Below are 72,089 nucleotides of genomic sequence, written 5' to 3' on the forward strand. Positions count from 1 at the left end.
TAAGAGCGGGGCGCCAGCGCCACCTCCTCTTGCACTATAATTGTACCTGTGTCGCAAGGACACAGGTACAATTAGAAGCAATGAATGACCGGGCACGTTCCGTGCCCGGGCCATTCAGCGCCTTTCCACGAATGAAGCGACTGGTACCTTTTGTACCAGTGACGCTTGCGTCGATGAAAGGCGCTGACTGACTGACAGGGAAAGTCATCCTGCCCAGCCAATCAGCGCCTTTCATAGATGCTGTGTTCAACCCCCTGGAGACCTGCGCAGAAGAGAGCAGGTCTCCATGGCTGCTGGACGGCGTGGGAGCGGGAATAAGGTGAGTTTAAATATATATTTTTTAAATTGTAATAGAAGTGTGTGGCTGTATCTGCGGGGGGACTTTGTCTACACGGGGGACTTTATCTACAGGGGGACTATATCTACAGGGCTGGGCTATATACAGGGGGACTATATCTACAGAGCTGGGCTATATACAGGGGGACTTTATCTATGGGGGTGTCTATCTACAGGGGGACTATATCTACAGGGCTGGGCTATATACAGGGGGACTATATCTACAGGACTGGGCTATATACAGGGGGACTATATCTACAGGGCTGGGCTATATACAGGGGGACTATATCTACAGGGCTGGGCTATATACAGGGGGACTTTATCTACGGGGGTGTCTATCTACAGGGGGACTATATCTACAGGGCTGGGCTATATACAGGAGGACTATATCTACAGGGCTGGGCTATATACAGGGGGACTATATCTACAGGGCTGGGCTATATACAGGGGGACTATATCTACAGGGCTGGGCTATATACAGGGGGACTATATCTACAGGGCTGGGCTATATACAGGGGGACTATATCTACAGGGCTGGGCTATATACAGGGGGACTATATCTACAGGGCTGGGCTATATACAGGGGGACTATATCTACAGGGCTGGGCTAAATACTGGAGTGGGCTGTCTATAGAGCACCATATATAGGGGTGGGCTATATAGTCTATAGCCCCCTGTAGATATAGCCCACCCCTGTATATTTGGCTCCATAGATAGCTCACCCCAGTATATCGCCCCCCCTGTGTATAGCCCACCCCTCTAGATATAGCCCCCCTGTGTATAGCCCACCCCTGTATATAGCCCCCCTCTGTAGATATAACCCCCCTGTGTATAGTCCACCCCTGTAGATATAGCCCCCCTGTGTATATCCCAGCCCTGTGTATATCCCAGCCCTGTGTATAGCCCAGCCCTGTGTATAGCCCAGCCCTGTAGATATGGTCCCCCTGTAGATATGGTCCCCCTGTAGCTAGCCCACCCCTGTATATAGTCCCCCTGTAGATATAGTCCCCCTGTAGATATAGCCCACCCCTGTATATAGTATCCCACAAATAGCTCCCCCTATAGTGCTCCACAGAAAGCCCACCCCTGTATATAGCCCCCTTGTACATATAGTCCACCCCTGTATATAGCCCCCTTGTACATATAGTCCACCCCTGTATATAGTGCTCCACAGAAAGCCCACCCCTGTATATAGCCCCCTTGTACATATAGTCCACCCCTGTATATAGTGCTCCACAGATAGCCCACCCTTGTATATAGTATATACAGGGGTGGGCTATCTGTGGAGCACTATATACAGGCGTGGACTATCTAGTGGAGCACTATATACAGGGGTGGACTATATGTACAAGGGGGGGCTATATACAGGGGTGGGCTATCTGTGAAACACTATATACAGGGGTGGACTATATGTGGAGCACTATATACAGGGGTGGGCTATATCTACAGGGGGGCTACATACATGGTTGGGCTATCTGTAGAGCTCTATATACAGGGGTGGGCTATATCTACAGGGGGCTATATACAGGGTGGGCTATCTGTAGAGCACCATAGGGGGAGTTATTTGTGGGCCACTATATACAGGGGTGGGCTATATGGGGGCACTATCTACAGGGGCTCTATGGCAGGCACTATCTACAGGGGGCACAGTGTGTGTGTGGGACACGGTGTATGGTGCTATTATAATTAGAGGTGCAGTGTTTGGCGCTATTATATTTAGGGGCGTAGTGTGTGGTATAATTATAACTTTATATTTATTTATAGGTGCAGAAATGTTGGAAAAGTGAGAAGCTGAAGACATCTGAGCGGCAAACTGCAGAAATGGGCTGTGACCGGGTGAAGTCGTCATAGAGGTCTGGACCGGATGGAGAGAAAGAACTAGAATCTGAGACATCACCGGTGAGTCACTTAATGTAAATGTTTATTCTGCCTCTAATCAGTATTGTAGTCACTGTATGATCTGCAGCGAGATAATTATGATAGGATTTAATTTTTGTGAAACGGCATCTCCCAGCATATCCTTACCATTGTTCGGGCCATGCTGGGAGCTGTAGTTTTACGCCGTACACACCTATACGGCAGGGGTTGCACTAAATTGAGCTGTATTTGTGCTGGTGTTGTATATATGTAGTGAGCTTGGTTCTGGTGTTGTGTATAGAACCATATTGCTTGTGAAATGTACAAATAATTTTATGCTCGCGTTACATAAAAAGAAATGACACGTCGATTGGTAGAGAAAACAAACACGGCGAGAGGGAAGGAGATGTCGGGAAAGAGGTTGGGGGGGGCGCCAAATTTTTGCCCCGGGTGCTGGAGAACCTAGCTACGCCTCTGCCTCTAACGATGCCAGACCTGGAACAGCTGGACTGAGCGTCAGTTTTGTTTGCAGACTTCTTCCTGGCGCTTGAGGGAGATGTTGCATGGCAGCAGGACTCTATTTGTTGAGGAACATAATATCTTTAATTTATTGCTGCCTCTGGATTTCCTGTTTGTTTCTGCATTTAGTTTTGCAATTTGTTTCAGTTAGCTAGTTTAATTTTGAATGTAAGTAAAAGTCTTGCGATGGGGACTGATGACGCGGGTTGCGATTTTGCGTATTTTGTCGAAAATATAAACTGGTCAGGCACCCTATAGTATAGGCATGACCGCATGTAACCGTGTAAGTGGCACCCTATAGAAGCATTCACTTAAAATTTGGACCCTTGATGTGGGTTGTGAGCTTGCATAAGTTTTTTTTCAGAATAAAAAAAAATAACCTATTCAGCATTGTCTGTCTCAGGTACAACCACACAGACCTGCCTCCCACTTAATGAATATTTCAGCCAAAGCACCTGGGAATCCACTTCTTGTCAAGGAGTTCTTTTGAACTTGACATTTTGTCACAAAGGAGCATATAGACCATGAATAGCTTAAATTAAGATTAAAACATAATATATTTTATTAGGCAACAATATAAAAAAGACAAAGTGAAACATACAATGAGTTAAAAAAAATGCTATCAACAACATGCATACAACGCTTCTATATATCCAATGAAAGCTGCCAGTTGTTTTCAATGACTTGTGTTATACACCGCATTCCAAATTATTATGCAAATGTTATTTTTCACTGACGCAAGTTCTTAGACGACAACCACACCAGATCGCCGACCATAAACAGGGGGTTAGCAGAACGTTTTCTATCAGCCTGAGTTTTTTGTACGCTCTGGGACGCCTCTAGGTTCTTCTGAACCTGGGCCCAGACTGTGCACAGTTCCCGATGAACGACCTCTACCACGGGATTGTTGGAACTACCAGGTGAAACGGAGGAGAACCATGGATTAAACCCAAAATTACAGAAAAAGGGGGAGACCCCTGACGAGTTACTGACCCGGTTATTAAGGGAAAATTCGGCGAGGGGAATGAATGAGACCCAATCATATTGACAGTCAGAGACAAAACACCTTAAGTATTGTTCTAGAGATTGATTAGTCCTCTCCGTTTGACCATTGGTTTCAGGATGGAAGGCAGAGGAGAAGGACAGATCAATCCCCAACTTCATACAGAAGGCTCTCCAAAACAATGAAACAAATTGTACCCCTCTGTCCGAAACAATATTGACAGGGACCCCATGGAGACGCAGGATGTGTTTGACAAACAAGGTAGCCAACGTCTTGGCGTTGGGTAGTTTCTTGAGGGGCACAAAGTGGCACATCTTACTGAAGCGGTCTACCACCACCCACACCACCGACTTGCCTTGGGATGGAGGCAAATCGGTGATAAAATCCATGGAGATATGTGTCCAAGGTCTCTGGGGAATGGGCAACGAACGCAGTAAGCCCGCTGGTCGGGACCTGGGAGTCTTGGACCTAGCACAAACCTCACAAGCGGCGACGTAGGCCTTAACGTCTTTAGGCAACCCAGGCCACCAATAATTTCTGGTAATGAGGTGTTTGGTACCCAGGATGCCTGGATGACCAGATAGTGCGGAGTCATGATTTTCCCTAAGTACCCTTAGCCGGAATTGCAGGGGAACAAACAGCTTGTTCTCAGGAAGGTTCCCGGGAGCTGAACCTTGATCAGCAGCAATTTCAGAGACTAAATCAGAATCGATCGAGGAAATGATTATACCTGGAGGCAAAATACAAGCAGGATCTTCCTCCGAAGGAGGGCTGGCCATGAAGCTACGTGACAGTGCATCAGCCTTAATATTTTTAGACCCAGCCCTATAGGTAACCAAAAAATTGAATCTAGTAAAAAATAACGCCCATCGGGCTTGTCTCGGGTTTAGCCTCCGGGCAGATTCTAGGAAAACCAGATTCTTGTGGTCGGTAAGGACCGTTACCTGGTGTCTAGCCCCCTCCAGGAAGTGGCGCCACTCTTCAAATGCCCATTTAATGGCTAAGAGTTCGCGGTTGCCAATATCATAGTTACTCTCAGTTGGCGAAAACTTCATGGAGAAGTAGGCACAGGGGCGGAGATGGGTGAGGGACCTGGTACCCTGGGACAAGACAGCCCCCACTCCCACCTCAGATGCGTCAACTTCCACGATAAATGGCTCCATTTGGTTGGGCTGAACCACCACCGGGGCCGAGATAAAGCACTTCTTAAGGACCTCAAAAGCCTGGACAGCCTCAGGAGGCCAGTGGAGGAGATCAGCACCTTTGCGAGTGAGGTCCGTAAGAGGCTTAGGGATGACCGAGAAGTTAGCAATAAATCTCCTGTAATAATTAGCGAACCCCAAAAAACACTGTAACGCCTTCAGGGAGGCAGGTTGGACCCATTCCGCCACAGCCTGAACCTTGGCGGGGTCCATGCGGAATTCATGAGGAGTGAGGATTTGACCCAAAAATTGTATCTCCTGTACCCCAAACACACATTTTTCGGTTTTGGCAAACAGTTTGTTTTCCCGAAGGACCTGGAGCACCTTCCTGACATGCTCAATGTGGGAGGACCAGTCCTTGGAAAACACCAGTATGTCATCAAGGTACACTACAAGAAATATCCCCAGGTAATTTCTCAAAATCTCATTTATGAAATTCTGGAAGACCGCAGGGGCATTACACAACCCAAAGGGCATGACGAGGTATTCGAAATGACCTTCGGGCGTGTTAAACGCAGTCTTCCACTCATCCCCCTCTTTGATGCGAATAAGGTTATACGCCCCCCGTAGATCCAATTTAGAGAACCATTGGGCCCCCTGAACCTGATTAAAGAGATCAGGTATCAAAGGAAGGGGATACTGGTTCCTTACCGTGACCTTATTCAGGCTACGGTAGTCAATGCATGGCCTAAGACCACCATCCTTCTTCCCCACGAAGAAGAAGCCAGCACCTACCGGAGAAGAAGAGGGACGAATGTAACCCTTGGCCAGGGATTCCTGTATATAGTCTCTCATGGCTTCACGTTCGGGACAAGAAAGATTAAATATCCTACCCTTAGGAAGCTTAGCTCCTGGTACCAATTCGATAGCGCAATCGTATTCTCTATGAGGAGGTAACACTTCGGAGGCCTCCCTAGAGAAAACATCAGCGAAGTCCTGAACAAACTCGGGTAGCGTATTCGCCTCCTCAGGGGGAGAAATAGAATTAACAGAAAAACATGACGTACAACATTCATTACCCCATTTGGTTAGCTCCCCAGTATTCCAGTCAAACGTGGGATTATGCAACTGCAACCAGGGAAGGCCTAGAACCAAATCGTACGATAATCCCTGCATCAACAGTACAGAGCATTGCTCCAAATGCATGGAGCCAACAAGGAGTTCAAAAACAGGGGTATGCTGTGTAAAATAACCATTAGCAAGAGGAGTGGAGTCGATACCCACTACCGGGACAAGTTTAGGCAAATCAATCAGAGGCATAGCAAGAGACATAGCAAATTCCACAGACATAATATTAGTAGAGGACCCTGAATCCACGAAGGCACTGCCGGTAGCAGACCTACCACCAAAAGAGACCTGAAAGGGAAGCAAGATCTTAGTACGTTTCCTATTTACTGGAAATACCTGTGCGCCCAAGTGACCTCCCCGATGATCACTTAGGCGCGGAAGTTCTCTGGCTGCATTCTTACGCTTAGGACAGTTGTTCACTTGATGCTTGTCATCCCCACAGTAGAAGCAGAGACCATTCTTCCTGCGGAATTCTCTACGTTGTTGGGGGGACATGGAGGCCCCGAGTTGCATAGGTATCTCTGAGTCTTTCCTGGAGGAACGAAGCAACGGAACTTCGGGAGGCATCATGGGGGAGTCGGAGGAGAAAACACATAAACGTTCATGTTGTCGTTCCCTGAGACGTCGGTCAAGTCGTACCGCTAAAGCCATAGCCTGGTCTAGGGAGTCAGAAGAGGGATAGCTAACTAGCAGGTCTTTCAGGGCATTCGACAGACCCAACCTAAACTGGCACCTTAAGGCAGGGTCATTCCACCGAGAAGCTACGCACCACTTCCTAAAGTCAGAGCAATACTCCTCAACAGGTCTCTTACCCTGACGTAAGGTCACCAGCTGACTCTCGGCAAAGGCAGTCCTGTCAGTCTCGTCATAAATAAGTCAGAGAGCAGAAAAGAAACAATCAACGGAGGAAAGTTCAGGGGCGTCAGGAGCCAAGGAGAAGGCCCACTCTTGGGGCCCTTCCTGGAGCCGGGACATGATTATACCCACCCGCTGGCTCTCAGAACCTGAGGAATGAGGCTTTAAACGAAAGTAAAGCCTACAACTCTCCCGAAAGGAGAGAAAAGCCCTCCGGTCCCCTGAGAACCGGTCGGGCAACTTGAGGTGGGGTTCAAGAGGTGCGGTGAGGGGAACTACCAAGGTAGCATCAGGCTGGTTGACCCTCTGAGCCAGGGCCTGGACCTGTAGGGAGAGACCCTGCATTTGCTGAGCCAGGGTCTCACGGGGGTCCATAGTGGTGTCAGGGACCAGGGTAGACTAGGTATGGGCTTGTTATTATGTAATGACCGGGGGGTAGGGAAACGGACAAGTGAGCCCTAATCTACCCGCCACTCTGTCCCTGCCTACTTGCAACGACCCGCCCTAGGCGACGGGGTACAACTGGGCGGCGGTCCCTGCACTCAGTAAGTGCACGACAAACACGACAAACATACAAGGGAATACAAGCAAGGGAAAAGGGGCAGTTGCCCATGGCAACACCGTGAGCAACCAGAGTGGTGAACGAGCCGAGTCAAGCCAGGAGTGTGCGAGGTACCAAACGAAGAGCAGAAGAGTAGTCAGTAAGCCAGGGTCTGTATGGAGCAGGAACAAAATAGAAGGAGCTGTAGCTGGGCCAGGAAACCACACGAAAAAGAATAACAAGCAAGGAGGAACAGGAAATGCAGGTATAAATAGACAGAGGGCGGGAGCTAGCTGAGTCTGGCCAGGCTGCGATAGGCTCTCCCACTCCTAAGCCTGCCAGCCTGAGTGGTGGAAGCTGGAGTCAGTCTCAGGGATGTAGATTCAGGTGCTGACTGATTAATTAAGGGAGTTAACCCCGAAGCTGTGCCTGGCAGATCCTTTACACCAAGTTACATGTTAACATAGGACCCCTTCTTTGATATCACCTTCACAATTCTTGCATCCATTGCATTTGTGAGTGTTTGGACAGTTTCTGCTTGAATATCTTAGCAGGATGTCAGAATAACCTCCCAGAGCTTCTTTTTTGATGTGAACTGCCTCCCACCCTCATAGATATTTTGCTTGAGGATGCTCCAAAGGTTCTAAATATGGTTGAGGTTAGGGGAACATGGGGGCCACACCATGAGTTTCTCTCCTTTTATGCCCATAGCAGCCAATGACACAGAGGTATTCTTTGCAGCATGAGATGGTGCATTGTCATGCATGAATATAATTTTGCTACAGAAGGCACTGTTCTTCTTTTTGTACCACGGAAGAAAGTGGTCAGTCATAAACTCTACGTACTTTGCATAGGTCATTTTCACACCGTCAGGGACCCTAAAGGGGCCTACCAGCTCTCTCCCCATGATTCCAGCCCAAAACATGACTCCGCCACCTCCTTGCTGACGTCGCAGCCTTGTTGGGACATTGTGGCCATTCACCAACCATCCACTACTCCATCCACCTGGACCATCCAGGGTTGCACGGCACTCATCAGTAAACAACACGGTTTGAAAATTAGTCTTCATGTATTTCTGAGCCCACTGCAACCGTTTCTGCTTGTGAGCATTGTTTGGGGGTGGTCGAATAATAGCTTTATGCACACTTGCAAACCTCTGGAGGATCCTACACCTTGAGGTTCCTGGGACTCCAGAGGCACCAGCGGCTTCAAATACCTGTTTGCTGCTTTGCAATGGCATTTTAGCAGCTGCTCTCCTAATCCTATTAATTTGTCTGGCAGAAACCTTCCTCATTATACCTTTATCTGAACGAACCCGTCTGTGCTCTGAATCAGCCACAAATCTTTTCACAGTACGATGATCACGCTTAAGTTTTCTTGAAATATCCAATGTTTTCATACCTTGTCCAAGGTATTGCACTATTTCACGCTTTTCGGCAGCAGAGAGATCCTTTTTCTTTCCCATATTGCTTGAAACCTGTGGCCTGATTAATAACGTGGAACGTCCTTCTTAAGTAGTTTTCCTTTGATTGGGCACACCTGGAAAACTAATTATCACAGGTGTCTGAGATTGATTACAATGATCCAAAGAGCCCTAAGACACAATACCATCCATGAGTTTAATTGAAAAACTAATAATTCAATGTTTATGACACTTAAATCCAATGTGCATAATAATTTGGAACACGGTGTATATCAAATAGACATGCTCACATTGGTGTGCCACTAAGGGTATGTTCACACGCACTAATTACGGACGTAATTCGGGCGTTTTTGCCCCGAATTACGTCCGAAAATAGCGCCTCAATAGCGCTGACAAACATCTGCCCATTGAAAGCAATGGGCAGACGTTTGTCTGTTCACACGAGGCGTAATTTACGCACCACTGTCAAATGACGGCGCGTAAATAGACGCCCGCGTCAAAGAAGTGACCTGTCACTTCTTTGGGTGTAATTGGAGCCGTTATTCATTGACTCCAATGAATAGCAGCACGAATTACGTCCGTAATGGACGCGGCGTTCAAGCGCCTGCACATGCCGTTACGGCTGAAATTACGGGGATGTTTTCAGGCCGAAACATCCCCGTAATTTCAGCCGTTACGGACGCCCTCGTGTGAACATACCCTTAGGAATGAACCCATACGCAAATTGTTATAATAATGATAATGAATTAAGAACATTCACATAAATATGGAATGATATTATAAAGGTTAGCATAAGTGTTATGCGTAATTGGCAATAGCTAACCTAGATTATATCACAGTACATAGCAATAGCAATGTCAAGATAGTGATTTACACACAAACAAACAAAGCAGTTTTACTTACATGAGAGAATGAACACAAGAATTGTGGAGTGACTGGCGTGTATGACCACCTCGACGTGCGTTTCAGCGTAGTTCTCCCCAGGAGGCGTAGTTTTACGAAATGTTAAGGACGCCTTTAAGTAGGTTGATTTGGTCAATGGGATAATATTTTATAACCAAAATGGATATACAGTGAAGGAATAAGTATTTGATCCCTTGCTGATTTTGTAAGTTTGCCCACTGTCAAAGTCATGAACAGTCTAGAATTTTTAGGCTAGGTTAATTTTACCAGTGAAAGATAGATTATATAAAAAAACAAACAGAAAATCACATAGTCAAAATTATATATATTTATTTGCATTGTGCAAGGAGAGATAAGTATTTGATCCACTACCAACCATTAAGAGTTCAGCCTCCTCCAGACCAGTTACACGCTCCAAATCAACTTGGTGCCTGCATTAAAGACAGCTGTCTTAAATGGTCACCTGTATAAAAGACTCCTGTCTACAGACTCAATTAATCAGTCTGACTCTGACCTCTACAACATGGGCAAGACCAAAGAGCTTTCTAAGGATGTCAGGGACAAGATCATAGACCTGCACAAGGCTGGAATGGGCTACAAAACCATAAGTAAGACGCTGGGTGAGAAGGAGACAACTGTTGGTGCAATAGTAAGAAAATGGAAGACATACAAAATGACTGTCAATCGACATCGATCTGGGGCTCCATGCAAAATCTCACCTCGTGGGGTATCCTTGATCCTGAGGAAGGTGAGAGCTCAGCCGAAAACTACACGGGGCCAACTTGTTAATGATCTCAAGGCAGCTGGGACCACAGTCACCAAGAAAACCATTGGTAACACATTACGCCGTAATGGATTAAAATCCTGCAGTGCCCGCAAGGTCCCCTTGCTCAAGAAGGCCCATGTACAGGCCCGTCTGAAGTTTGCAAATGAACATCTGGATGATTCTGAGAGTGATTGGGAGAAGGTGCTGTGGTCAGATGAGACTAAAATTGAGCTCTTTGGCATTAACTCAACTCGCCATGTTTGGAGGAAGAGAAATGCTGCCTATGACCCAAAGAACACCGTCCCCACTGTCAAGCATGGAGGGGGAAACATTATGTTTTGTGGGTGTTTCTCTGCTAAGGGCACAGGACTACTTCACCACATCAATGGGAGAATGGATGGAGCCATGTACCATCAAATCCTGAGTGACAACCTCCTTCCCTCCACCAGGAAATTAAAAATGGCTCGTGGCTTGGTCTTCCAGCACGACAATGACCCGAAACATACAGCCAAGGCAACAAAGGAGTGGCTCAAAAAGAAGCACATTAAGGTCATGGAGTGGCCTAGCCAGTCTCCAGACCTTAATCCCATCGAAAATTTATGGAGGGAGCTGAAGATCCGAGTTGCCAAGCGACAGCCTCGAAATCTTAATGATTTACAGATGATCTGCAAAGAGGAGTGGGCCAAAATTCCATCTAACATGTGTGCAAACCTCATCATCAACTACAAAAAATGCCACCAAGTATTAAGTCTTGCTTGCCAAAGGGATCAAATACTTATTTCTCTGTGCACAATGCAAATAAATATATATAATTTTGACTATGTGATTTTCTTTTTTTTTTTTTTAGATAATCTATCTCTCACTGGTAAAATTAACATATCCTAAAAATTCTAGACTGTTCATGACTTTGACAGTGGGCAAACTTACAAAATCAGCAAGGGATCAAATACTTATTTCCTTCACTGTATGGACCAGACTGATAGGGCTATCGAATATCGGAACTGGAAGACTAAGACCTACGTAAGAGGTCACATGGTCATTACCATGTTTTAGTTTTCCGCCCGCCACGCCAAACATCCGGCAGAAATACCGGCGGAGATTACATTAAGGCATAAAAACCTATATGTTCAGGTTTGCCCAACTGTGCATGCCCTGTGTACCCTCGGCCATATTAAAGGTGGCAAGAAATATTGGGACATCAATATGTTCGCACTTGCAAAAAAAAGTAGAATGTCTTCCATATAATGAACCATATTGAAGGTGGCTTAAATTTGGAAAGGAGAAGAGATGGAAAGTGTAATATATTACAACTATACAGGAAAGAAAACACACACATATATATATATATATATATATATATATATATATATATATATATATATATATATATATATATATATATATATATATATATATATATATATCCAAAAAGAAAGTTCAGCAGCACTCCAATGATCAAGGTGAAAAAAAAGGTGAAATTTATTGAGCCAACATGGCAATGCAACGTTTCCGTCCCACCTTGGGACCTTTCTCAAGCATAGTGATACATACAAGTTCAGTGATTTATATAATGTGTATACAATCAGTGTCATCAATCTCATTAGAATAATGAGGTTGATATATACATCTCAAAATAACGTGATACAACAAAGAAAGAGTATCGAAACGACATCAATCGATACAAATAGTGAAAACAATACGTTGATGTTAAAAACAACATAAAACATACATTTCTCATGCAAGAAAATATAACGTTCTTTAAATCGCAATATTCACCAGCTGGGTGAGATTCAGAGACTGCACGACCACTTGACCAATCAGAACGCAGGTGTTGTTGTAAGACGTATAACACTTGTCATTCACAGCCAGTATCTGTCCAGCTCCACTGCGCATGCGTCGGATCAGTCCGGACCGGATGTGACGTCTCGCTATAGTAACTAGGATACCGATCGTTGGTAAACAAAGTCCTCATAATATTCAATTATATGTGGTCGGTCCGTATAACCCAGAAATGACACATTGCTTCAAGAATTAGACATATCGATCCTCTGAAAAGGCCATTACATACAATACAGATAGAAAATATGAATTAACTAAAAAGATCTTTTGCTCATCTTGTCTTTACACAGCACCAACAGGGTAAATATACCCAAATATTATACATGCATGGGAATAGGCAATTTACCGCACATCATGATTAAGGTGACAGGAACTCATTCATAGTAATATATAAATCAACAAGTAGAGTCCACACGAGGAAGACGGGATCCCGACCACATTCCGTGGGCGGCGGTCTCCGTCAATCAGGTTCGTGGAAAGAAACGCACACAACATCGTGTACGCGGTCCCAACCATATCTCCTATAACCCGTGTAGCGGACTCACTATATTTAAAATAATAAACATAAAATAAAAAAGAGGGAAAAGATGTGCCGTAAATATCACCCAGCCATGGGAAAGAAAGAAACTAATGAAAAATCAAATATGCTGAGAAACAGACACATTGAGCAACAGAACATTTCAACCACCTTTCCATCGCAGATATCGCTAATATTGGTTATCGTAATATCAATAAAGTTGATCTGAAGTGGTCCTGCAGTCCCATGTTTATCTATAATAGAAAAATTATTAAAAACATGTCAAAAATTTATGTATCACACATTTTTAAAGAGGAGAACATCACCAGAAGTCAAGACACAACAGGAGGTAACGGTCTCAGGAAGCAACTCTGGCTACATTAAATTCAACGTTAAGACCATTAGGTCGCAAGGTATTCAATTGGAAAATCCATTGAAGTTCACATTTATGTAGTGCCCTATGTCGATCACCACCCTTATAGGATACAGGGATATGGTCAAGGATCATAAATTTAAGATCCTTTTCAGTATGGCCATACTGAAAAGGATCTTAAATTTATGATCCTTGACCATATCCCTGTATCCTATAAGGGTGGTGATCGACATAGGGCACTACATAAATGTGAACTTCAATGGATTTTCCAATTGAATACCTTGCGACCTAATGGTCTTAACGTTGAATTTAATGTAGCCAGAGTTGCTTCCTGAGACCGTTACCTCCTGTTGTGTCTTGACTTCTGGTGATGTTCTCCTCTTTAAAAATGTGTGATACATAAATTTTTGACATGTTTTTAATAATTTTTCTATTATAGATAAACATGGGACTGCAGGACCACTTCAGATCAACTTTATTGATATTACGATAACCAATATTAGCGATATCTGCGATGGAAAGGTGGTTGAAATGTTCTGTTGCTCAATGTGTCTGTTTCTCAGCATATTTGATTTTTCATTAGTTTCTTTCTTTCCCATGGCTGGGTGATATTTACGGCACATCTTTTCCCTCTTTTTTATTTTATGTTTATTATTTTAAATATAGTGAGTCCGCTACACGGGTTATAGGAGATATGGTTGGGACCGCGTACACGATGTTGTGTGCGTTTCTTTCCACGAACCTGATTGACGGAGACCGCCGCCCACGGAATGTGGTCGGGATCCCGTCTTCCTCGTGTGGACTCTACTTGTTGATTTATATATTACTATGAATGAGTTCCTGTCACCTTAATCATGATGTGCGGTAAATTGCCTATTCCCATGCATGTATAATATTTGGGTATATTTACCCTGTTGGTGCTGTGTAAAGACAAGATGAGCAAAAGATCTTTTTAGTTAATTCATATTTTCTATCTGTATTGTATGTAATGGCCTTTTCAGAGGATCGATATGTCTAATTCTTGAAGCAATGTGTCATTTCTGGGTTATACGGACCGACCACATATAATTGAATATTATGAGGACTTTGTTTACCAACGATCGGTATCCTAGTTACTATAGCGAGACGTCACATCCGGTCCGGACTGATCCGACGCATGCGCAGTGGAGCTGGACAGATACTGGCTGTGAATGACAAGTGTTATACGTCTTACAACAACACCTGCGTTCTGATTGGTCAAGTGGTCGTGCAGTCTCTGAATCTCACCCAGCTGGTGAATATTGCGATTTAAAGAACGTTATATTTTCTTGCATGAGAAATGTATGTTTTATGTTGTTTTTAACATCAACGTATTGTTTTCACTATTTGTATCGATTGATGTCGTTTCGATACTCTTTCTTTGTTGTATCACGTTATTTTGAGATGTATATATCAACCTCATTATTCTAATGAGATTGATGACACTGATTGTATACACATTATATAAATCACTGAACTTGTATGTATCACTATGCTTGAGAAAGGTCCCAAGGTGGGACGGAAACGTTGCATTGCCATGTTGGCTCAATAAATTTCACCTTTTTTTTCACCTTGATTATTGGAGTGCTGCTGAACTTTCTTTTTGGATATACGTATGGTCTTTGGATCGGGACTATCAGCTGGCACCCTTCATTACTGGAACCTATCTACTGAATTAGAGTGCTGCCGTTTTTTCTACTTATGTATATATATATATATATATATATATTAGGAAAGGGAATAAGAACAATTATAATAAGGTTAAATAAAGTGGATAGAGAGAAAAAAATACCACCAAGACGATGCTAATCGTCTGTCAAAATTATCTCCTTCAGAATAAAAAGAGGAGAAAATCAAACCCCGAAGTGAAGCGTGCGCGAGATGCCATCCACAACGGACTGTCCAGATCAGCCCGAGGTGGTGTGGACATCCCGTGAACAGCCAAACTACATGGGCCCTATATAAAAAAGGGGTATGTTTGTGAGACATATATAAAGGTTAGAATGTCATATGGGGATGGTGATGTGACTAAAGAAAATTGAGTAAAAAGACACAAAGGGAAAGACGAAGATAAAATATTATACCTATATGTATCAAATAAACAAATATTTTGAATATATAAGCTAGATATAACTTAATTTCATGAAAGTGCAAACCTGTGCAAGTAATTAAAAACAAATTTCATACTTAGAAACATACAACAAGCAAATGGTGTTTTTTTTTTGCATGTATAGGATAATAAAGTGCTAAAGGGCACAAGTGTAAGTAATAATGAAAAAAAAATTATATGTATAAATAGACTTGAAATTATGTACTGTGCAAAAAGAACAAAGGTGACTGACTACATTTCATAAAAATGTACTTCATACATAAATAAATTGAATACATAAATTTATGTTATAGATTAATTTACTACTAAAGAGGTGCCTAAGTGCCAACAATACTGTGAAATAAATCCCCCCTTACAATTGACGATCATATTGAGACGTAAAAAATAAATTAACAATATATTCAGAATCATAAATTATCATTCTATTTCTAATAAAAAGCCTTATTGCCTCTTTCCCTTCTTTTCCTTTCCCAGTCCTAATGTGCTCTCATAATTAGACAGATATTGTACATTAGTCATGTCTATATTCATCACTTATGGTCCTTTTTTGATTAGTCTTTCTTTTATCAGTCCATCAGAATCTTCATATATTTCTTGAACATCCACATATCCCAATGTTATTTCTTTTGGTAGGCCAGTCATACGAAACTTGTATCTCTAAAAAGAAAAGGCTTCGAAAAAAGGTGAATTAAAAACAGACGTTAAAAAAAACTTGCATCACTCACCCCAATTTTAAAATAAGGAGATCAAAATTACAGAAAGGCATTGAAGCCAAAACTCTTGTTATGACCATGTGGGGCCAGCTTATAGATCCACCGGATTTCTAAGTGTGACAAGTTTTTTCATCGCATTACCTCCTCTGGATCCCAGATGTAGTCTATCAATCCCTTTAAACTTGAGAAGTTTGGAATTACGGTGGTGGAAAAGCTTGAAGTGTTTTGGTAAAGTTTTTCGTTTCGAGACATCCATTTCTTTCTTGGCTTTATCTATATCTCGTATATGCTCCCGCACTCTCAGTCAGAATTCTCTGGTTGTGAGACCAACTTAAATTTATTTGCATGGACAGATCGCATGGTAGATGACACACGTCGAACTGCAAGAGATATGCTGCGTTAGACCTTTTGATTATCTGTATCAGCAAAATCAAATGCTCGTTCAATATTGGCACGTGCTTTGCAAGAGCCACATGGGAAACACCTCCACTTTGGCCCTGGCCCTTTTGAACCACAGAAATTGTTTTACTCGGGTATATAATGACTGTGTACCAGTTGATCGTTCACATTTTTTTCTCTCCTGGCTGTTATCTGTGGAGCATTGGATAGATGAATTTTAAGAAAAGGGTCTGCTTGGAGAACCTGCCAGTGAAGTTTTTGGATATGAGTCATGTCAGCCCACTGAGAATGATAAGTTGTAATCATCCTAATGGGCTCACATTCCTTTTTGTTAATAGTATTAGGGAAGAGAAGACTCTCCCTAGACTTTGTATCCTCTTTTTATGGATCTATTAGAAAAGCCTCTTTCCTGGAATCTTACCTTCAAATCCTCTGTTTGTTTCTCAAAATTGGGATGTGTCGAACAGATTAGTTTCATTCTCAAAAATTGTCCTACTGGTATTCCTCTAAGGGTAGATGGAAGATGGGCAGATTTAGCATGAAGTAGGGCATTTACGGACGTACTTGACTGTGTGCTAAATGCACGCAGGAAGCATGCGATCACCTGTCTCATGACAAATCAACTTTTGCCTCTTGGACCCAAACACTTCAAACTTTAAATAGTCTGTGAAAAGAACATTCTTCGACTGACCAGTTGTCTAGTTCTATTGAATCTTTCCCATTTGGAACACGTCCTGATAAATTTGTCCAGGTCGTGGCTGATCACGTACGCTCTTGTTTTTAGCATATTTCTGGAGGGTACACTGCACACGTCCAAGAGAAACCTTCTCCAGGCGAGCAATTTCCCACCGGCTATGCCCAGCATTTGTCAAAGCGACTATAGAATATCACTTTTCAATTGGTAACTCCTTCCTAAAACAGTTGATAGACTTATTTTTGTGCAAAACACATGTATCACGTTCATCCTTCACAGAGAAATTGATGAATCTGGGGGTGTATTGAAATTAATGCGCAGTAGTGTATTAGCATGTACAGGGGCACATCGTGTGGTACTATATACAGGAAGGACAGTGTGTTGCCCTATGTATAGGGGGCACAGATGTGGCACAGTATAAAGGGGGTACAGTGTGTGGCACTATGTACAGGGCCACAGCATGTTGCATCATCTACAGGGGGCACTGTATCTGTCTAGGATTTTATTTTCAATGGGCAATGCGTGTGGCATTATTTTTGGAGGGCATTGTGTGCATGTGTGACGCTTTATCATCATGGTGCACAGTCTATGGAACTATTTTCACATGGCACAGTGTATGACACTATTTTTAGTGGCCATTGTGTGTGATGATCAATTTTCGTGGGACATAGTCAGAGGCACTATTTTCAGGGGCACAGTCTATGGCACTATTTTAATAGGTCACAGCATGTGGCGAAATTTTTATGGAACATGGTGTGTGTGGCACTTTATTTTCAGGGTGTACAGTGTATGATTTGCATGTATTCAGGGGGTACAATGTGTGCTATTATATTTAAGGGCATAGCGTGTGGCACCATGAGGATTTTGTGTTCGTATAGGGGTTGCGGATGTGTTGGAAATGCATGAAGCCAAAGACATTTGAGCTGCAAACTCTGCAGAGAGTTTTAGCCGGGAAAAGTTGTCATAGGGGTCTGGACCGGATGGAGAAGAGAAAGAAAGATAATTACTCCATTCAGAGAAGACATCACCTGTGAGTCACTGAATGTAAATCTTTGTTCTCCCTCTGGATGATCAGTACTGTAATCATTGTATGATCTGAAGTGAAATGATGAGTGGTACCATATTGTTTGTGAAACAGCAACTCCCACCATATACTTACCATTGTTCAGGCTATACTGGAAGCTGTAGTTTCCCGCCGTACAAATTTATATGGCACAGGCTAACTGACTTTGCAAATGATCTCTGTACTGAGCTGTATTTGTGCTGGTGCTGTGTATATATGTACTGAGCTTGGTTCTGGTACTGTATGTATGTACTGAGCTTTGTTCTTGTGCTGTATTTATGTACTGAGCTTAGTTCTGGTGCAGTATATATATACTGAGCTTTGTTCTGGTGCTGTATTTGTATATGAATTTGATTCTGGTGCTGTGTTTATGTACTGATTTTTGTTCTGATGCTGTATACATGTACTGAGCTTTGTTCTTGTGCTGTATATATGTACCGAGCTTGGTTCTGGTACTGTATTTATGTGCTGAGCTTGGTTCTAGTGCTGTATGTATGTACTTAGCTTGGTTCTGGTTCTATATTATGGTATGAGCTTGGTTCTGGCAGAGCATCTATGCATTATTCTTGAATCTGGTACTGCATCTGTAAATTAAACTTCACAAAAAGCGAGGAGAACTGTTGTGGTGTGCTGCACACGCCGTACAGCTCTTTACCTTTCTCTGCGTAAACAGCCAAACTAAATGGGCTGTGAATACCTATAGAACAGAATGTGCACACCTATGGTACGGAATGTGCACATATACAATGAATTTGGAAAGTCTTCAGAGCCTTTAAATTAAAAAAAAAATAAAATTATGTTGAGGCCTTGTGCTAAATTGTCCATGCGAAATTTCAGTTTTTAATTTTTAATAAATTGACTGCAGAATGATAGGGAAAAACTTGAATATTTTTTTTATTTTAGTACAGGGCCTCATCATAACAAAATGTGGAAAAAAGTGAACGGGTCTGAAGACTTTCCGAATGCTCTATATGTACTGTATGTGAGTGTGGGTATGTTTGCTTATGTAATTATATAGAGTACATAGTAATCCAGTTAAACATTTTAGGCAGTGAGGCACCTGTGGAAAATTGATAGGATATTACTGATATGTACAAAAATATTAATTTAGCGTCCACATTAATGTACAGTGTATTTAGAATATAGAAATTGTTTTATTTGCTTATTAGAGTAGGAATAATTTTCTGCGACACGCTTCACCGCTGGCTGTGTAATTAGGTTTTTCCGTTTTCTATTGTATTTTATTTAAAAAAAAAAAACTTTTTTGATGATGTGGTTTACATATTTAACCCATTAGTGACCACCAATGTCCCATGTGGGTTGGTGTTCAACTGTCTTATGACAGCCGGGTTCCTGCTCTAAAGGTTGCAATCGACGATTACTTTGATTGTGACCATTTATCCACTTAGATGCCGCGGTCATAAGTGCAGGTATTAGTTATTTACCTGCTAACTTGTATATGGATAATGATGCGCTAATGATCCAAACTGTATCAGGCATTTATGTATTACTGGGCTAAGCTGAGTTTTAAGGGGGTAATGTACTAATTGACCCCTTAATGACCATCAATATGTGTCTTCACGGTGGCTATTAAGGGTACTTATGCCACAACACAGTGAAAAGGTGGTGGTGAGACATAAGTCCGGAACGGGTGTCCTGTGCCAGCTAGAGAGGGTGTTGGGCTGTCTAAAGACAGCCAAGCAACTGCTCTAGCAGGCAGGATCAAAATCAGCATCGTTCTTGCCCGTTTAGCCCTTTAGATGCAGCGGTCAATAGCGATCACAGCATCTAAGTGGTTTTAGAGGGAGAAAGCTCCCTCTCACTCTATCGGCACGCCTGCAATGCGGTCCTAGGGTGCCGATGGTTTTTATGGCCCCCAGCTCTGCCTTTAATGAATGCCTATTTGGCAAAAAAAAATAGCTGACAGCTCCCTACTCTGCCACTGTATTAAACTGTATCTGCGTCTTGAGAACGCAGATACAGTTGCACAGCGGGACATGCGGCGGGCATCTTGGGAGAGTGCCCAAAATCCAGAACTGTCCTGATAGATCCAGATTGGTTGGGAGGCATGCCTGATGACCTACTCCTGTGGCAATATTGTTTACACACAGCTGCAGGCCGGGGGCAACATTTCCTAATGAATATGCTGTAATGGGAGTTGCCTACTTTTTAACTATAAACTCAATATAGCAGTAAAGAACATACTTAACACAAAAATGTTTGCTTTTTTTTTTACCAGTTTTAGTGTGTGATGTTAAGCTTCAATATGTGTGCAAAAGTATGCCTATAGAGTTGTATAGGCCTATCATTGACCATTTAAAAATAAACAACTATGCTGCATGCTATCTTTTTTTTTTCCATTTTTGCCGCATTTAGTTGCATTGAAATGTTGACTACATTATCTAATATAGTTGTAAAATATATATGCTTATGTACACTTGATAAATGTATGCTAAAAACCCATATGTCTGGCTAATAGAGGTCTATAGGCAAGTTAGATATGTTCAGGAACATTTCCAGATGTATACGCTGAATGTAGTGCCCAAATGCAGTTTGATTTTAGCTTCATTCTGATTACTAAATTAGGGAATTACTATTTATATAATTAATGTTCACTGGAGATCAACCTAAACTACAAATACTTGAGACTTTCAGACATTTCACTGTCATTTTTTTCGTGCTCCACTAGAGGGCAATGATGTGACTTCTTTTTTTTTATATTACTGATTGCCTTGTGGTTTCCCCACCAGGAATCCCCCTCCTCCCCTCACCTTATAAGAAGGTTGACAGGGATGTCTGTTACACAGATCATACAAAGCTAGCACAAAGAAAACGCAGAATACGAGAGCTTATGTATGATAACCACTGCAACAGTGGATTTTATTAATTCCATAGAAAACCTGGAATGCACAGATTTTTCATAAGCCTATTGGAGTAAGCTATTCAAAACTACATTTTTAAGACCATTAAGTGCTTTTACAGAGGCTCGAACCCTACTTTTCTGTGGAAGCGTCATATACAAGGGGACCTCCAACATGGCCAAGACCAGTACTCTCACCATAATATCACTGATGCTCTGCTTTCATATCATCTTTATGCACAGTAAGATTTATATTTTCTCAATTTATTTTTCTATCTATCTATCTATCTATCTATCTATCTATCTATCTATCTATCTATCTATCTATCTATCTATCTATCTATCTATCTATCTATCTATCTATCTATCTATCTATCTATCTATCTCTCAGTCCTAATTAATAGATCTATTTATTAATAGGTATAGAGCTTTTCTTTATATGATCAGGCCGTTGTTCGTACAATTGTTTCTGGTTGATGTGATATTTTTATTCATTAAAATTATGGTAGAAAATGTTTACCACTATTGTTCTACCGTTATTTTACTAATTTCAATACGGTTGTTTGTAGGAATACAAATATATTACTCAGTAGAGTCTACTCTTCATCAAAATTGCATTGTGTATGTCCAGATTTAGTATTTTCATTGCAAATATTTTTGTGAGCACAATATCATTACCTAAATATGCTATCCTATAATACAAAGGGGATTATTATATTGAAATGAAGAACTGTGCACAGTGGTTGGAGTATCTAGCTTATATTGTGTTCTTTCCTATAGACATCACTCTTTCATTACCTCGTATTACAATCAAGGCTCAGATTGGGGAAGAACTTAATATCATTTGTAAAGCCTCAAGATGTAGTACGAAGAATCCTGACTTCACCTGGTCTAACCTCGTGGACATGACATTAGGCGGTATCGTCAATACCGTGGAGCAAACATCAACCCTAAACATGATAGTCAATGCTCATTCTGATGGATCATACCGATGTACTGTGAAATGTGATAATGCACCAGGAGAGAAGAGCTTCAGAATCATAGTATACTGTAAGTGTCTTATTTAGTTGGCTTGGCTTACACACTCCAGATGTTTACTAGATATATTGCAGCGGTTATGGAACATCTTTTTATCCATCCATCCCTATTCTCCTTATTCTGCTATCCTTCACAGACAAACAACTGACAGACAGCGGAAAGTGAAGGGAATAAGGATTTCCTTAAACCCTTCTTAGTGTTATTTCTTGCTAATTATGCGATTCTTTGATATATTTTTACTTGTATAAAAGAAAAATACATCCCGTTCTTGGGTATTCTGGGGAGAAGGTGCAGTGCAGGGAGGACAATGAGAAACAAAGAGAAGTGGAAAGTCTTGGACAGAGGATTTTGATGCCATGTAGAGGTTAAGGAGGAAATAAAACCATCAAAAACAGTTAAACACATTGGCCTTTAATGTTCAAGATCAGTCTTCATTGTCCACATTGTCGCTTTCACTGCAGCTGATACTAACATATTTTAAATAAACCGCCTGTAATGACATAGAGCGGTGCTGTTACACCCAGCTCGTTCTGAAACTTCCCCTTTTGTATGACTTCCACGTTTATCTTCATAATACAAGATCTAGTACAGAACACACCTTCATTTTTTTAATTTTCATTAAGGCCCCATGCAGATGGTACATTGAGACACAGACTGCAAATCGGGTCCACAATAAGAACCCATACTGTAGTCCATGTAGCTCTGTGTGTTGCCTCTGTGTGCTCCACTATGGAAAATAAGTGCTTCAAGGTGGTTCAGTAGGGGTCCATAAAATACAATGGGCAGTGAAGTAATTAGCCACTGGGCGAGGGCTCCATAGCAAAATGAAGATGGATCTACCACCTACTACCCCACCCCCATCCACATCCTTCATACATTGCAGCCATTTGGAGTTGGGAAGATGCTGACTGTACGCTTCAGTAGAATTGTGGTCCCCAGTAAGAGTATCTGTCTCCATTGCATATATTTCCAGTTCTGATCATCTCTAGAGACATTAACATACATACATTGCATGTCCAGAATATGTGAATCCCTCTTCTAATTAATGGATTTCACAATTTTAGCTTTGCCCATTTCTAACAGGTGCAGAAAATCAGATATTAAGCTATGCAATTTCCATCGACAACATTAACAGTGGAATAGCTCAGTGACTTTGTGTGGCAATAGGATGCCACCTTTTCTATATGTCAGCTCATGTTTCTTTTCTGTTAGATCTGCCCCCGTTAATTTTAAAGTGAATGTCCTTGTGAACATAAAAATTTAGTTTTTGTTTTTTTTAATCAAGATAGTGTAGGTTAAAAATTATGTGCTGACTAATTTCTTAATTTATCTTTATAGTGTTAGAGCTATGTTTTTCCAAAACTCCTGAATAAACATAAATTTAAAACATAACATAATGACTGTCTGCAGCCACCACTAGAGGGAGCATTAGCGTTTACTGCATACTGTTGTACTGCTCCTAAACGCCCTCTAGTGGCAGCTGCAGGTAGCCCGAATTTATGTTTTAAATTGATGGGCGAGATTTACTTAGACTGACACTTCATACGCCAGTCTAAGAATGAACGCTGCTGGAGTAATATGCGATAAATGTAATAAGAGCGCATGCCTCTTAATAAATGTGTTGCATCTTCAGCCATCCGTGCACCAGAATGGGGAACTCTACTCCAGTTTCTAATGTAAATTATAGTAAATGTGTCAGGATGCAGATGGCCCCGCCACTTTTGTTAAGCCCCGCCCACTGTTTTAAAAAGGGGCAGAAGTGGCGGAAAAAGCAAAGGGTCACAACATTATTATGCCAAAACTGTTTTTTTGTACAAATTGGGTCTTTGCTATGCTTTTCTTTGCATAGATTGCTTAATAAATTCCTGCTTTAATCGATGCAGTCGATATGGAGCTCTGAATCAGAAAAACTAAATTCAGGCCACTCTAATGATGTATTAAGAAATTAATCAGCACATAATGTTGGGTATATAAGCATGGTGTTAAAAAAGTGCAAATTCACTTTAATGGTGTTGCCTGACGAAAGAAGAAAATATTTATTATTTTCCTTTTGTAAAATAAAGAAGCCGGTGTCAATGCGGCACAGCTACTACGGCACGTCCGAATTTACGGGTCCATGGGATGGGGACTGAAAACCTGCAATCTGCAGGTTTGAAAACTAAAGCATATTGGAAATGTTCTATATTTTAAAAAAGCAAAAAAAAAAGTAATTTTGCTTTAGTCAGACAACCCATTTGAAGGCTGGAATCGTACAAGGCATATTTCACAATGTTTCAAAACTGGCATAAAAAGCACAGCGTTAAAAAAAAAAATTAGATTTTCTAAACTACTACTGGAATTAGCTTTTTGTCTGGAGCCTAAACTGCCACTTCATTCTCCCTTCCGATCCTACATAAGATATAGCAGACCTTAGTGCACACTTGGCGGTACATTTGCAGAGGCTCCTGTACGACGCCTAAGGAGACTTGTTGTGCACAAGACTACCTGAGGCGCCATATGGCTGCTTCAACGCCCATCACACACTAGAATCTCTATGCTGAGAAGATCTGTCAGGGGGAGTAAAGTTACAGCAAGTTGGAGAAGAATGAAAGGCCTACATGGAGACTTAACCTGAACCCCATTTGGGATGTTTAGAACTATAGATAGACGGACAGATTAGATAGAGATAGATAGATGATAGATAGATAGATGATAGATAGATAGATGATAGATAGATAGATAGATAGATAGATAGATAGATAGATAGATAGATAGATAGATAGATAGATAGATAGATAGATAGATAGATAGATAGATAGATAGATAGATAGATAGATAGATAGATAGATAGATAGATAGATAGATAGATTTGATCTATCTATCTATCTATCTATAGGTTTGAGCATAATTTGGCCATGTGTGACTGCTGTTGGCAGCTCTTCTTTTAAGTTGTACTTTTATTAGTTGTCTACTTTAGATGATGTAAATAAGATAATAAAGTGATATATAGTTTTTTTTTTACAGCGTTCCCCAGTGATCCTATTCTACATATCTCCTCTCTTGTGGTTGGACAGCCGTCACGTATCACCTGCATCTTCCCCAGCATCTATCCCTCTGAGATGCTGCAGGCTGAGATCATGTTGAATGAAAACGTACTGGCTGAGCTTCAAACTGAAGAGAGCAGTTTAGTTACCAATACAATACAAAACATCAACCTGACCTATGATTTAACCCTGGTGAAGGAGATGGACAAGACAGAGATTAAATGTGTGGCCTCAATGAATTTTCCAGATGATGATATTGAACCCATACAAAGACAAGAAGCACAGAGCCTCACTCTAATGTGTGAGTAATGGAAGCATGCCATATAAAAACTTGATTGTGCCCACGTAACCCAACTTTACTCACAAACCCATTGTTTTTTTATTCCTAAAAGTGCTGAATATGAATTTTCCTCTATTTTCAGATCCTCCAGAAAAGCCTCAAATCATTGTTATTCCATCCACCACTGTGAAGGCTGGTGAGGAAATACATCTATTGTGTTCAACTGACAGTACATCCCAAGTCATCCAATGGGTGAAGAAGGTGGAGGATGCAGAGCTTGAAATGCCATACAATGAGCAAGGAGCTTTGATATTTTTAAATCCAAATCCAGAATATAGTGGGGTCTACATCTGTTATGCAAGAAACAGCGCTGGGAAAAGATCTTCGCAGGTGGAGATCAATGTGCAAGGTAAGATATTCCTTCTCTTAAAGTTCTCATTACTATAAGTATTGTCCAGTGACATTTCTTATTTCTTTACCATTATCTCCATGGAATAGTTCCCTATAAGGCCTCATGCACACTTCCATTGCCCGTCGTATGGCCGCTAATGTCGGATCCGCGAAACGTGGACCGCACACGGATGGCTTCCGTGTGCAGTCCGTTGCTTCAACGGACCAAATGAATGGAATGGCCAAAACTGTTCCGTTAAAAACGCACAGGAGCAGGACCTGTCCTATTTTTGTCGGAACGGCCACACGGTTCCGTTAAAACAACATAAGTGTGCATGGCCCCATAGAAATGAATGTGTCAGTGTGCTATCCGTTAAAAAAAATGGATAGCACACTGAAAAAATAACTGAAGTGGGCATGAGGCCTTAAAGGGATCCTGTCATCAACATCTTACCTGTTAAACTCGCCGGACCCTTCAATGGCCGCAGCTGTCCAGAGTTCGTCCCTGTTCTCTTCTTTCCTGAAGTCCTCCTCTGTCAGTAAATATAGTCGTTTAAAACTTTTCCCGACTTTTATGGTAATTATTTTTCCCTCTGGGATGCAGCTTCTTAACCACGCCCACTGCCACCACCTGTCCGGCACTGACTGGCTAAGGAGCTGTCAATCAAAAAGAAGGAGGTGGAGTCCACTCTGAGATGCTGGAGGAATGAAAACCTGACTCTTTTCAGATGAAGATTTGACCCTTTCCACTCATTTGCATACGTGTGGGACCACTGAAAAACGGAATACTAAAGCTACAGAGCTTACTTAGAACATATTTATAGCTTAGATGACAATGATTTTTCACCCACTTTCACCAGGTATTGCTGGCTTTATAGCTAAAATGCTGGTGACAGGTTCCCTTTAATGTCTATATTACATTATCTAAACATAGACTATTTAGTTTGTGCATACTTGATTTGTACCTTACATTTTGTGTCTTATTTTTAAAGTTAATATCCTTTTTTTAGCACCGTGTTATTTTTAGGTCCAACGTTCTAAGCTGATCAGTTTTATGATACATCTTTATAGGAGTCAGAGCTCAGCTTAAAAAAGAGCTAAATGATAAAATTCTGGAGACCTTAATGTATATTGTTTTATTATTGTGTATATGTCATGTACATTAAGCTCCTAAGCTCTCCCTTGTGGTGGCTGCAGGTATCAAGAATTTGTGAAAACACAACTTTCCATGTCTGCATTCCCCAGCTGACTGTATACCACACTCTACACTTCTTTTATGTATACTATACTTACTTTTTGAACTGATGCTTTGTCTGTGCTTTACAAAAGCTTCCATCTTGATTCTTAGATTTCCCCAGCTTTCTCTTCCTATCTGCTTTGCTATTAATCCCATGATGCTTGAGAATAGCATCACATGAATAGCTAAAGACCATATCATTTCTGCATGCATTTGATTCAATTATTTATTGATAGAGACTAGAGAGTATCATTACTTACATGATGATGAAATACAAGCTTATGTGCAGCATGACTTGAGTATCTCAGTCACCTTGATGCAACTGCACACAGTGGAATAACTTAACACTCCTGGGTCCCAATGCAAAATCTGTATCAGTGCCCCCTAACTATAACATGTCACTAGTCTTCTCATATGGGACCCCTCAGGCTACAGGGCCTGTGGGCGACTGGAACCTCTGCAACCCCCTATGGTAATGCTCCTGAATGCACATCTCTTAGCATATCTTTAAACATCTAAATAAAGTTTAACATCTATATTTTTGGTTTTAACACCTAATTTCTCTTTTTCCAGTTCCCCCCAAAAATATATCTATGGCTATTAACCCATCAGGTATGGTGAGAGAAGGAGACAGTGTACAAATCTGGTGCACAGCTGACTCTTACCCTGCCCCCAAATTAGTGCTAAGGTGGAAAACAGAACTGGGCATTATTGAATTGGATTCTGAGCATGGACAGTACAACATTTCACATGCTACAGTAGAACATACAGGGACCTACATATGTGTAGCATCAAATGAAATAGGACAGCAAATTGAAGAGGCCACGCTGACTGTACAAGGTGAGACCCAGATACAAAGTGTGACTATGACTAGTGGTATAACTTTTCTGTATTATTGTTACTTACAACTTTAATTTCATGATGCATTTAACTGATAACTAGTATGTAACAGCACTGTGTATAGCACACCTTTCAATCCCTTTTTTATGGTAGTCAAGTGATTGGAAGGTCAAAAGTGTAGATGAGTGAATTTTTCACCTGATTCGCATTTCGCCGATTCACCAATTCTCACTTTTCTGGCCATATTTTAATTTAATTTGTCAATTCCTCTCTAAAAATTTTCGAAAGCGGAAAGCAAACATGAAAAATCAATTCACCCAAAGAATCCTTATGGGCAGCAAATCATGAACCATGTGGTGAATCAACAGAACATAAATCTGGCAAAATGTTTGTTTCCAACAATATTATAAAATAGCAAAATTATCAGGTCTTTAGGAAATTTTAATAAGTTGTCGAATTCCAAATGATTTGAATATACTGTACCTACAAGAAATCTCAGAATAAGCTTCTAAAAGCCATTTGTTCTGCCATTTTACACATTGTGTCCCAATAATTAGGGATGATTATTTTCTAATTTAGCATTGGTAAATCTTGAAAAAAGACTCGAATGTTAGCATATAATGTTTTAAATCAATATACCGTATTTTTCGGACTATAAGAATTATATAGACTATATAGACAACAGAAAATATGAAAAAAATTATTTGTTAAAAAATAATTTATTCTGTTTCACCACATTCTGAGAGCCAAAACTTTTTTTCTATACTTTTTTTATCGATTGAGCGGTGTGAGGGCTTATTTTGTTGCGGGACAAAATTATTTAATTTTTTACATTGTGCTTGGGGAAAAATGGGAAAATGTATTTTTTTTATACACATTTTATTAGTTCCCCTAGGGGACTTGAACCAGCGGCCATTTGGTTACATGTGGAGTTACTGAAACAGCGTAACTACGCTGTTTCTCTAACTCCCATAGTAGTGAATGGCAGTTATGGAAGCAGCGTAGCATGCGCAGAAGAATCCCATTGATCTCTATGAAGCTGCCGGACACAGAACGCGGAAGTCACAGCTTCTCATGCAGCTCTCTTGGTAACTTTCGGTCCTCGTTCTCCTTATCGATCACACATGTATGCCCTATAATGTGGATAAGAGATACATGTGTTTTATGGCACAAGCCAGGAACAGCGAAATTGCTGTTCCTGGCCGTTATAGCAGCGTGTCAGAAATTGACAGCTGCAGTGTATGGAGCGGGCTCAGCACGTGAGCCTGCTCTATACATCATCCCCCTCCAGCTCCATGATGTGCCGGCATGTCATGGGTCGGGAAGGGGTTAAGTAATGCCGCGGTCATGGCGCCTGGCGATGCCGTGTCCCTTGACTGCGGACTATAAGACACAGGGACTTTTTAGCAAGATTTATTTTTGCTAAAAACTGCGTCTTATAGTCTGAAAAATACGGTATAAGGCAAGAATTAGAAACCACATTTTCCTGTTATATAATACAAGGACTAAAAAAAGTGCAGTAAATTGAATGTCAGGAAAGAGTATTCTTCTTTCTGAAGATCCAATGATTAGATTATCTAAAGTGACTAGTGGAATTTACCAGTGCGAAGCTAATAACAGACTAGGGAGTCACACACGTTGAGACTAATGGTGCGAGGTGAGTAGTAGACGTCAACTATACATTTTCATTAAGCCAATACCAAGAAAAGGTTGGATAAGATAATTTTTTGGCAATACATTTTTAATGAGTTCCTTTTACTAGTAGTTCTTGAAAATTGGTTTAGTATCTTTATGATTACTTACGTGATGATGAAATACAAGCTTATGTGCAGCATGACTTGAGTATCTCAGTCACCTTGATGCAACTGCACACAGAGGCGTAACTTAACACTCCTGAGTCCCAATGCAAAATCTGTATCATTGCCCTCTAACTATAACATGTCACTAGTTTTCTCATATGGGACCCCTCAGGCTACAGGGACTGTGGGCGACCGGAACCTCTGCAACCCCCTACGGTAATGCTCCTGAATGCACATCTCGTAGCATATCTTCACACATCTAAATAAAATGTAGCATCTATATTTTTGGTTTTAACACCTAATTTCTCTTTTTCCAGTTCCCCCCAAAAATATATCCATGGCTATTAAACCATCAGGTATGGTGAGAGAAGGAGACAGTGTACAAATCTGGTGCACAGCTGACTCTTACCCTGCCCCCAAATTAGAAGAGGCTGGACGCAGCCTGCAGGGCTTAAGGGGAAGCCTCCATGACCTCACTGGTAGGGAAAGGGTTAATAGGTAAGGGAGAGTTGGAGGGAGAGTTAGGAGGAGGTGGAGGAGGGACAAGGAGGAGTCAGGGGGCCGTTGCTGAGCTTCCCGCTGTTTGCGGCATTGAGCCGGAAGCAGCGGGAGGAGTAACACAGGGAGAGACAAGCTCCCCGTTGCCCGCGCTTATAACAATGTCGGCCGTATTATTAGAGCGGCTGCGTGCCGCTGATGTGCACCACGGTCCCGGATGGCTTGAGGAGACCGTGGCTGCATTAACTAGGATCCCGGACGCCGTTTCGCCACGCCAGGCCCGGCGTTCGGGGTCTGTTGCAGGGGACAGGCTCCCCTCCCCCGGCCCCCTTACTAGCATTACTATGGCGGCGGGGGGGGAGTCGGCAACAACCGCTCCTGCTCGGAGCAGGCTGAGAGCGTTGCCGGGGGTGACGGCGACTCAGGCCGGGTCGACCCGTCCCTCCCGGCAGTCCCGACCGCCAGAGCGCCTCAGTCCTGAGGCAGTCCCGCGGACACGGCGTCGCAGAGGGAGCCCGATCTCGGACGCTGCAGGCCAGGCAGCTGGGAGGACCGCCCCTTCCCAGGCCCTGCGTCCTGGCAGGAATCCCAAGCCGCGACGGGGTCCGGCGGTAAGCAGGGAGTCGCAGGCCGGGCTCCCTGTCACCCCTCCCCCATCGGATGGAAGATTCGGAGGACAAGGTACGGCCGCCCCGCCTGGTGATGTTCCGGCCAGGGGGCAGGCTTCTTCAGGATCAGCGAGACGGACGTCTAGATCTGCAGCGACGTCGAGGCAACAGGTCCGGTCGGAAGTCTGGGTCCCGGCGGTCGGGCGGCAGGTTGCCGGCCCATCGGTCAGCGCGTCCTCATCCCCGTTCCGAAGATGTCGTTTGGATGGACAGTCGTCGGCGAGAGAAGAGCTGGAGGAAGGTGAACTGGACGTGTATCGTCGAGGTCAGGATGGTCCGGCTGACGGGAACACAGCGCCTGTGCAGCCCGGTGAGTGTATAACTCCATCATTGTCATATCCAGCGATTTTATGTCGGGTATCGGCGGGGGGGCTGCTAGCGTCGCATCGGTGGCCGGTAGTGGCGCGGGCGGGCGCGATGGCGCGGGTTTGGCAGACTTAGTGGGTTGCTTGAGAGAGCTGGTCGGGCGCCTAGATAGGGCGGTGGCGCCGGTAGTCACGGATGTGTCCCCGGCGGTAGTTTGGGAGGGTCCCAGGGAAGGGGGATTGTTACAAGCGCGGCCCGTAACGGCGGTTAGAGAGGCGGTCGCGGTGTCGGTACAGACCGAGGCGCAAAAAGATGGCGATCGGGTGCGTATTGATGATCGCGCTCGTGGGGAGGTGTATGTGTGTTTCGAAGGTCCGTTGGGGGCGCATTTAAAGCAGGAGGTGCGTGAGCGGATCTGGAAGGACGAATATGTAGAGATTTTTTCTCTCTTGCCGCTCGCTAAATTTAATTTGGATAAGAGCAAGCGGGACGAGAGTAAAAAGGACGAGGAGGAACGGCGGCGGTATAGGCTTATCCCGCAGACGTTCGTTAATTGGTCGCAGGCGTTCGCCATATTAGTGTGATAGGGGAAAAGGCGCCGGAAAATTGTTCGGCGTTGTTTTGTTATTTTGATGCTATTGGGGAGGCTCATAGGGCGTATGGGGGCCAGGCGTGGCTGCGATACGACGAGCAATTCCGTCAGCGAAAAGCGGTTCGGCCGGCGATTCGGTGGGACCAGAAGGATATTGCTCTCTGGTTACGGGTTACGGCTCCGGTTAGGCAGTCCTTTCCCGGGAGCGCCGGCCAAGGAGGCCAGTCTAGTCAGGTTGGACAAGGCGGCGGGGGAAAGGCAGGGTTTTGCTGGCAATTTAATGAAGGCCAGTGCAAGTTCGGGGCCACGTGCAAGTTCAAGCACGTGTGTTCGGAGTGTAATGGTGCATCACACGGGGCGGCGAAATGTATGCGGAAAAGGAGGTCAGGGAACCAGTCCTCCGCGGCTGGTCAAGGGGGTGTCACCGGTGAGGGTGGAAAAGATGGCCCCTTATCTAAATGAGTATCCGGACAGGGCGGCGGCTAAGTTGCTTTACGAGGGTTTTCGTGTTGGTTTCGTTATTCCCCCGCCTCCTTATGAGGTTCCGGTTAGGCGGAGGAATTTAAAATCGGCTTACTCGCATGCCAAGGTCGTGTCGGACAAATTGTTAAAAGAAGTTTCGTTGGGTCGCATGTCAGGGCCTTTTGTTGAGTCGCCAGTAAAAGATTTAGTTGTGTCCCCGTTGGGTATTGTTCCTAAGCGCGAGCCCGTAAAATTTCGTTTAATTCAACACTTATCGTATCCCAAGGGTTCGTCGGTAAACGACGGGATAGATCACGAGTTGTGCTCCGTAGCCTATACCTCATTCGATGAGGCGGTGGGGTTAGTGCGGGCTGCGGGTCCGGGCGCGCTGCTAGCAAAAACCGAAATCGAGGTGGCGTTCAGGTTGTTGCCAGTTCATCCAGAAAGCCAACGGCTGTTGGGCTGTTTTTGGAATGGGGCCTTTTATGTGGATCGGTGCCTTCCGATGGGGCGTTCCCTTTCTTGTGCGTACTTCGAGGCGTTTAGTAGCTTCGTGGAGTGGGTAGCGAGGGGAGTATCCGGGGTCGACTCGTTGATCCATTACTTAGATGATTTCTTGTGCGTTGGCCCGGGGGGTTCGCCGGTTTGCGGTAATTTGCTTTATGCACTACAGAAGGTGGCGAGGGATTTTGGGATCCCTTTGGCGCCAGAAAAAACGGAGGGCCCAGTAGCGACGATTTGTTTTTTGGGAATTGAAATAGATTCGGTGGCAATGGAGTGTCGTCTCCCTGCGGATAAGCTGGGTGCTTTGTGGCTGGAGGTACGGCGGGCTTGTAGACTGAAGAAAATGACGCTGCGGGAGCTTCAGTCGCTGCTGGGGAAGTTGAATTTCGCCTGCCGGATTAGGCCAATGGGGAGGGTGTTTGGTAGACGGTTGGCAGCGGCAACGGCGGGAGTGCGAGTGATTTGAATAATTTTACGGATGCGGCTGGGGCGGGCGGTTTTGGAGCTTACGGGGGAGGTCCGTGGTGCGCAGGTCAATGGCCGGCTAGTTGGGTGTCCAGCGGACTCACGCGGAATCTGGCCCTGCTCGAGCTGTTCCCCATCGTGGTGGCGGCAACCATTTGGGGGGACAGGCTCAGGGATAAGAAGGGTCGTTTTTTACTGCGACAACATGGGGGTGGTGCTGGCCATTGATAACATCACGGCGTCCTCTCCTCCTGTAGTTCAATTGTTGCGACATTTAGTGTTGGTATGTTTGTCGTTGAACGCGTGGGTGGTGGCGGTGCATGTGCCGGGGGTACGGAATTGCATCGCTGATGCTCTTTCTCGCTCGCAGTGGGACCGGTTTCGGCAATTGGCACTGGGAGCGGAACGTCTCGGTTTGGCTTGTCCGGAACATCTTTGGGATCTGGTCTCGGTCCCGTAGAACAACTGATACAAAGGTCTTTGGCGCGCACGACGTGGAGTGCTTATTCTGCTTGTTGGAGGCAGTGGGAGGAGTGGGTAAGAGAGTTGGGTGACGTCAATACGGATAGAGACAGGTTGGTGGCACTTTTGTACTGGTTAGGGGACGCCTGGGAGGCGGGGTTTTCAGTGGCAAATGTGAACCGGTTCATATCTGCGGTGGCGTTTGGTTTTAAGTTACGAGGCTTTCAAGATGTATCTAAGGAATTTTTGGTGCTACAGGCTTTGAAGGGGTTGGGCCGAGGTAGAGGGGAGGCGGATAGTAGAAGGCCTGTGTCGTTTGCTTTGCTTAGCCAAGTAGGGAAGGGTAAGCTGATAGTTTTGTTCGCCCTCCCGGGGTCGGTTATGTGCCCAGTAGAGTGCATGCGGGGTTTTTTAAGCCGCAAGCGGGGTCTCCAGATTTGCCTTTGTTACGTCATGTGGACGGGTCGTTTTGTCCAGGTTTCAGTTTGGAGATGTATTTAAGGAATGTCTGACGGCGGTTGGGGTCGCGGCGGGCTCATATTCATCTCATTCCTTCAGGATTGGCGCAGCAACTGCAGCGGGGCGCTGGGGGTTGGATGATGAAGGGGTGCGGCGCATTGGTCGTTGGGAGTCCAACTGAGTTAAGTCCTATGTCCGCTCCATTTGTTATGAGGTTGTGGTTAACGCTTAAAAAAATGTTTTGTATGGCGGTGTCTAATTGTTTTCCATTTCAGATTCGCCTCCGTGTTTGGTGTGGTTGCTGGGTCATTCGTACGTGCACTGGGTCATTCGTACGTGCCCGGACGGTCGCCAGTTGCGCATTCCGCGACAGGATGCGGTTGTGCATTGGCTGGGATTTAGAGGTATGTCATGGAGCAGGGGGTTGGCAGAATTCCAGACATAGGCCCGGCTTGATAGGGTTCCGGAGGTCTTAGTGTTGCACGTGGGTGGGGATGACTTGGGAGTCTGCCCCTTGCGTGAGTTGGTGCGGGATATCAAACACGATATGTTGGGTTTGTGGGTTTCTTATCCCAAGTTGGTGATAGTGTGGTCGGACATAGTCCCGAGGAAACATTGGCGGTTGGCTAGGTCAGTGAAAGAGTCAATAAGGCTCGCATTAAAGTTAATCGGGCGGTGTCCCGTTTCGTAGCAAAAATCGGGGGCATTTGTGTGCGGCACAGGGATTTGGAGTCAGGAGTGGGGAACTTCTGGAGGGGTGATGGGGTTCATCTGACCGAGGTTGGCATTGATCTTTGGAGCTTGGCGATAGCAGAAGGAATAGAAAGGGCGGTGGTGGTGTGGCGGAACTCACAGGCTTAAGGTGGTCAAGGCCTGTTTCGCTGTGGCGGGGGGAGTCCTTGAGGCCAGTCAGTACAAAATGGTGGGGGGGTCGCATCGGGGGTATGCGTCCCCCAAAAAAGGTACATGGTTGAAGACTTCATCGGGTGTTATCCCTTTGAAGTGGTCTTCTGGTAGAAGGTATATCACTTGAAGGCTTCATCGGGTGTTATCCCTTTGAAGTGGACTTCTAGTGGTCGGTATATCACTTGAGGGCTTCATCGGGTGTTATCCCCTTGAAGTGGACTTCTAGTGGTCGGTATATCACTTGAGGGCTTCATCGGGTGTTATCCCCTTGAAGTGGACTTCTAGTGGTTGGAGCCATCTGCAGAGGTGAACGGTGCTTCCGAGCTGGTTTACGGCTGGAGGTAATTGGTGGTTTGCAGATGGCTAATTCGGTGTGTTCTTAAAAAGGAACATCTGAAGGGGCTTCAAGGACTTCCTCTGCTCGGGTTAATGTTAACGTTAAATTGTTATGTACGATTCTGACCCATGTTGGGTCATGTGAATTATTAGGAGGAATTCTCTGGTGGATTCCTAACTAGTTATCCGAATGTTTCGGATTTAAATTGTTTTGATAAAACTGTGAAATTAATAAACGGCTGCTGTGGCCATTTCACATCCAACCTCGGTGTCACGTGTCTTTCCTAAAGGTGGGGGTGGAGGGATAAGATGGGTAAGGGAAGGTTCATTAACACACGACTCTACTTAGGAAGGTCAAGAAGAGGCTGGACGCAGCCTGCAGGGCTTAAGGGGAAGCCTCCATGACCTCACTGGTAGGGAAAGGGTTAATAGGTAAGGGAGAGTTGGAGGGAGAGTTAGGAGGAGGTGGAGGAGGGACAAGGAGGAGTCAGGGGGCCGTTGCTGAGCTTCCCGCTGTTTGCGGCATTGAGCCGGAAGCAGCGGGAGGAGTAACACAGGGAGAGACAAGCTCCCACCCTCCCGCCCTTTGTTTGTTACCCCTGTGGGGCTTTATGTACGTCCGTTTATGAGTGTTGTCTTTGTTTTGTGTGCTTATTTAACATGTTTTTCCTTTTTTCCCGGAGTAGGTTCTGTTGTCATGGCAGCTGGCGGGGGGAGTCCTTGAGGCCAGTCAGTACAAAATGGTGGGGGGGTCGCATCGGGGGTATGCGTCCCCCAAAAAAGGTACATGGTTGAAGACTTCATCGGGTGTTATCCCTTTGAAGTGGTCTTCTGGTAGAAGGTATATCACTTGAAGGCTTCATCGGGTGTTATCCCTTTGAAGTGGACTTCTAGTGGTCGGTATATCACTTGAGGGCTTCATCGGGTGTTATCCCCTTGAAGTGGACTTCTAGTGGTCGGTATATCACTTGAGGGCTTCATCGGGTGTTATCCCCTTGAAGTGGACTTCTAGTGGTTGGAGCCATCTGCAGAGGTGAACGGTGCTTCCGAGCTGGTTTACGGCTGGAGGTAATTGGTGGTTTGCAGATGGCTAATTCGGTGTGTTCTTAAAAAGGAACATCTGAAGGGGCTTCAAGGACTTCCTCTGCTCGGGTTAATGTTAACGTTAAATTGTTATGTACGATTCTGACCCATGTTGGGTCATGTGAATTATTAGGAGGAATTCTCTGGTGGATTCCTAACTAGTTATCCGAATGTTTCGGATTTAAATTGTTTTGATAAAACTGTGAAATTAATAAACGGCTGCTGTGGCCATTTCACATCCAACCTCGGTGTCACGTGTCTTTCCTAAAGGTGGGGGTGGAGGGATAAGATGGGTAAGGGAAGGTTCATTAACACACGACTCTACTTAGGAAGGTCAAGTGCTAAGGTGGAAAACAGAGCTGCGCTTTATTGAATTGGATTCTGAGCATGGACAGTACAACATTTCACATGCTACATTAGAACATACAGGGACCTACATATGTGTAGCATCAAATGAAATAGGACAGCAAATTGAAGAGGCCACGCTGACTGTACAAGGTGAGACCCAGATACAAAGTGTGACTATGACTAGTTGTAAAACTTTTCTGTATTATTTTTACTTACAACGTTAATTTCATGATGCATTTAACTGATAACGTGTATGTAACAGCACTGTGTATAGCACACCTTTCAATCCCTTTTTTATGGTAGTCAAGTGATTGGAAGGTCAAAAGTGTAGATGAGTGAATTTTTCACCTGATTCGCATTTCATCGATTCACAATTGTTCTCAATTTGCTGGTCATATTATAATTTGCCAATTATTCTTTTGTCAAACGTTAAAAGTGAAACTTAAACATGTTTAATCACCCAATGAATCCTTAGTGGCAGCGAATCATGAACCGTGTGGTGAATCAGCGGAAAATAAATCAGGCAAAATGTTTCTTTTAATCAATACTATAAAGTAGTAAAGTTTATGGGTCTTCAAGAAATTGTAATAAGTTGTCAAATTCCAAGTGATTTGAAATACCTACAGGAAAGCTCAGAATAAGCTTCTAAAAACCATTCTGCTGCCATTTTACACATTGTGCCACAATAAATATGGATGACTGTTTTCTAATTTAGCATTGCTAAATCTTGAAAAAAGACCAGAATTACTGCATATAATGTGTTAAATCAATATATTCATCACAGATATTTATTCTGGTGGCTTTAAACCTTCTCAAATTATTTTCATCTATACCATGACATTGCTTATTTTATTCCATCACAAAATACTCCCTGTGGCACTCCCGGTGAATGTTTACATGCATGTAGCATGTGACCACTACAGCCAGAATGTGACCACTAGGGCCTAATGCCAGAAATACAACACATGACTTCTGAGTCCTCTGATTGGCTGCAGAGGTCACTTTCTACGTGCATGTAAACAATCAGCAGGACTGCGGCTGGAGCATCAGCACTGCATCACTAGGGAAAAGGATAGGTGAGTCCTGCTTCATTTGTTAATTTATCTCATATTCATTCATTAGCAAAAAATAATTCAGAACATGAATAGCCCCTTTAAGAGTTTGTAAAGTCAAATTAATAATGGGTATGACTTTGAACAAAAAATGAATAATATTTCCATGTTTTTATGTGTCTTTTACAGTTCCACCAAGAAACACCAATATAAACATCATTCCATCTCAAGTCGTGACAGAGGGTGACTTTGTACAGATTTGGTGCTCTTCAGAAGGTTCTCCAGACCCTGGACTTGTCCTTAAGTTGAAAAGAGAAGATGGATTGATAAGCCTGGAATTAAGTGATGGATTTTACAATATTATCCAGGCAGGAATGGAGAACGCAGGAGAATACATCTGTGAATCCTCCAATGTGGCGGGACAGCAATTTGCTGTGAATAGATTAACAGTACAAAGTGAGTGTCCTTGCCCTTTTTATATATTATAATCGGTCACTAATTACAGATTTTAATTACGAACGAAAAATTTACATTATACGATACCTGAATATAACCTCATAAGGAAAGCATAATAACTCTCTGATCTATACAATCTTCCATATAAATAATCTCATACATTTTCTTCCAGTTCCACCACAAGACACCACAGTGGTTGTGACTCCATCACAGAACATCAAAGAAGGTGATACAGTCACTATCACTCGTGAGACCCACAGAATCCCATCACCATCAATCATTCTACAGACGGTGTGTGCCAGGAATAACACAGTGCTACAGAACAACAATGACACGTTTACACTGCCCAATGTCACCCGCAATGACACTGGAACATACACGACTGACATTAATAACATTGCTGGAAATGAAACAGAGTTTATGAGTAAGTATCGATATGGCAGGTGAGAAGCACGCAAAATAGGTTACATGAAAGCTTACTTTGGAGAATTCTCTTTACTTTACGTTAGAATTAGTAACAAAACCCACACACAGGAAACCATAGACGAAACTCTAAGAACTTAAAGTGAGAAACTGTTTAGAGAACATCCGTATAACGTCTCTTGACTTGACATCAGACATTCATCTGGTATTTCGCACAAAGGCATTGGGAATATTTACATATTATTGAGTTATTCTGGGGCACATCCGCTGAGCTGATGTTTGTATTAATGTTACTAGTTTTTCAAAGTCTATTGCTTCTATTAAGACTAACCAAGAATTTACCTTTGTGACTATAATTTTGTACCACGTGGTTAGTAACTAGGGTAGTAACCTGAATATACTGATGTTATTGGGCAATATACAGAAAAGCTTGTACCCTGGAGGTATGCAGAAAAAGGGATAAGGGTAAGAAAACGGCATAAATAAATTGTCATGTGCGCATATTTTCCTGTTAATTTAGGATTCACTTAGTAAAATACTGTTTCTATTAAGTAGTGTTCCACAACAAGTGACTTGGGGGCCATATTTGGCTCTCAGGCTGCCTACATGGGGCTCCCCAGTTTTTGTTATCTATAGATGCACTAGTGTCCCCAAGGATGCCTTAGCATTACTGAAAACTGGCACAATGTAAAAACCTTATCACAGGAAATAAACACTAGGCTAAGTGTTCTATTACTTGGTCACAGACTTTTTTCTTTTTGTATATGACTCAACATCACCATCCTGTTTCAAAGTGGCTTGCAAGCTAGTTATGTTGGGTCCTCTTGTAATACAGTTGTGATTTACTACTTCAGAGATTATATTTCATACAATTGATTCTGATAACAACATGATATTAGTCTCCTCATTAATTCCCTAATTCAGGGCCGCCTTAAGATATTTCTTGACCCCATATAGTCAAGGCGTCTTGCCCCCCCCCCCCCCATTATCAGGAGATGGGTGCAACGGAAAGTGGCGGGATTGGGGAGGGATGAGAAACAAACTGGGAATGGCTCTGTCGAAGGGAGACAGTAGGTGCGCAGAAGCACGGTCAGGGGACAAGGGTAAGAGTAAGAGACTAGATGAGCATGGACTCTGTAGAGGGTGGAGACGACTAAGAGAGCAGACTGTGGCAGGGGCGGGAGTGTGGCCAGGAGAGAAATTCACCCTTACAGGGGCTCTGTAGGGCTGCAGGGGGGAGACAGGTGGGCAAGGGCACTGTGGGAGGCCAAGGGGAAGACAGTAGGTGTGCAAGGTGGCAACATAAAAAAAATTACACTGAAGCTGCTGCTTTAACACAGCAGAGTCAATCACAAAGTTACGGTTGTAGGGGAAAAACGCCTCTACCTCCCATTGAAATCACGGGAGGGAGATTTTGGGCGTTTTTGTCACTGATTCCGATGCAGTTTCCTTTTCAAAATCAGTATAAAAAAGCACTGTAGGAACAGGGACTAGATGTGTTTTGTTATTTAGAAGATATCATTTTATTTCATTCGAAATTTCAGCTTTTTTTCATTAATATCCCCTACAATTCACAGTTGCTGTTAAGTTTCAAATGAAATTGTGACTACTGCACTTTACTTTAAATTGTAGATTGTACAAGTTTTAAAGAGTATGTAAGCCGTTGAAGGCCGATTTTATATATATATATATATATATATATATATATATATATATATATATATATATATATATATATACATATATATAAAAGTTAGTCCGTTTGATTAGTGCAACTTTCTAAATAGTTTTTGTTAAAAATTTGTTTTACTTTTTGAGATAAAGCTGCTCTGTATTCTCTATACAGAGCAGCTGTATCATTCGCTATGACCTGAATCCATCAGTCCCGCAGGGCCACCTGTAAGCTATCCCTTCTAATTTATGAATTTAGATGGGATAGATTACAGGTGGATTACAGGTGGATGTCAGAGACACGCAGGACCCGCTGTCACTGAACCCTCCAGTCCACGGATCGAACGGTAACCGGATTTAGCGCTAGATCCAGCTGTTATGGTGGGGAAGCTTTTTTCTGCCAAGGGCTATTTGGATATTTATAACATCATTTGCAGGCCCTACAAAATTATCAACTTAAAAATTAACCTGCTATATTTGGTCAAACATTTAATTAACTCACCCCTAATGTGATGGCTGGAAATACTTCTCTGTGGTGAGGCGTGTGATGTTAGCCGGTATTGATGATGTTGCTACTGCGTCGGTTAGTCTGTAGCGCAGACGTCTCTTTGGTAAGTTTTGAAAAGAACTCGCAGCAGTAAGTTGTTCCTACTTACTTAAAAGGGTTTTCCCATTAGGGACATTTATGACATATCCACAGGATATGTCATAAATGTCAGATAGATGCGGGTCCCAAATCTGGGACCCACACCAATCTCTAGAACGGGACCCCCTAAACCCTGTTCTACCTCTCTGTGTTCCTGCTGATTTCTGACCATGAAGAAGTAACTCCCATAGTAGTGAATCGCAGTTATGGAAGCAGTGTAGCATGCGAGCTACGCTGTTTACATAACTACTATTCAGTTCTATGGGACTTACGGAAACAGCATAGCTCAGCGAGCTACGCTGTTTTCTTCTTCATGGTCGGAAATCACAAGTTTCAGCACAACACAAAGAGGCAGAACGGTGTTTAGGGGCCCTGTTCTAGAGATAGGTGTCGGTCTTGTGGATATATCATTAATATCCTTGATGAAAAAAAAAACCATTTAAGTCACTTGGACCTCACTTTGAGTAAGTAGAGCGCGCGGACGGAGCCAAGGAGGGAATGACACGGCGGCAGCGGCGGTCTGAGTGAGGTCGGGCCATGCTGTGACTGGAGTGGACCAGTCCAGTCACCTGACCTCACATCACTGTCGTGAGGTCAGGTGACTGGACTGTGCCGGCCCGGGAGTGGACCAGTCCAGTCACCTGACCTCCTGTCACTGACTACAGGTCAGGTGACCGGACTGGTCTACTCTTGGGCCGGCACGCACCGACCTCACTCAGACCGCCGCTGGCATACTTGACTTCGTCCGCCCTTCTCCTGCTTATAAATGTGAGTGAGTAGGGTGGACGAAGCCAAGGAGGGAATGACTCGACGGCAGCGGCGGTCAGAGTGTGGCCAAGGCGTGCTGTGACAGGAGTGGACCAGTCCAGTCACCTGACCTCACGTCACTGAAGTGAGGTCAGATGACTGGACTGTGCCGGCCCGGGAGTGGACCAGTCCAGTCACCTGACCCCAAGTTACTGACTCAGGTCAGGTGACTAGATTGGTCCACCCTTGGGCCGGCACAGTTCAGTCACCTGACTCAGGTCAGGTGACCGGACTGATCCACTCTGGGGTCGACACGCAAACCGCTGGTGCCGCTGCCATACTTGGGTCCGTCCGCCCTTCTCCTGCTCCTAAATGTGAGTAGGGCGGAAGGAGACAAGCAGCGAATGATGCGGCGGCAGCGCGTCTGAGTGAGGCAGGGCCGGACCAATTGATCCTGCGGGCCATATATGGCACGTCGGCCGGACGTTCCCCACCCCTGGTATAGAGAATACAGAGCAGCTGTATCTCAGATAGTAACACAATTTTTTAATAAAAACTATTTAAAAAGTTGCACTAATCACACTGACTAACCTTTTTATTAAAAAAAATTGCCCTTCAAATGTGTACATAGTCTTTAACAGAGGAGAGCTGAAAACATAGGAAACATAGGAAATAAAGTAGCTACGTATAAAGAGTAGTGCCTCTGCAAATTGGAAATTCAAACTTTGTGGGAGATTCCAAATCTTGTATAATGCTGTATTTTAGAGCACAGAAGATAGTTTGTACTCCATGTAACTGCTTGTAAAACAAAGAAATTTCATTCTTTTTGGCTATGTGAATGGCACCTGCTCATATTCCCATAATGTACATAAATACTGAACTTAACCTTACATTCTGTCTATAGAAACAACATCTGTTCTGTCCTATAAATGTAATAAATCCCTCACTCCCATCGTGCTGCCCCTGTCAGTCTTTCTAACCATCCCCCCACTTTGTTTCCCTTACAGAGCGACAACAGAGCCCAAGATTTAATCCCACCTCCATATTTATCTTTGGATCTGTGGCTTTCGTGTCAGCTGGTGTCATTGGATCCATCATTTATCATCTCAAGAAATCAAAGTTACAAGGATCCTACAGTCTTGTAAAAGCTTTGAGAAGCAAAGTGTGACTTTACCAATTGGATTTGATGGACATTTCCATGTGCTGCAGGGCAGTGCACATACATTTCTGTAGACATTAAATGGCACTTGTGGAAGCACATGCATTCGGAGAGATCGATAATAAGCTTGTGCTGTTGGAAGCTTTGTGGTACTTGCAGAGAACCTGGAAGAAAAGTCATCAAAATCCAGTTGTTCTGCTATAAATGGGAAAGACTGGAGCAAAATAAGAAAAAAAACATCTAGTATAATACCCTGTGTGTGAAGGATCACTATTTGCACTTCGATCTTCTGTGTGTTTGTGTGTGTGTGTATGTGTGGTAACTATTTTAATGTGTAGAAGTTGCTCATATTTAAATGTAATGTTATGTCGGCACGTTATTTCTGCCTGATCTGTCCCCATTCTCTCGTCTTTTTTTTTATGTGATGGGAACGTGTAATGCGCGATGAATTTTAATGTGGCCTTTCTCCTCAGGCAGAGGGGAGCTCTAGCCATCTTTTGTCGAGCATTGAATAAAAATCAGAAGGGTGAGCAATTGGGAGGATCAAACCCAAAACCAAAAGAAAGGGAATTTTGTTATAGTGGAAACAAAGAAAACAATAGGATCTCAGCGGTATGGAGACTGCATAGAATAATCACATCTTATTAGTTCATAATCTCATGAAAAAGAACATTTGATTCATTCCATATTCAATCTTACCCACCACAGATTTTAGATTACACTTTAAAAAAAATAAAAAAAAAGGTTAGTTTTTCTACTCAAGTGCTTACATAGTCATTATCTCCCTCCATCTCTGTATTTGAATTACCGGTATGCCTATGAGCCTTAGTGTCTATCCAAAACCATGAATCTTTGTCCTTGGCCAGTAACAGTCATGGTAGCAGCCCCACTATAGTGAAAAGGTTAAGCAGGAATGTTGTGAAATAACCTGCAGGATGGTGGTCATTACACGTATCTCCAATTTCCAAGCACCAAAATGACTAATGTGTTTTTTTCATAAATGTTTTTTTGTACACCCTGTAACATTTCATTCACATAATAAATATATTTTTTTAAGTAATATACCTAAATTAAAGATTTAAAGTTTTGTCTTGATTTATTTTCTCAGTAAATTATTTAGACCTGTTCGTATTGCAAAATATGTATAAAACCGCTTTCACACAAATTTTTAACCCATATTATGTGTGTACTCATATTGCAGTGCCAATTTTAATCTATGGGGTTTTTCACATAGTGGCATAAAATACTCACATTTTATTCGCTTTAGTAGTTGCAAAACACCCATTGGAGTGTAAAAGGCTTATTTCCCAGGGAAACAAAGGATCAGGCTTGTTAAAATCCCTAAAATAATTTTTATTTTACAAATTCAGTCTGTAAATGTGTGCAAACAGTGACATAGCTTAAAGAGGCTCTGTCACCAGATTTTGCAGCCCCTATCTGCTATTGCAGCAGATAGGCGCTGCAATGTAGATTACAGTAACGTTTTTATTTTTAAAAAAACGAGCATTTTTGGCCAAGTTATGACCATTTTCGTATTTATGCAAATGAGGCTTGCAAAAGTACAACTGGGCGTGTTGAAAAGTAAAAGTACAACTGGGCGTGTATTATGTGCGTACATCGGGGCGTGTTTACTACTATTACTAGCTGGGCGTTGTGTATAGAAGTGTCATCCACTTCTCTTCAGAACGCCCAGCTTCTGGCAGTGCAGCACTGTGACGTCACTCACAGGTCCTGCATCGTGTCGGCACCAGAGGCTACACTTGATTCTGCAGCAGCATCGGCGTTTGCAGGTAAGTCGATGTAGCTACTTACCTGCAAATGCTGATGCTGCTGCAGAATCAAGTGTAGCCTCTGGTGCCGACACGATGCAGGACCTGTGAGTGACGTCACAGTGCTGCACTGCCAGAAGCTGGGCGTTGTGAAGAGAAGTGGATGACACTTCTATACACAACGCCCAGCTAGTAATAGTAGTAAACACGCCCCGATGTACGCACATAATACACGCCCAGTTGTACTTTTACTTTTCAACACGCCCAGTTGTACTTTTGCAAGCCTCATTTGCATAAATACGAAAATGGTCATAACTTGGCCAAAAATGCTCGTTTTTAAAAAATAAAAACGTTACTGTAATCTACATTGCAGCGCCGATCTGCTGCAATAGCAGATAGGGGCTCCAAAATCTGGTGACAGAGCCTCTTTAAGCAACATAGATTTCAGTGCAAGTTCTGATCTTAAGACCCCTGACTGCTTGTGCTCCAACCATTGTATAACATGTAGTCACATACAGTGAAGGAAATAAGTATTTGATCCCTTGCTTATTTTGTAAGTTTGCCCACTGTCAAAGACATGAACAGTCTAGAATTTTTAGGCTAGGTTAATTTTACCAGTGAGAGATAGATTATATAAAAAAAAATAAAAAAAAATAACATTGTCAAAATTATATATATTTATTTGCATTGTGCACAGAGAAATAAATATTTGATCCCTTTGGCAAATAAGACTTAATACTTGGTGGCAAAACCCTTGTAGGCAAGCACAGCAGTCAGACGGTTTTTGTAGTTGATGATGAGGTTTGCACACATGTTAGATGGAATTTTGGCCCATTCCTCTTTGCAGATCATCTGTAAATCATTAAGATTTCGAGGCTGTCGCTTGGCAACTCGGATCTTCAGCTCCCTCCATAAGTTTTCGATGGGATTAAGGTCTGGAGACTGGCTAGGCCACTCCATGACCTTAATGTGCTTCTTTTTGGCTGTATGTTTCGGGTCATTGTCATGCTGGAAGACCCAGCCACAAGCCGTTTTTAATGTCCTGGTGGAGGGAAGGAGGTTGTCACTCAGGATTTGACGGTACATGGCTCCATCCATTCTCCCATTGATGCGGTGAAGTAGTCCTGTGCCCTTAGCAGAGAAACACCCCCAAAACATAATGTTTCCACCTCCATGCTTGACAGTGGGGACGGTGTTCTTTGGGTCATAGGCAGCATTTCTCTTCCTCCAAACACGGCGAGTTGAGTTAATGCCAAAGAGCTCAATTTTAGTCTCATCTGACCACAGCACCTTCTCCCGATCACTCTCAGAATCATCCAAATGTTCATTTGCAAACTTCAGACAGGCCTGTACATGTGCCTTCTTGAGCAGGGGGACCTTGCGGGCACTGCAGGATTTTAATCCATTACGGCGTAATATGTTACCAATGGTTTTCTTGGTGACTGTGGTCCCAGCTGCCTTGAGATCATTAACAAGTTCCCCCCGTGTAGTTTTCGGCTGAGCTCTCACCTTACTCAGGATCAAGGATACCCCACGAGGTGAGATTTTGCATGAAGCCCCTGTCGATTGACAGTCATTTTGTATGTCTTCCATTTTCTTACTATTGCACCAACAGTTGTCTCCTCACCCAGCGTCTTACTTATGGTTTTGTAGCCCATTCCAGCCTTGTGCAGGTCTATGATCTTGTCCCTGACATCCTTAGAAAGCTCTTTGGTCTTGCCCATGTTGTAGAGGTTAGAGTCAGACTGATTAATTGAGTCTGTGGACAGGAGTCTTTTATACAGGTGACCATGTAAGACAGCTGTCTTTAATGCAGGCACCAAGTTGATTTGGAGCGTGTAACTGGTCTGGAGGAGGCTGAACTCTTAATGGTTGGTAGGGGATCAAATATTTATTTCTCTGTGCACAATGCAAATAAATATATATAATTTTGACAATGTGATTTTCTTTTTTTTTAAATATATATAATCTATCTCTCACTGGTAAAATTAACCTAGCCTAAAAATTCTAGACTGTTCATGACTTTGACAGTGGGCAAACGTACAAAATCAGCAAGGGATCAAATACTTATTTCCTTCACTGTATGCATGCCCTGTACACACAAGTGTTCTTTAGCCCATCACCCACACTCCCCTACATTTATCTGGAAGCATTAGAAAGATATATTCTTACATAAAGGTCAGTGATTTCTTAACAGTATATCCTCTCCCATGCACATTCCCATGCACACAGGGAAAAGAAAGAAAATAATACATTTAATATTCTTTGCTCCCCTCTGACCTTGTTTCTTTGTTATGTCCCCGAGATTATTATCTTCGCAGTTAATATCCACAATCTCTTGAAAGCCTTGCTAAAAAAAACATATAGAGATTGATTATGTGTATAATATGGAGATCAAGGGAATATTGCTAAAATTACCTGAAAGATGGCCTACTTAACATTCAATACCACATTGCCAAAGGAGCCCTATCTGGTCTCCTTAACCCCTTCGCGCACCGCAACGTGCTATTACGTCCTGGTGCAGGGGGTGATGTATATCGCGTGCTCACGCACTCCATACCCTGCTGTGTTACAGCGGACACCCGAGACTAAAGGCCAGGAACAGCGATCGTGCTGTTCCTGGCCATTTAACACCTCAAATGCTGCGGTCAATCACGACCGCAGTATCTGAAGCATTAAAAGAGGGGAGCGGCCCCCTCTGGCAGCTCAATGCTCTCAGAATGTGGTAAAACAAAACATTTTTTTTTTTAACAAATAGTTTAAATAAATAAAGGTAGTAAAATATAAAAAAAAACTATATAAATGTACTATCACCGTAATCGTATTGAGCTGCAAAATAAAGTTAAGTTGTTATTTTGACCGCACGGTGAAAGTCGTAAAAACGAAACCCCAAAAACTATTGAGGATTCATTTTTTTTCCAATTTTGTCCAATTTTCAATTTAGAAGAATTGTTTTTCAGTTTCCCAGTACATAATATGGTACTTTAAATGGTGCCAATAGAAACTACAACTCCTCCCGCAAAAAATAAGCCCTCACACCACTCTATTGATGGAAAAAGTTATGGCACTTGGAAGGCAGGGAGTGAAAAATTAAAATGAAATAGCAAAAAATGTCTCAGTCCTGCAGGGGTTAAAGGACTCGTCCCAAGATTAAATGTTATTCCCTAACCACAGGACAACCCGTAGACCAAGGGAAATAACTGGCAAGCAATCTGAAATCTAAAGGGATTCACCTCCGGTGTTCGGAGAGCCTGAAAATGTAAACATTTCATAAAGATGTTGCCCATGGTTAGACTCAAGACCCTAGTGATCCGAGGTAACAGTGTTAACCACTGGGCCACCGTTTTAATGAATCTTGCATTGCTTTGTATTACCTTGTTCAATTTTTACAAGGCTACGTGTTTTTTAGTTCTATTTTCAGAAGTAGGAGCGAGTGTAAGTTTACTGCCGAAGATATAGAAAAAGGAGATCAGGCTCTCTATAAGAATGGGCTTAAGTCCAGAAGGGAGGGTATTTTTTCCAAGAGCCCTTTTACATTCACATTTAAAAGTCTAACTGAATTGTATCTGAGTACATTTGACACCCGGGTAAAGGTCAAATTTGGGGACTCCTTTACCACCGGCTTCTTAGCTTGGCAGATCGCTTTAATGTTTACAGACTATTGTTGCATTTTGAAAGTCTCTGATGTGAGTTCATTGTAATTTTTTAAAAGTTCTTTTAATACTATGATAAGAATCTCTGATGGACATAACCAGATACAGTATTATGCAGAGGCATGGCTAAAGGGGCAGGCGGGGCATGCGCCCCAGGAGCAACTGGGAGAGACAGTAGGGGGGTGCTGGGCCGGGCACAGGTACAATTGACTACTCCTCCTGGAGCAGAATCCCCCTGACGTCACTCTCCATATATGGACAGTGACGTCAGGGGCTCCTCATCCAGGAGAGGAATCATACCTTCCTTCCGTCATGGGCAGCCTGTCCTGCAGTCAACTGTATCTTCGTCCTCAGGACGCAGATACAGTTGAACTTAATGCTGAAGCAAGGAACAGTAAGCTTCCTGCTTCAGCATTAGTTTAGAGTGGAGTAGCAGAGGAAGCTCTTCCGGTCACCGAGGACTCCCCAGGCACAACGCTACTTAGAGCACTGTGCCAAGGGAAGCCCTTGACATCACTGTCCATATATGGACAGTGACGTCGTGGCTCCTCTGAAGCGGAATCTCCGTTGCCAACGCTATGGCAGGGGATTCCGCTCCAGGAGTAGCTCCTGACGTTACTGACCATATATGGACAGTGACGTCAGTGGCTCCTCTAAAGCGGAATCCACGTTGCCGAAGCTATGGCTGGGGATTCTGCTCCAGGAGTAGCCCCTGACGTTACTGTCCATCTATGAACAGTAGCATCTAGAAGCGGAATACCCTATGCTCAGGCTGGGGATTCCGCTCCTAGAGGGAGTCCCAAGGCACTATCTACAGGGGGGAGGGGGTAGCGCTATCTACATGGAGAGCGGTGCTGTCTACAAGAGGGTGTGGCACTATCTACATGGGAACTGTGGCACTATATAGGGCACTATCAACAGGGCACACTGGAGCTATCTATATGTGTACTGTGGGCACTATCTACATGAGCAATGTGGCACTATCTATTTGGGTACTGGCACAAGGGGAATCTAAGGGGGCATTATAGTGTATGGGGCAGCTAAAGTGGCATTATGCTGAATGGGGCTGCTATGGGGGTATTATACTGTATTGGGTAGCTATAGGGGAATTATACTGTATCGGGCAGCTGTGGGGGCATTCTACTCTATGGGTGCAGCTATAGGGCACTATAATGTATGGGAGAATTAAGCTGTATGGGGCAGCTTTGGGGCATTAAGCTGTATGGGGAAACTATGGGGCATTATAATGTATGGGGCAGCTTAGGGGGCATTATACTGTATGGGGAATCTATAGGGGCATTATGCTGTTTGGGAGCAGCTACAGGGGCATTATGCTGTATGGGGCAATTTGAATGGGCATTATACTGCATGGAGGCATATGTGTGAACATTATCCTGCATGGGGCCATCTGTGTGGGCATTATACTGTATTGGGGCATATGTGTGGTCATTATACTGTATGGGGGCATTTGTGTGGGCTATATACTGCATGGGTGCATCTATAGGAGTATTATACTGTATGGTGGCAGCTGGAGGGCATTATACTGTGTGAGGGCAGTTAGAGGGCATTATACTGTGTTGTTATGCATGTTGCATCAGTTGTCCCTCTGTGATACTTGAAAGTTGGGAGGTATGGAGGAATCCCCGGCCAAAGCATTGCCGATGCTTTTCCCGGGGATTCATCTCCTGGAGAAGCCCCTGACGTCACTTTCCTTATATGGACAGTGACATCATAGGCTCATCTAGGGAGGCTCAATGGCGGTATGTACAAAGAGGAGGGGGTGTAGTGCTATCTACAGGAGTGTGTGTGTGGCGCTATTTACAGGCAGCTGTGTGGCACTATCTACAAGGGGGCTGTGTGGCACTATCTACATTGGGGGTGTGTGTGGCACTATCTACAAGAGGGGATGTGGCACTATCTACAGGGGGGCTGCGTGTGGTACTACTTACAGGGGGGCTGTGTGGCATTATCTACGGGGGGCTGTGTGGCACTATCTACAAAAGGGGGTGACTATCTATAGAGGGCACTGTTGCACTATCTACAAGGGGGATGTGTGGCACTATCTATAAGTGGTCTGTGTGGCACTATCTACACGGGGGCTGTGTGGCACTAACTATAGGGGCGGTGACACTATGTACAGGGGTCTGTGTTTGGCACTATCTACAAGAGGGGGTGTGGCACTATCTACAAGAGGAGGCTGTTCATTATGTCACCACATAGTCTCATTAGCCTCAGTTATACAATCTGTTTTAGTCCGGCACTGACCTCTTATTTTCTTTTAATTTATTGTTATGTTAACTCCCTTATATAACTATATTGCTTGTAAAATGTACAAATGGTTTTATGAAAAAAAGATTTTAAAAAAATTACATCTCATTAATTGGTAGAGAAAGCAAACCTGGTGAGGGGGAGGGAGATATCGAGAAAGATGTTCGGGGGATGGGTCGCCAAACTGAATCTTTGTCCCGGGTGCTGGAGAACTTAGCTACGCCTCTGTATTATGTACGTAGCGCATGATAAGTCTACATGTATTAACATTCTTCTAGCACTCAGAAGTTTCATAGATTTTATAATTAACTATATTATCTATCTTGTCTGTACTGTACTACACGAATATGTATGTACATAGTTTTCGAAGTGTTACTATACATACAGTAATGTGCAAAAGTTTTAGGCAGTTGTGGAAAAATGCTGCAAAGTAAGAATGCTTTCAAAAATAAAAGTGTTAATAGTTTTTTTTTTATCGATTAACAAATTCAAAGTGAATGAACAGGAAAAAATAGTGTAGTACCGTGTTAGCCAGAAACATTGAAACAACAGAAACATGAAAGCTTGCATATATCATTTTTATGGTTAGCCAATAAAGGTATCATACCTACTATACTATTGTCTTTTTTGACACAAAAGTATTTAACATTGCATAAAGTGAATGAACAGAAGCGAAATCTAAATCAAGTCAAATCAATATTCGTTGTGACCATCTTGGAGAAGTAACCACAGATATTCTGTGGATGGAGGATTATTGTACCGCTCTCCAGCAATTCGACAAACAAACTGCTTTCTGTTACAGCCAAATATTTACAATTTTGACTCACCAGAACACCTGAGGCCATTTTTATGCACCCCAGTTCCTATGTTTTCATGCATAGTTGAGTCGCTTGGCCTTGTTTCCACGTTGAAGATATGGCTTTTTGGCCGCAATTCTTCCATGAAGACCACTTCTGACCAGACTTCTCCAAACAGTAGATGGGTGTACCTGGATCCCACTGGCTTCTGCCAGCTCTAAGCTGATGGCACTGCTGGACATCTTCTGATTTCAAAGGGAAGTAAGCATGATGTGTCTTTGATATGCTACACTATTTCTTTGGCCGACCACTGTTTCTAGGGTCCTCAACTTTGCCCGTTTCTTTGTGCTTTTTCAAAACAGCTTGAAAAGCACATCTTAAAAACCCCATTCTGCTTTAAAATCTTTGCCTGGGAGAGACCTTGCTGATGCTGTATAACTACTGTAAAGGATTTACCAGACACAGCTTCTGTGTCGACGCCCCGTGATTAATCAGTCTGCATCTGCTCCTAGGTCTGATAGAGTGACTCGATCTGCTACCACTCAGGCTGGTAGGCTGAGGAGTGGGAGCACCTATCACAGCCTAGCCAGACGGAGCTAGCTCCCGCCCTCGGTCTATTTATACCTTCATTTCCTGCTTTTTCTTTGCCTGTGCTGTTCCTGCTTGTACTATTGACCTCTGCTTCAATTTGACCCTGGCTTTACTGACTACTTTCCTGCTCTGCGTTTGGTACCTCGTACACTCCTGGTTTGATTCGGCTCATTCACTACTCTTGTTGCTCACGGTGTTGCCGTGGGCAACTGCCCCATTTCCCTTAGCTTCTGTGTACCCTCGTCTGTTTGTCTGTCGTGCACTTATTGAGTGTAGGGACCGTCGCCCAGTTGTACGCCGTCGCCTAGGAGGGGCCATGCAAGTAGGCAGAGACTGAGTGGCGGGTAGATTAGGGCTCACCTGTCTGTCTCCCTACCCCGACATTACAACTACCTTGTTTCTTGTTGCTGTGCTTGCTGATGCTGTATAGGATTTACCAGACACAGCTTCTGTGTCGACGCCCCGTGATTAATCAGTCTGCATCTGCTCCTAGGTCTGATAGAGTGACTCACCTGTCTGTCTCCCTACCCCGACATTACAACTACCTTGTTTCTTGTTGCTGTGCTCAGTCTTGCCATGGTGGATCTATGACATGAAACTGTCTTCCACAACCTCACCTTTGTAGCAGAGTTTGGATGTTCCTCATCAAGTTTTAAGCCTCCTACACAGCTGTTTGTGTTACAATTAATTACTGTGTTTCAACCGCTATATGAAAATGATGATCATTATCACCTGTTTGGTATGAATGGTTAATCATACACATGACTATAATCCTACAAAATCCCTGCCGAGTTCCATCAAAAATTGTGTGCAAGTATACCTAGAAGAACTGATGCTGTTTTGAAGGCAAAGAGTGATCACCCCAAATATTAGTTTGATTTAGATTTCTCTATTAACACTTCTATTTTTGAAAGCATTCTTAGTATGCAACATTTTTCCACACCTGCCTAAAACTTTTGCACAGTACTGTACATCTGAATGTGTTGTAGTACACTTGTGCTACTTTTTAAACTATATACAACATTGGTGCTAAACTGTACGACACCAATATTTATGTGCATGTCTCTTTTTGTATACTTTACACATCCAATTTGTTACAGGTTGGTCCATATTTTAATAACGTTTTAGTCCATTCTATAAATTCTCAGTGAAATATAATGTTCAGAGACAAGAGTCCAAAGTCCATCTTTGTTGAAAAAGTTCTAGGAGTTTTTAATTTAGACTGTTTTGGGAGAACCCAGAGCAGTCATGAAAGAGCATAGAGGGTGCTACAAAGTCAAGGCATTTGGATTCCACTTGCAGGGCAGCCTGGACTTGAAGAGCCAGTTGGAGAAGTGGAGGAAGGACAGGTGGAGGTTCAGAAAACCGATCAGCGCACAGTATGCTGGGATCTTCAGAATCTGATTCAGCTAAGGCCCCATCAGAGAAAGAAGACAGAGACAGAGCTCACTTTAAGAGGGTGGCTTGGTTTTGAGGGACAGTCTAGGCCTTTTCCTGGGAGATGATCCTGCTGATAAGGGGCTTCTGGATTGCTAATGGCAGCACGTGATCCATATAGCCATGAAAGTAACCATGTACACTGGCTCTATGGAGTCCGCCACCGTTAACACCCCTGGATAGCAGTAGAATAGACAAGTTTAAATATACCTATGTTGGCGATCATGCTGCAAGCCACACTAGGGAAATTGTCTTTTAATCTTCACACGCCAAATGTGAAGTGTCCAGCTTCTCCACTAGAACCTCTGCACAATGCCTCTACTCTGCTCGTGAGTGACAGCTCTTGGATCGCACGGCATATGACTATGAGGACCAGCAAAGCGAGAAAGCCGGATACTTCACATTCAATGCATGAGCATTGAAAGCTTTTTTCCCTAGTGCGACTTGCAGCTTCATCGCCGACATGGGTATGATTGAACCTGTCTCCTCTAACCCTATATAGTATTGTTATCAGTATGCGGTACTCAAAAGTTGCGACAGACTTACTTTAATGCTCTATGCATATGTTGCGTATTTTGCTGCGGAATATATGCAGCAAAGCCGCAGAAAACCGCAAGAAATTCGCCGGAAAAAAAACACACCTGAAGGTGCATTTTTTTATGTGTTTTTCAGTGTCGTTTTTACGCTTTGCTACGTAAATATCTACGTTTTCATGCTGCAGGTTTTGCTGACTATTTATTTAGAACTACAGGGATAGAACTCGCAAGCAGAATCGTGAGATAAAATGTCAAGTTGCGGTTTCGAAAATACGCACTGCGAGTCAATTTACATCCCAAAAGATACCTCGTACTGTATTACACTGCAGTTTTGCCGCAAACTAATACGCAGGGGCAAAACCGCACGTAATACGGACTGTGTGCATTCGACCTAAGGATGACTTGGCAAATGTGTTATAGGCAACTATTTTGAAATGTTTGAATTTGATAACCATGAAACATAATTATTTCACAGAGCAGCACGCTATCTTTATATACAATATGCTTGTTTTTCCACAGTCACAAGGCTTATCAGAGACCGTGGAATGCAATATGTGTATTGCTTATCAAATAAGGTTATGTTGCTTTAAAACAGAGGACCTCAGTATGATGGGATCTGTACATGTAAAGTTTTTGTGGGTACAAACACAATTGAATATATTTAATGACATTTTAGCCTATGTAGCATTTCAACACAAGTAAAATAAAACTCTAGATGTCCTGGAGAATAGTTGACACAAGGATTATAGGAAAAGAAAAAGCGAAGTGTGACCATTTAACTTTACATATATTACATATAATGCAGATAAGTTCCAGCTAAACATAGAGGACAAATGCTGGATTTTAAAGGGGACAGGAAGAAATCTACTTTCCATCATTAATTAAAGCAGTTTGGTGTCAAACCATTAATATAAATGTAAAAAAGAAAATTGAATTAGTTTTTTTCTGTATGCTCACCCAACCTGCAGATATTGGTGTTACTGCAGCCACTACTACAGTCAAAATGTTCAAACAAAACTACTGGTCAATCTAATTTGTCAAAATTTCCAGAATTGACTGACTTTTATGTCATGTCTACATGGTACCCTAGGGGTACATGTAGTCTGTAGAACAATGTAGTTTAGCTTACTACATTATGGGGCCTTATATTCTATGGTTTGTTTTACATTGACATGTGTTTGCCCATGGGATCTTCCATTTCCTGTTATTATTTTGAAGTCTGCATCATTTTTGGATAGATGGTTAGGTATGAGGCCAGAATGCCATATATCAAACACAATTTCGATTACCTCCTGTCTGTAAGACCCCAGGGCTCCGGTAATTGCGACTTTTTTTCAAATCTTTGATGTCCAGAATTGGGATACTAGTTGCAGAAGACAAGAATGAAGGTCCAGTAACTCAGTTCTCTTTTCGAGCTATTGAAATAGATACTGTTAACATGGCTTTCAGGCTCCCAAAAGAAAAGTTGTCTTGTTTAGTTTCCGCATTTGATCAGTTTGTGACTGGCAAGAAGGTGATCCTATGACACACAGTCTTGGTTGGGCCTTTAGTTTTCGCATGGAGAATCATCCCCATGGGCGCGAGTTTTCTCCTGGAACTTTTCCTTAACGACTCAAGGAATACAGTGACCAAAACATTTTGTACGAATCACCAGGTGTTTGAAGGAGGATTTTCTGGTTTAACAGGTTCTCATGCAATGGCTTACAGCGTACCTGTCATTTCAGGTGATTTTTTAGAACAAACTAGCATATGTGTGTACATGGGAAATAACAGTATTTCTGACCATTATATGAACTCTGTCCTGCATTGTTTAGAAGTTTTCACCTCGGCAAGCTCTTTACCGAAATTTTATAACTGCAAAATGGCAAAAAAAAAATCACTGACTTATCTACAGTAATCTGGTAAACATAACTTGTAGTATTATTACACTCAGTAAGGCATCCAAGTCTCTTCTGAACTCTTTAAGTGAATTATGTTTGTGTAGAAACGTTCTTTCCGCTATACGTAGAGGATTTCCCCTTGTTGAAGTTACAGTCCTGGGTATATAAAGATCATGACAGAAATCTCTGTATTGACCTTTGATTTATTTATACACAGTTATTAGGTCACCCATCAGCTGTCTTTTTTCTAAATTAAATAAACTCAATTTTGATCATTTTTCTGGGTACTGTAGTCCACTCATTCCATTTAGTTATTTTAGTTGCCTGCCTTTGAACTTGCTCAAGCACTACTATGTCTTTCTTGTCCATTGGTGCCAAAAACTGTACACAATATTTCATGTACAGTCTGACTACAGATTTATAAACTGGTAGAACTATGTACTCATGATGTGCATCTATGCACTAAGTCCTTTTCCATGTCAGTTATACCCAGTATTTTTCCATTTAGTATGTAATGGTGACATGTATTTTAATTTCCAAGGGCTTAACCTTACATTATGCCACTTCTCTGCCCAAGACTCCAACATCTCCAGATCCATTTTTAATAGAATACTGTCCCCTTTCGTGTTAATTACTATAGACAGTTTAGTATCATCTGCAAAAATTTTAATTTTACTGTGCAAATTCCTCTACATGGTCGTAAATAAATATATTAAACAGCATATAGCCCAATACTGACCCCTGTAATACCCCACTAGTAACGGTGACCCAATCTGAGTATTTACCGTTAATAACCACCCTCTGTTTTCTATCACTGAGCCAGTTACTTACCCACAGATCTTCCCCAGCTTCCGCATATTCATTTTATGTACCAACCTTTTATGTGGCACAGTATCAAATGCTTTGGAAAAATCAAGCTATATGACATCCCATGACTCACCCCGGTCTAGTCTAGCGCTTACCACTTCATAAAAACCAATCAAATTAGTTTGACAGTACCGATCCCTCATAAACCCATGTTGATATGGAGTTATATGTTTATTATAATTGAGATACTATAGGATAGCATTTCTTAGAAAACCTTTCAACATTTTACCCACAATAGAGGTTAAACTTACAGCGCTAAAGTTTCCGGCTCACTTTTTGACACCTTTTTTTAATATTGGCACGAAATTTGCTATGTGCCAGTCCTGTGGAACAGACCCTGGCATATAGAATCCTAACATTCCAGAAAGAATGGTCTGTCTTTTACTGTACTTAATTTCCTTAAAACTTGAGAGTGTATGCCATCTAGACTCTGTGATTTGTCTATTTTATTATTTTTAAGGCGGCTGTGCACTTCTTCCTGGGTTAGACAGGGTGCATTTAATGGAGAATTTACTTTATTCTTTTGCATTTCACCTGACATTTCTTTCTCCTCTTGAACACAGAGGAGAATTTTTTTTTTCCAAAATAACTTTTCCTCATTATTCTCCACAATTTCTCCCATGATACTTTTTTAAAAAGCCAACACTTTCAGTTTTAACCTTTTCATTATTTATTTATATAATTAAAGAACATTTAACGTTGTACACTCTTTTGCAATGAGTCTCTCTGTCTCCAACTTTACTGTCTTTAACAGTTCTTTACATTATTATTTTTTCCCTATAGCTTTTTAGCACTTCTTCACTGCTTTCCTGTTTTAGTAGTTAAAATGCTTTATTTTTATTATTTATAGATTCCTTTACATTTTAATGTATCCATATTAGTTTTCCCGTGTTTCTAACCATTTTATTCCTATCTCAGTTATCCCCACTTTGTCATACTTTCCTCTGACATTAGTAATTCCAGTTCATTAATTTTATTTGTGAGGCTTCTATCGTCGGTTAGCAAACAATTTAGAAGTTTTTGGTAATATTTTAACTTAGACTTATTCTTAATAACTATTCTAAACCCTCACTATGTTCCACCCCCAGTTTCATTAATAAGTTCCATTTCTCTATCTACAGTATTTTGCCCTCTACACGTGTAGTTGCCCTGCCCCCCGACACCTAGTTTAAACTCTCCTTGAAACTACTAACTATCTTCTCTCCAAGCACAGCTGGACCCTCCCCATTCAGGTGCAGCCCATCCCTACCAATGAGCCGGTAGTCAACAGAGGAGTTGGTCCAATTCTCCAAGAACCCAAACCTTTCCTTTTTTCACCAGTTCTTAAACCACTTGTTTACCTCCCTAATTTCCCGCTGCCTCTACTACATTTGAGGTTCTTGCCCTAAGTTTAAGTCCCAGAAAATAATTTTTAGGGACTTTCCAACTACCTCAAACATTGTCATTGGTGCCAATGTACACTATGAAAACTGTGTCCTCATCAGCTCCTCCCAGTAATCTATCAACACGATACTGAATATCGAATTAGAGCGCCAGAAAGACAAAACACTTTTTGACGATCCTGGTCTTTGTGATATATTGTCCTATCTGTTCCCCTAATAATTTAAACCCCTACTACCAGCACCTGTCTGGCCTCCCCTGCACTCCTATTCCTCCATGCTACTATCCTGCCGCACACCTGCCCCATCTAGTGTCTGCTTAGTCAGCAGAAAACTCCTTTCCATGCTATCAATCGATCTTAGTGTTGCAAGTTGCTCATTTAGATCCAGAATCTAGGCTTCCAAGCAACGGCTGTTCAAGGACTGCATATATTGCACAAGACAAAAACATGATTGTTAAGTATGGAGCAGAAACTCCTTGAATCTAAAGTCACTTAATCTTAAATCAGACACTTAAGACTAAACACATTTTAGTTCAATACACTCTCGCAGGCTCCCACACTCGCTTTCTCAGTTTGATTCAGAGCACTTTTTACCCACTTATTTGCAATAGATCCTTCAAGTGATTCCTCTGGTTGCAAGATCATGGTGTATGGTTTACAACAATGCAATTCAGGGATCTAGCGCAAGGCACATCAGGAAAGTAGACTTTTTTTTATAACATATGAAAAGTTTATCAGGATTAGGCCTTTACAGACCCTACCGGTCCCCTTTTTAGCTCTGTTACAGCTGACACCCACTGGTAATGTCCGTGATCAGAACTATAGTGAGCGCAGTATCTGTGTGGTTAGATAGTGGCTGCTCCCTGTGAACCCTGATCATGCCCTCTAAATGAGATTACGTGTGCCTTTGAACCTAATAATAACATGTCACAAGTGCAATACACATCAATACAAAATATTTTTTTTATATGTGATATTTTATCAGAAAGGGAATTGTAATTGATATTTCTATTTGAGCAAGGCAGACAACATGAAAGAAGAGGAAGAGGAGCAAACTGTAGAGGGGCAGGCCACTACTTCTGCCTCCGCACGCATTGATATAGAAGGGACAAACGACCCGGCTCAACCTGGGACGTGTGTCTTCCCAACCGCAGGAGAACATCCACCTGGCCAGACGTCCAGTCACCAGGTGGAAGAGTGGGGCCCCCACTAGGGTAGTAGACTTTAACTGACAGGTACTGGAGTACCTGAAATAGCGGGAGGTCCTAACAGATTAATATCTGCAAAGCTTGGTACCTTCTAAGAAAGGTGCAAAAAGAATGGGTGCCGCAGATGCATGCAGCACTTATTGTCATTGAGGCAGCAACATCACCAAATGATCTGTCAGCAGCCCAGCCCAACCACTTTAATTGCTCCACCTAAGCTATAGCTGTCATTTGATTATCAAACCTCCGCTTCCCTTTATTCGCAGCACCAGGTCCCATACGGTAGCTTTCCTCCTTACTGCCCTTACAAGCAATATTACAGATCTACTCCACAATCGGCTGCAGCAGCACCACCGTCACCCTCCGGCTACCAGTCAACTGGCACTCCTGGCCCATCATATGGCAAACACCCAGATCCTGGGGAGCCCTCGGACCACTCTGATTTCCCTCCCTCCCATTTCTTTGCATTATACATTTTTTTTTGCATATTTTTCTCATGTCTTGTTGAAATATGTTTGCACCTTTGTTGAACATTTTAGATATTTTGAGAAAATGCAGTTTTTAAAATAAAAGTTAAAAAACAAACAAAATGGGTTGGTTTTTTTAATGGGGAAAGGTTGGAAACAGGTGGATTACCTAATTGGACTGAAGAGTAGATTTACATTTTTTTATAAAAAATAAAAATCCAGATGCAGAATGAGGTATTAGTTTATATTTTGGCTAACATTCGCAATCTCACAACCCTTTGGTGCAAGTCCAAGGTGCAGTCACATGCGGCAGATTTTTTTGTAAAAATTTCTGCATCAACATCTGCTGTATGAGATTGTATTCTTGCATGCAGCGCTCCATGCCAAATTATAGCATATTAGTCAGTCCCTTACTGTAGGACTGCTGAACAGTTGCCATTTCAACCAAAATATGAAAGCTTTCAAACCATGTCAAGGGTCCTCATTGTCCTGCGAGTCCTTGACTGACAATTAAAAATAAACTAACTTACTTGAAGAAATTGCAAAAACAAATGCAGAAACAAATAGGAAAATCAGGTAACACATTGTGGATTTTATCTTCCTCCTCGAATAGAGTCCTGCTGATATGCAACAGCTCCCTCAGTTGTCAGGGAGTTGTCAGGGAGTAGTCGACATACTGATTCTCAGACCAGCTGTTCCAGGTCTAGTATTGCCAGAGGTGTCAGGAGGGGCAGAAGCTGTTGGCAGGTGTTGGTCAACTCCGCTGACTTGTGTTGGTTCAGAGCGCACAAGATTGAAAGAGGTGCACGAATAGGGTCCCAACCCAATTGTATATAGAAAAGTATCCGGCACACAAATGTGGTTCAATTTTGCGATTTTATTAAATTCGATGCCATGGGCAATGTGCGTGCAACGTTTCGGTTCAACGACCTTCGTCAGGCACTAGATCCCACTTGGCGTATGATTCTTGAATTATATCGTGCTGCAGTCAGTATGGCGGCTTGCCGCTTAGTTTTGGCGCTCCAAAACTAAGCGGCAAGCCGCCATACTGACTGCAGCACGATATAATTCAAGAATCATACGCCAAGTGGGATCTAGTGCCTGACGAAGGTCGTTGAACCGAAACGTTGCACGCACATTGCCCATGGCATCGAATTTAATAAAATCGCAAAATTGAACCACATTTGTGTGCCGGATACTTTTCTATAAACTCCGCTGACTTGTCATAAATCCTGGTGTAATTATGCAGGATCATGCATCCTTTTATAATGGAGTCCACTTTGTGGAGATCCATCTGTATATTTGCCGCCTTTCATCCAATTCTCTTCTTGCATCACATAGGTGGACAACAAGGAAAAAAGTGGCAAGTGGTCCAGTAGATCCATGCAGTATACTTGGTTGAGGGAGTGACGGTTGGTTTGATTGCAGCTATTGACGTATTCTGGAATTTTTGGAGATGTAAGCATCTAATGTGCTCCCATAGGACATGATATCAACAAATATAAACCTGTAGTTACTGTCAGCCAAGGCCAACAGCCTTACAGAGAAAAGCTGTTTATAACTGTAGAGCTTGAGGCCTTGGTATTGGAGGAACATATTGATATCGTTGGTGTTGCTGAAACATGGATGGACTCTTCACACGACTGGACTGTAAATCTTCAGGCTTTTATACTGTTTCGAAAAGACAGGGCAAATAGGAAAGGTGGTGGTGTATGTCTGTATGTGAGAAGGGATATGAAGGCGAGTGTGAAAGAGACAATAGTGGGTGAAGTCTGTGAGGAATTCGAAAACTTGTGGGTGGAATTACAAAGGGAGGTAAACACTGAAACATTTTTTTTGGGTGTAATCTATAGACCCCCCCCCCCCCAAAAATAACTGAGGAGATGGAAGGTCAGCTATTTAAACAGAAGTAGCAGGCTGCACAGGCTGGTACGTCGGCATTCAAAGGTCAATTATTTATTTTTTTATTTTTCTTAGGGATCACAATAATTTCTGTGGTCTATAGATTCGGGAAGTGTAGCATGGTTCGGAAAGCACTCGTTTTTCACGTGGGTGCATACGAAGGGGACTAACCCGATCAATAGAAAGCAAGTACTATGCACACCGGATGAGAGTAATTTTTCAAAATAGATAATTTATCATATCATAGCATACCTCTAACATATGAAAAATGTGCTATTTCCACTAAAATAGGAATTAATATATTCTGATATAACTTATATAGTTGAAATGGAATTCTGTCTACCCCCACAGCTTTGTTACTTGGCATTTCCAGCAAGGGCGCTCTCAATTTTTCCGATGTTATCGGGTGATCTAACATTGATCTTTGTTCGCTATCAATATTAGGGAATTCCATTCCATTCATATAACTATCTATGCTATCCTCAGAATTGCTTAACCTAGAGTGGTACAGGTCTTGATAGAATCCTCTGAATTCTTTTACTACTTCCCTAGCATCGTGAACAAATTGCCCCTTTGTGTTCTTAATGGAGGAAAAAGAATTAAAAGGCTGTTGGTTACTCACAATATGGGACAAAAATGTACTTGATGTACTGGCTTCAAAATAGTATTGTTTGCAACTCAAAAAAATTTCTGATTGTGCTTCCTCCTGTATCAAGTTTTGATATTTCATTTGGGAGACTTTCCATTGAGATTTGGTAGCTTTTGAAGAATTATATTTACGTATTGCCTTTCTACCTCCTCTAGTTGTTTTTTAATAATATATCTTTGAATATACTGGGTTTTCTTAATAATATTTTGGTTTTTGAAAACAATTCCCCTAATGAATGCTTTTAGGGTATCCTATAATATAGCTGAATCCGGGTAACCCCAGTGGGTTACCAGAAGCACTGACAATTCATTGTCTATCTCGTGGAATGGAATTTTCACCAAGACTGATGGAACGATCTTATATACCTTAATAACCCGTCTCAGGCTCAGCTCAAGCTCAACCATAAGAGGAGCATGGTCTGAGACCCCACGCGGTTCATAAGACCCTTTCCAGAGGCGTAGCTAGGTTCTCCAGCACCCGGGGCAAAGATTCAGTTTGGCTGCCTGCCATAGAGCCCCCTGTAAATAGTGCCCCCATATAGTCCACCCCTGTATATAGTGTCCCCATATAGCCCACCCCTGTATATAGTGTCCCACAAATAACTCCCCCTATAGTGCTCTACAGATAGACCACCCCTGTATATAGCCCCCTGTAGATATAGCCCAGCCCTGTATATAGTGCTCCACGTATAGCCCAACCCTGTATATAGCCCCCCTGTAGATGTAGCCTACCCCTGTATATAGTGCTCTACATATAGTCCACCCCTGTATATAGTGCTCCACATATAGTCCACCCCTGTATATAGTGTTTCACAGATAGCCCACCCCTGTATATAGCCCCCCTGTACATATAGTCCACCCCTGTATATAGTGCTCCACTAGATAGTCCACCCCTGTATACAGGGGTGGGCTATCTGTGGAGCACTATATACAGGGGTGGACTATATGTACAGGGGGGCTATATACAGGGGTGGGCTTTCTGTGGAGCACTATAGGGGGAGCTATTTGTGGGATACTATCTACAGGGGGACTATATCTACAGGGGGACTATATCTACAGGGGGGCTATATCCAGGGGTGGGCTATATCCAGGGGTGGGCTATATCCAGGGGTGGGCTATATCTACAGGGGTGGGCTATATCTACAGGGGTGGGCTATATACAGGGGTGCGCTATATACAGGGGTGGGCTATATCTACGGGGGGGCTATATCTACTGGGGGCTATATCTACTGGGGGGCTATATCTACAGGGGGGCTATATCTACAGGGGTGGGCTATATCTACAGGAGTGGGCTATATCCAGGGGTGGGCTATATCTACAGGGGGACTATATCTACAGGGGTGGGCTATATACAGGGGTGGGCTATATCTACAGTGGTGGGCTATATCTACAGGGGTGGGCTATATACAAGGGTGGGCTATATCTACAGGGGTGGGCTATATACAGGGGTGGGCTATATCTACAGGGGCTATATACTATATAGCCCCCCCTGTAGCTATAGCCCACCCCTGTATATGGTGCTCCATAGATAGCCCACCCCAGTATATAGCCCCCCCTGTAGATAGACCCCCCGTAGATAAAGCCCCCCACGTGTAGATAAAGCCCCCCCCCCCCGTAGATAAAGTCCCCCCATAGATAAAGCCCCCCCGTGTTGATAAAGTCCCCCTTGTAGATAAAGTCCCCCCCGTGTAGACAAAGTCCCCCCCCCGTAGATAAAGTCCCCCCTGTAAATACAGCCACACACTTTCATTACAATTAAAAAAAATAATTAAACTCACCTTAATCCCGCTCCCACGCCGTCCGGCAGCCATGGAGACCTGCTCTCTTCTGCGCAGGTCTCCTGGTGGTTGAACGCAGCGTCTATGAAAGGCGCTGATTGGCTGGGCAGGATGACTTTCCCTGTCAGTCAGCGCCTTTCATCGACGGAAGCTTCACTGGTACAAAAGGTACCAGTTGCTTCACTCGTGGAAAGGCGCTGAATGACCGTGCCCGATCATTCATTGCTTCTAATTGTACCTGTGTCCTTGCGACACAGGTACAATTATAGTGCAGGAGGAGGTGGCGCTGGCACCCCCTCTAAGCTGCGCCCGGGGCACATGCCCCGCCTGCCCCCCCCCCATAGTTACGCCCCTGCCCTTTCTTTATATACTTTAACATTAGTTCATTAATGAAGGTAACGTCAATTCTTTACATCACCTCCCTAGAACTTGTAAAGCATACAAATTTCTTAACATGGGGATTCCTCATCCGCCGTATATCAAGCCAGCCCGATTCAGATGTTAATCCTATTAGCTTAGTTGCTGACCTATGTGATATTATTGAATTTTTCCTGAATCGATCTAAATCTGCACTTCATTGAAATCTCCAATTATTAAGAAAGGGAGTTTTGGTTTAGATACCAAATATTGCGAGACCACCTTGAACACACATGACGAAAAAGGGGGGGTTGTATATAGCTGCAAGAACACAGGTTACTTCATCAAAATATCCATATAGGATGATATACCTTCCCTCTGTATCAATAAGAGTGTCATAAATCTGAGCGTCTACTTTCCTGTGTTTTAATATGAAAACTCCACTGGAGAACCATGTAAACCGAATGATAAGACCGGGCTATCCAGCCTCTTTGAAAGCTACTAATTTTATCTTTGACCAAATCGGTTGCCTGAAGGCATATAATCACGGGGAGGTAATGCCTAATTAAGTTAAAGATAGCGTACCTCTTTAGTCTTGCAGCGGCCCCCCTAATGTTCTATGACCCTATTTTCAGCATGCTTCTTTATAAATGGCCAACAAAGGAGAGTAAAACAAAAAACAAAACCTCTCTCTACCTCCCGCCGCCCACCAACACCCTCCCCCAGGACCCCACACATAGCGCAGCAGAAAACTCCTCAAATATCATCTCCCTCCACCATCTCCCCCCCCCCCCCCCCCCCCACAACCAAAGGCAAATAGAATAGGCCACCACTAGGAGACCCAGTATGCCAACAATAATGGTAAGAAGCACGAGGAAAAAAAAGAAAAAGGCATCAAGTTTAAAGTTCGGCCATTGCTGCTAACCCCCCCCCCCCCCCCTCTGAGCGCTTATAGTGATAGTAAACTGCGGATTTATATTTAGAACCCTTTAGAGTCGAACCAGTGACCTGCCTCTATTGCTGATTGAAAAAAAATCGTAGATCCTTCGTGGGCCAAGCTTGATGTTGTTTAAAACAGTCAAGGATGTTTTAATAAAGCTCTGGCCACTCCCACTTGACCTAAATCCCAGTGTTTAATGCCTTTAAAGTCAATTCTAGTAATGGTTGAGTTGTTTTGTGACTGTCATGATGGTATACAGTGGTTTATGCCTGCAGTCTTGGTGGCACTAGAACGGCAAGTGCCAAAGATTGCAGGAGAGAGTTCGGGAGATGAAAAAGAGAGAAGACAGTATCAGGCGGAGTGATGATTGGCCCAGGGAGCTACAAGAGATGGGATTAGGAATAGCATAAATGGATGGTAAATCAAGAAGTGCATCCATTTGCTGCCTTCTACTGCTGTGAGAAGTCTTTCATCTTTTTTTATTACTTTTTGGGGGGCATTTCTTTTTTCTGTCTTTGTTTTATGTTTTTTTCAGTTTTTTAGATGCCACAGCTTGCGGTATAGCTGGCCCTGAGGAAATACATGCCCTCTGCTTTCTGAGTATACCTGCATCACAGAAAATTATTTTTATTTATGGAATGTTATTATTGTTGTTTTAACTCCTTAATGACCAGGCGTTTTTGCGCGTAAATGAGCAAGGATTATTTTAGTTTTTTTCACTGTCGCATTCTAAGGGTATGTGCACACACACTAATTACGTCCGTAACTGACGGACGTATTTCGGCCGCAAGTACCGGACCGAACACAGTGCAGGGAGCTGGGCTCCTAGCATCATACTTATGTACGATGCTAGGAGTCCCTGCCTCGCTGCAGGACAACTGTCCTGTACTGTAATCATGTTTTCAGTACGGGACAGTTGTCCTGCAGCGAGGCAGGGACTCCTAGCATCGTACATAAGTATGATGCTAGGAACCCGGCTCCCTGCGCTGTGTTCGGTCCGGTACTTGCGGCCGAAATACGTCCGTCAATTACGGACGTAATTAGTGTGTGTGCACATACCCTAAGAGTCGTAACTTTTTTTTTATTCTGTCGATATAGCCGAATAAGGGCTTGTTTTTTTGTGGGATGAGTTATATTTTTTAATTGCACCGTTTTTGGGTGCATATAATATATTGATTAACTTTTATTAACTTTATTTTAGGAAAGAATTGAAAATAAGCAGCTATTCCAGCATTGATTTTCGCGTTCACTATGCGGTATAAATAACATGTTACCTTTATTCTATGGGTTGGCACGATTACAGGGATACCAAATATGTAAAGGTTTTATATATTTTCCTACGTTTGCAAAATAAAAAAAACCTTTAAGGGTATGTGCACACACACTAATTACGTCCGTAATTGACGGACGTATTTCGGCCGCAAGTACCGGACCGAACACACTGCAGGGAGCCGGGCTCCTAGCATCATAGTTATGTACGACGCTAGGAGTCCCTGCCTCGCTGCCGGACAACTGTCCCGTACTGTAAACATGTTTTCAGTACGGGACAGTAGTTCCACGGAGAGGCAGGGACTCCTAGCATCGTACATAAGTATGATTCTAGGAGCCCGGCTCCCTGCACTGTGTTCGGTCCGGTACTTGCGGCCGAAATACGTCCGTCAATTACGGACGTAATTAGTGCGTGTGCACATACCCTTAAAAAAAATTGCGTGTTTTTGCATCGCCGCATTCCCAGAGCCGTAAATTTTTTATTTTTCCGTTATATGTGGGCTTATTTTTGAGGGACAAGGTATATATTTCATTGGTAGTATTTTGGGGTACATGGGACTTATTGATTAACTTTTATTAAATTTTTCATGGTGGGAATGGGAGAAAAAGAGGAATTTTGCCGTGTTTTTTTGCGTATTTTTTAGACGCCATTCATCCGGCAGTTTAATTAATGTGTTAACTTTATCGTTTGAGTTGTTACGATTGCGGCGATACCTTATATGTGTATGTGTTATTTTATTTTTTACACTTTTACTAAATAAAAAAAAGAGTGGTTTTATTTTAATTTTACTGTAATCTTTTTTTTTTTTTTCACAAACTTTATTTAAGTATTTAACTTTTTTTTCTTTTGTCCCACTAGGGGACTTCACTTTGCGATCTTCTGATCACTTATATAATGCTTTGGTATATTTAGTATGCCACAGCATTATTGCCTGTCAGTGTAAAACTGACAGATAATCAATTAGGACGTGCCTGTGGAATGGCCTAATAGGCAGTTGCTGAAGGCAGACCCGGGGGCCTTTGTTAGGCCCCCAGCTGCCATCGAAACCGATCGGCGCTCCATAATATCGTTGTAGGGCTGCCACCCAGCTCCCTCCCTCTGTCAAACACATTAGATGCTGCTGTCGCTATTGACAGCGGCATCTAATGGGTAAAACTGCCGGAATCGGAGAGCGCTTAGATTCCGCAAGTTGGAGCAGGAGCCAGGCTGCGTATAACAGCCGTGCTCCTGCCGCTGATCTTGTGGGTACAGTGGCCACAGTACCCACCAGATTAGAACGACGGATATATCCGTCGCCATGCAGGAACTAACACCTGCTTGTGACAGATATATCCATCGCTTGTCGTTAAGGGGTTAAGGAAAAGCTTAATATTGTTTAAAATAGTCAAAGATGTTTTAATAATGCTGTGGTCACTCCCAATTGACCCAAATCCCAGTGTAAATTAAGGTAAAGGTTCAGTTTTTGCCACTGTAATGGTAGGATGTAGTGGTTAATCCCCGCAGTCTTATAAATCAATGTCAATTATATCTATACCTTAAAAATGTAGTATTGCCGTTTATTATACTGTTTGTAAACTATTATCTAGTTCTAAATGTCAGTCAACCAATGTGCAGTGTTTTTCATATTAGCTAAACTGTTACTACACTAAATGGACAAAAGTATTTGGACACCCCTCCTAATTATTAAATTCAGGGGTTTCAGCCACAACTATTTCAAACAGGTGCATAAAATCAAGCACGCTGCTATTAAATCAACATAGACAAGCAGTAGTATGCGTTATATTGAAGAGGTCAGTGACTTTATACATGGCACTATCATAGTACTTCCTCCATAAGTGCTATTATTATGAAGCCAAAGTGTCTAGAAATAACAACATCTTTGCCATGAAGCGGTAGTCCACGCAAACTCACAGAGCACAGCCGCCAAGTGCTGAAGCGCGTGGCGCGTAAAAATTGCCAATCCTAGGTTGCATCACTCTTGACAGAGTTCCAAACTGCATCTGGATGTGACATCAGCTTCCTAAAATGGGTTTCCATTGTCAAGCGGCTACACACAAGCCTAAGATCACCTTGCGCAATGCCAAGGATTGGCTGGAGTAGTGTAAAGCATGTCGCCACTGGACTCTGGAGCAGTAGAAACGCATTCTCTGGAGAGATGTTTCACTGCTTGGCAGTCTGATGGACGAGTCAGGGTTTGGCAGATGCCAGGTGAACGTTACATATCGGAATGCATAGTGTCTACTAAGAGATATGGTGGGAGAGGAATAATGGTCTAGGGCTGTTTTTGGACTAGGTCCCTTATTTACAGTTGAGGGTAATGTTAGTGATACAGCATAAAAAGACATTTTAGACAATTATATGCTTCCCACCTTGGCAACAGTTTGGGGAAGGCCCTTTCTTGTTCAGACAGGACTGTGGCCCAAGCTCATATAGTTGTGGTCCAGATAGTTTTGGCCATAAAGGGTTTATCGGAATTATAGTTAATGTGTCTTTAAAAGCTCACATTATACTTTGGTATATATAATATAAGACCAGGTCTGCAAGATAAGAATAAGCATTAAATCACAATGTATAAATGTGTTTACATACTTGGTTGCTGGTACTGTGTGCGTTTAATTCTTGTTTGATCTTATCAGAACCTCCTACCTGTCATTGAGTGTATGAGAAACAGATGTTTCCCAGAGAACATTCTTACCAGCTCTCCATATATCTACAGGATTTCTATATGATGACAGGCTAGAGTGTCTCCCGACTGCTTCATCTTTACATTGTAATCTCCAATACTTGCAGGTCACAGTGACCTTTTAAGCTTTACCTTCTACCTTAGAAGAGCTTTTAATGCACATACATTGCCATGTATATAATTCACTCTGGACTTCAGGTCCTAAAGAGGACCTGTCACCACATTTTAGATTTTCTTTAAACACTCCTGAAAATAATATTTTGAAAGTCACATAATAACTAAATGAAGGATCTACTGTCCTTTTATAGTATTCTCCAAAATAGTCTGTGGATCTTTGTATAGCTATATGACATAAATCTAACAAAAAATATTAATAAGCCGTTTAGAAAAGGTAATAATCCGTATAGGAAGGTCATGAGCAGGTATCAAGTAGTGTATTCAGCCACCTCTGGTATTCCAAGTCACAATGCATAACCAGCAGGAAGAGTCAAGGTACCGGAACAAGTCACCTGAAATTTAAAGTAAATATTAGGATACTGAAAAGCAGGTGATGAGAAGGTTCGGTGAAGGACCTGTGGGAGGAAGTGACGTCACAGCGTGATCTCGCGAGATCACGCTGTGTGCAGTGAAAGAAACTGGGCGGGAACGATGAGAAGTGTATGATGCTGAATGGTCACTGATTGGTCAGCGTCATACACTCCTCTGTACAACGCCCAGTTGGTCAAAAGCGAAAACACGCCCCGTTGTCTATTAAAAAAGTCATAAGCATAAATCTAAAATAGGTCATAACTCCATCAAAATTGATCGTTTTTCAAAATAAAAACCACTGTTGTTATCCACATTACAGTGCCGATCAGATTATTTAGGAGATAGGGCACTTATAATCTGGTGACAGAGCCTCTTTAAGGGCGGAAAAGGTTTAATATCAATATTAACTAATCTTTTATGCTGAAATACATTTTTGGTTTTCAGGTCATTGTCATAGAATGTACCATAAACACATTGGTGTAGTTATTCACTACAGTATAATGCCCAGAAATCATTTTAATCTTGTGAGTGACTAATACCAAATGGAAAGTATGCATTCCCATTTTCTTTTGATTCTAACATAACTTCATGATCTGGAATGAAAAGTATGCACTCTTCAAATTGAAGCTGGTTTAGTTGTGGACACATCTGAGGAACAGTTGCCAAGAGATGAGGTGCAAATTAAAAGAGGTTAGACAAATGTTCACTGGACAAAAACAAACCCTATTAAAGGGGTTTACCAGCTGATAAAAATTTATGGTCTATCCTCAGGATAGGCTATCAATAGCTGATGGGTCAGGGTCCGAATCCTGGGACCCCCTCACGAGATTACGCGATCACTATGTGCAGAGTAAATGAATGGAGAGAAATGTATGACGCTGATTGGTCAGCTTCATACACTTCTCTCCACAACGCCCACTTGGTCAAAACTTAAAACACGCCCAGTTGGGCATTAAGAAAGTCATTAGCATAAATCTAATATAGGTCATAACTTCCTTTAAAAATTATCATTTTTCTAAACAAAAAACACTGCTGTAATCTACATTACAGCGTCGATCATATTATGTAGAAGATAGGCCACTTATAATGTGGTGACAGAGCCTCCTTAAAACTGAAAGTTTTATACCTTACTTGTTGTTATCACATATATAGTTGTGAAGCCGTTCCAGCAACAGTGCAGTATAATCCAACATTATTTATCTAAACTAAAAGGGCTAACTGAAGCTACTCCCCTCTTTTCTATGTTAAATGTCCCATAGAGTATATAATGACTGTGAAATTACAAAGTGGAAGAGAAAAAAGTTTTATAGTAGAGTTCTGTATTCTGAGGCTGTTCTACAGCATGGAAAAGGAGAGCAAGGGGTCATGCCCATTTTATTTGGTCTCTAGGAAAACATTGCAGTGAACTTTCAGATATCTCATTCATATGACTGGTGTCTCATGACTTGTTGAAAGCATCCCAATGTTTTTTGCCTTTCATAACTTTTTATTATTACCTCCAGACTCCCTACGCCCACATAAACCTGGAGCCGGCCCTGCATATACCTTTAGAGTGTAATCTCAATTCCGTTTTGTTATTTTTGTCATCCACTAGCCACTATATATAGTGTGCTAAATTTATGCTACAGTTCGTTACAGTCAAACCCATTAAGTGATTTTAATTTTCTATCTTTATTTTATACTATAATGAACTGACATATGTCTGTATGCCAGACTTTTAGCCTGTATATGACTACATATACAAGCAACTATTAGGGCATGCATAAGTCCACACTAATAACTGCCATTATTTGCAGACATCTTCAGTTTCCTTCTAAAGGACCATGTGCTTTTTATTAACTCTTATGTACATCATGATCAGTCTTTATTGCAATGTACAAAAGTGTTAAATAGTGAAGTTGTCATAAGGGTGCGTACTGTAAACGGTCATGGCTGTTTCTATGTCTCAGGACAGGAATGAGTTTATCACTAAACATAAGGCTGCCTTTGTTTCGGTTTATTTCGTAACTAAGGAACATGGCACAGGACGTCTGGAATGATCAAAGCTAATTATCTGAATATGTTAATGATAACACGTGTGGAAATCAGACCCTGATATGTAGGGCAGTATGAACATTACTGTCACGGAATATAAATTCATATGATAAAGCTCAAGTGTTGCATTGATTCAAGTATTTTACACTGATTAACTGTATTGTTTTGCGGAAGTTAACTATATCTTAA

The 72,089-nt window shown here is 42.6% G+C and overlaps 1 protein-coding gene across 1 annotated transcript; it reads left to right on the plus strand.

The window, feature by feature from the left end:
* Positions 1 to 20,990: 20,990 nt before the first annotated feature.
* On the plus strand, positions 20,991 to 43,911 carry VCAM1 (vascular cell adhesion molecule 1). Its single transcript, XM_075833350.1, has 10 exons — positions 20,991 to 21,301; positions 21,816 to 22,109; positions 25,101 to 25,421; positions 25,543 to 25,809; positions 27,601 to 27,867; positions 29,984 to 30,089; positions 36,745 to 36,905; positions 37,997 to 38,263; positions 38,436 to 38,687; positions 42,758 to 43,911. The coding sequence occupies exons 1-10, from the start codon at positions 21,235 to 21,237 to the stop codon at positions 42,916 to 42,918; spliced, it is 2,163 nt and encodes a 720-aa protein (XP_075689465.1). The 5' UTR covers positions 20,991 to 21,234; the 3' UTR covers positions 42,919 to 43,911.
* The last annotated feature ends 28,178 nt before the right edge of the window (positions 43,912 to 72,089 follow it).

This window comes from Rhinoderma darwinii, chromosome 7 (assembly GCF_050947455.1).
Source record: "Rhinoderma darwinii isolate aRhiDar2 chromosome 7, aRhiDar2.hap1, whole genome shotgun sequence".
Lineage (NCBI taxonomy): Eukaryota > Metazoa > Chordata > Amphibia > Anura > Rhinodermatidae > Rhinoderma > Rhinoderma darwinii.

Bases quoted from the DNA above. Each gene is read 5' to 3' on its own strand.
- VCAM1 (XM_075833350.1), top strand. From the start codon at position 21,235: ATGGCCAAGACCAGTACTCTCACCATAATATCACTGATGCTCTGCTTT. The intron at 21,302-21,815 runs GTAAGATTTATA...TGGAGTATCTAG, and splicing joins TCATATCATCTTTATGCACA to CTTATATTGTGTTCTTTCCT. The intron at 25,810-27,600 runs GTAAGATATTCC...CTCTTTTTCCAG, and splicing joins GGTGGAGATCAATGTGCAAG to TTCCCCCCAAAAATATATCT.